The sequence below is a fragment of the Lathyrus oleraceus genome, chromosome 2, assembly GCF_024323335.1.
Source record: "Lathyrus oleraceus cultivar Zhongwan6 chromosome 2, CAAS_Psat_ZW6_1.0, whole genome shotgun sequence".
In the NCBI taxonomy this organism is placed as follows: Eukaryota; Viridiplantae; Streptophyta; class Magnoliopsida; order Fabales; family Fabaceae; genus Lathyrus; species Lathyrus oleraceus.
The window spans coordinates 446,170,176-446,227,828 of record NC_066580.1 but is presented as its reverse complement, the minus strand read 5'-3'; the positions used below and the strand labels follow the sequence as shown (position 1 = coordinate 446,227,828).

Here is a 57,653-nt window from a genome sequence, read left to right as displayed (position 1 = left end):
ATGTTTAATAATATCAAAGTGAGAATAAACGAACACACATGTTTGCTTTATATAATGCTTCAACTTTGTACAAGAGAAATATAAACAAAGGCACAATTTCTCTATTGAGCTATACCTAGTTTCTGCATCATTTAATACCCTACTTAGGTAATAAATGGCTCTTCTGATGCCATCATTACCCTCTTGTGCTAACATGCTATCTATTGTCGAGTCAGATGCAGAAATGTACGAATTTACTGGTTTATTCCCCTCAGGAGGCAATAAAAGGGGAGGCTTCTATAGGTACATCTTGATCTCATCAAAAACTTTTGATGTTATGGTTCCCATCTGAATTCCTCTTCTTTCTTCAATCGTAGCAAAGGTGAAAACACTTTTTTCTTGCCATTTATGTTCAAAATGAACCTCCACATAAAATTTATCTTCCCAAGTAGGGACCGAAGTTGTTTCTTGTTCAACATAGACTTTGTATTGAATATAGCCTTCTTCTTGTTCTAGTTTATTTTTATGCCTTTTTAATGTACCAAGAAGCCTAAAAAGTCACCTCCAGGGACACCAAAGACAGACTTTAATGGATTCATTTTTAAGTCATATTTCCTCATCCTTTCAAAGGACTATCGAAGGTGGTCTAAATGACTATTTTCCAACGAAGATTTGATAACTATGTCATCTATATAAACCTGTATAAAATTTTCTATGAAGTCATGAAACATGGAGTTCATTACCCTATAGTATGTTGCACCAACATTCTTCAGGCCGAAAGGTATTACTATCCATTCATAAAATCTCAAGGCCCTAGGGCATCAAAATTTCATTTTTGACACATCTCCCTCTATAATAAAAATCTAATTATATCCCGAATAACCATCTAAAATACTTAAATACTCATAACCAGCTGCCAAATCGACTAACATTTCTGCAACTTGCATTGGGTATTTTTCTTTTGGAGTAGCAACATTTAGGTCTCTAAAGCCAATACAGACTTTAAGAGTCCCATTCTTTTTAATCACATGTACAATGTTTGCTAACCATTCTACATACCTGGTGGTTCTTATGAATTTAGTTTTGAGAAGGCTTTCGATCTCTACTTTAATCTTTGACATGGCCTTTGGCGCAAAACTTCTTGGCATTTTCTTTATTGGCATATTGTCATGCCGAATTAGCATTTTTAACTACACCAAATCCCGACTAATTCCTGGCATCTCGTTATAATCCCAAGAAAAGCAGTCTTTGAACTCCTTCAACACTTTGATTATTTGAGTTCTCAGGCTTGGGTCGATTTTGGAACTTATATAAGTTGGCATTTTGGTCGTCCCATTCCCTAAGTCTTCCTCTTCTAGAGGATTTTGTGCTTGTATCCTTTTGGTTGAGGTTATTGGGTCTTTCTCAAACCTTAAAGGATCATGAACGTACATGTAGTCGAACATGCGACTTTCTGAAGCTGTTGTTTGGCCATTCTGGACAGTTTCCAATGTTTCAATAGTTTGAACTATTATGGCTTCGACAGCCATTTTTTGATGAGATTTGGATTCTCTTATTTTATTTTCATTTATGTATGCCGAAATCTGAGTCAGTGCCTCTAACTCAGTCATTGTTCTCTTCGGTTGACCATCCAATAACATTGGTCGAACTTTCTCCCATGTTATCATATTCTCAAATAAATCCATGAGTTAGGTGTAACTTCATAGAATGGAACATGCATCCTTCTAGAGTAAATGGTTCTCTAGCCAATGTACATGGCACAATATGGGCCAATTTTCTATCAAAATTTCTCTTGTCAATCTGATTGACTTCTACTAGAAATAAACTTTGATCTGCTTCTATCTTTTCAACATTACAATCAGGCCTCCAAATTGAGACTCTTTGATAAGTGCCAGTTTTCTCTACAGGTCTCGCCCATTCTCACACCAATGTCAATCATCACCAATTCCATCCCACGCCAATGTCAATCGTTTTCCACTTGCATTGATAAATGTCAGTTTTCTCTACAGGTCTCACCCATTCTCTAACAGGGACGTTCACAGATGGTACATAAGTTCTACCTTGAGGAGTTCAACGGGGAATACCTCTCTTGTCGAAAGTGAAGTTGTCTTTCTTGTCAATGCTTCCTGACTTCTGTGGCCTGAACCTCTCAAAGCCTCTAGAAGCCTCCATATTAATGATCACACTGCAACGCGGGCACAACATTACTTCAGAATCCTCCAACTTGCACATGTTGAGGAAATCAATAAACTTTTCTTCTGCTTTTGGATACACTACTTTTATCTGCTCTATGTATTTGAGTGGTCTGACTTCAACCACTTATGTGTTGTTGTTATCCGTAATGTCGACCATCACTATGTCAACAATTTCAACATAAAGAGTCTCTTCAACCTTGGAGTCTGAGTTGCATTCTACTTGAGGCTTTGACTTATCATCATATTTCAACCTCCCTTCCTTGAGAGCATTCTGGACCAAATCACTGAAAAGAATATATTGTGAGGTTTTATGACAGATAAGTGCATTTTGATGCACCCTCTTTTACTTTGTTCTATGCCAGTTCTATAGTTTTGCTTGTTATTTTTATTGTTTTTAGTATATTTTCTAAGTTTAGTTTTAATTGTTTTTATATTTTATTATCCGACTAAGCCATAATTTGACACTTTCTCACTATGCAGATCATAACTTGAGCTACAAGATGTATTTTGACACGTCCTAATATGAGTTGCAAAGCTAAGTGGAAAATCTACAAGTTCGTGTTGAAATCGAAAGCCAATTCGGAGTGTATAGGAGTCAAATTATTAGTTTACATGCCAAACTTAATAAAATAATTAGTTTTTGGGCCAGATTTATGTTTTTCGGTTAGGTGCTCCTAGAGCCCGATTTTCTTGTATTATTTAAGAAAACACGCAGTACTAATGCTAGGTATACAATTTTTATGAATTAGAAAGAGCATTAGGATTACATGGGCAACTAAACCCAAAGGTTAATCTAGTGTTCCGAGATTTCATCAAGACCTTAAGGTTAGTGTTTTGCCTAATTTTTATTCACTTCATTTTCAATTCTATTTTATGTACCTTGTTTGCTAAATTCAAGTTTCATAGAATATGATTAATTTAATTTGGTCGATGGATGTCCCTTAACTTCACGTGTTAACTTAGCTTATTCGTTAACTTGTCCTGATCTTTAACTGTCATGCTAAATGATAACACTGAAATTTACCGTATTTTCGACTCCGATTTCACATGCATTCCAGTTGTTTTATTGTTATTTTATTGTGTTATTACTATGTTTTTCTTTGTTTTCAGGTTTTTACTTTAATCGGAGCCCCGATCGAGAAAAGGAGCGAAAAAGAGCTAAAAACCCTAAAATTCAGCATTTTGTACTTATGGCTTCCCCCATGGCTGGCGCCATAGACCCTGCCATGATGTGTCCTAGCTCAACCTCCCTCAACTGCCACATTCCCCACTACTTCCATTAAGGTGCCTCAGATTGGCCTTGTGGCGGGCGTCATGGCCTTGTGGCGGGCGCCACAAGAGGAAAAGTTTTCCCTCCCATTTTCAAGTTGAAAGGCATCCTTGTCATTTCCATCTTTTTTCTTGCTTATAAATAGAAACTCGAAATCACTTTTTCAATCATCCAAACTTAGAGCAGAGGCAAACTTAGAGCAAACTTCGTTGCACTTAGGCATATATTCAGTATTTTAAAGTGGTAATCGCTTCGCATTGGGGTGTTACCACAATTGTGTAATCGAGTTTTGTGATCGAGTCTGTAATCGAGTTTGGAGCACTTTGGGAGGAAGTTAATCATGCCGCCATTTTCATTTCCGCTTTGCAATTTAGTCAACCCTCTGGTTGGAGCAGGTTTTTATTACTTGTCTTTATCTTATTTATTTTCCCGCACTCGCTTTACTTTATTTATTTCCCCGCACTCGCTTTAAATTATTTATTTCCCCGCACTCGCTTTAAATTATTTATTTCCTCGCACTCGCTTTACTTTATTTATTTCTCGCACTCGCACTACTTTTATTTAAATTCCGCACTCGCACTACTTTTATTTAAATTAATGCACTTTTACTTTACCATGTCTAACTAAATCTATAAGGTTAGAATGTAAGGATCGTAATTAAACCGATAATCCGTACAATTGTTCGTAGAAACACTTAAGGGCTATTTTAACTTTCAACTTAAGTTTTCCCGCACTTCAATTCCGTTGGGTAAGATCAAAAGCCGTCCAACGTCTATCTAAACTTAATTGTTTTTAACTATTTCAAAAATAGCGAAAGCGCTTTGTTTGGTTCATTAGGAGTTTTTAATTTAAGAAGAAAAGAGATTTTAAAACTATTTTCGGACGCGTTTATAAGTTTAGAGTCTGGTTCGTAAGAACCTCTTTTGGTTAAGAAATCCAGGTTATAATACTTTTCAACTTAGTCAAGATACTATATTTCTTAAAAATAGGTTTACTACTCTAACGCAATGCGCGCCTTTTTATAAGTGACAATAAGAGGGTTTGATTAGGGAGTACAACTCGTTTCTGAATACGCGAAAGCGACAGTTCCTGTTAAATTAGTTCTTTTTAAAGTAGGAAACATTGCCCATAAGTAGTTCTATCAGCAAGTACTTGGATTATCAATTGATTATGTGAATTACATTCGACCCTGTCTTCATTAATTAAACTTTATTCAATACTTTACTTTTCATTGCACACTCTAAAAACACCTATTTTGATTGCCTTTGATAAACACCATAACAATAGATAACGATAGATTGACACTTGGTCTCTGTGGATTCGACAATCTTTTATATTACTCTAACGCGTTCGTATACTTGCGAAAAGCACGCATCAAGTTTTTGGCGCCGTTGCCGGGGACCAATTTCGTCAAATTTCATTTTCCTGTTGTTATATCGTTTAGACTTAGGCTATTTCCCGTCGGTCAATGCGAAGAACTCGCAGCACCGGAAGTTTAAGCTTAGTATATCCTCTGGCGGAACCTGAACGTTACGCTCGCGCACGTTTATTCTTTCATAGAATTAAGAGAGCTATGGCCGAAGATCAAAACCAAAGACCTCTTAAAGATTTCGCTCAACCATCAAACGAAGAACCTAGTTCTAGTATAGTAAACCCAACCATCCCAGCTAATAATTTTGAACTTAAACCATCCTTGTTGCAACTAGTGCAACAGAGATAATTCGCAGGTCTCGCTACTGAGAACCCAAACCAACATTTAAAAATATTTCTTCAATTAGCAGACACTTTTAAAACCAATGGAGCTTCTCCTGAGGCAATACGTTTAAGATTATTCCCTTTTTCCCTCAGAGATAAAGCCCTATCATGGTTAGATTCCCTTCCACCCAATTCCATTACGACTTGGGATAACCTTAGACGAGTTTTTCTTGCTAGATACTTTCCCCCGAGTAAGACCGCCGTTCTTCGAAACCATATAACTAGATTTACCCAAAACCAAGGAGAATCGTTGTTCGAAGCTTGGGAGAGATATAAAGAGTTGTTACGAGCATGCCCACATCATGGTTTAGAAAATTGGTTAATCATTCAAACCTTCTATAATGGACTTCACTATAACACGAAGATGACCATCGACGCTGCCGCAGGCGGTGCTCTGATGAACAAACCTTATCCTGAAGCTAGTGCCCTCATCGAAGATATGGCTCAAAACCATCAATCATGGGGAGTCGAACGAGCGACAGTTAAGAAGAAGGAATCCCAAGGAGGAGTGCATGAACTAAGCTCTATAGACATGATGCAAGCTAAAATGGACGCATTAGCCCTTAAGGTCGAGCATATGTGCATAAACCCGAATACTGTAGCCGTAGTTTCGTCGGATTGTGAGATATGTGGAACCAAAGGACACCAATCTGCAGAATGCAATCTATTAAACGAAACCCACTCTGAGCAAGTGAACTACACCCAAGGGAACCCATACTCGAATACCTATAACCCTGGATGGAGGAATCACCCGAACTTCTCCTATAAAAACAATAACCCTATCCAAAATAATGCACCTTCGAGACCTAGTTATCAAGCCTCAAGATCAAATCAACCTATGCAACCTGTACCACCAAAGCCGAGCCTTGAGAAAATTATGGAAAATTTTATCACCGCTCAAACCCAACAAAACAAGGAGTTCATGAACCAGAACATTCATGTTAACGAATTGATTACTCAGTTAGGAACCAAGGTTGACCAAATAGTTACTCATACTAAGATGCTTGAAACCCAGATCTCTCATGTAGCTTTAAACCAAGCCCCTCAGACTACACCTGGAGGACAATTCCCTGGACAACCTCAACAAAATCCGAGAGGACAAGCCAATGCCATTACCCTACGAAGTGGGAACGCTTATGATGAGCCACCAAACCCTAGATTGAGTGAACCCGAAACTTCTAAGGAATGTATCGAGCCCACAGACGAAGTAAAGGAACCAGAGGAACCTGAAAACCAGGAAGGTCGAGAAAAAGGAGAAGAACCTAAAGATAAAACTTACGTACCACCCCCGCCATATAAACCACCTATACCATATCCGCAAAGACTCAAACAAACCCAGATCAATAAACAATATCAAAAATTTATTAAAGTTATAGAAAAACTTCATGTAGAAATCCCTTTCACAGAAGCCATCACCCAAATACCTTCCTATGCAAAGTTTCTCAAAGACATCCTTACCAACAAACGTAAACTTGACGATCCGAAGCCTTTGGAATGTAATGCTATTTCCGAGGACAAATTAGCAAAGAAAGATAAAGATCCTGGAAATTTCTCCATTCCTTGCCTTTTGGGTAATCATGTCATCGAAAAAGATTTCCTAGACCTAGGAGCTAGTGTGAGCCTAATGCCTTTAGCGGTTTGTGAGAGGTTAAACTTAGGAGAATTACAGCCCACTAAGATGTCACTTGAGTTAGCCAATAGATCTGTTAAGTATCCGATAGGCATCTTAGAAGATGTTCCTGTTAGGATAGGTCAGTTATGTAAGAACAAAAATTGTTCTACAACAGATTCCTTGATTTTGATGATAACAAAGGATGAAACCAAAAATGGCACCCTAACGAAAAGTTTCTAAGTGTGCAGGGTTCTAAAGAAAGAAGAAATAAATCTGATGATGTCATCAGATGCACAACAAGATCAGATACAAATTATCAAGTATCAGAAGCATCTAAAGTGGAATCTCGTTTCAAGAAGCTCTGACTCTGGACAAAAATGCAAAGTATCAGAAGCGTCTGAACATGAAGTAAAGTCTAGAAGCTCTGATTCTGAACAAATGCCTTCTGTAAACTCTGGAAGTTATCAGCGCCATCTGAACTCTCAAGAGATAACATCAGAAGCAAGATTCTCCAGATACACGAAGACTCTAATCAGATTTGTTAATCATGATGAAGTAACGTTTAAGCCAAGTTAAAGTTCTGCAAATGGATTTCCTCAATTAGAAAGAGACGTTAATCTCCTCTTCCAAGAGAGAAGATACTACTTGTGGTAAGTAGTCACTTCTAAAAGAAAAAGTCTCCTGCAGAAGCTATTTATGGAATGGCGTAATTACATCTCATTATCCACCAGATTCAACTCTATTTCAACACTACTTCAACTCCTATATAAATAGAGAAGAAATCAACATTCAGTAAGCAAGAAATCACTAGCCAAAACTATACTGAAATTATATCACGCTCAAGAAAAACATCTTTGTTCTTCAAAGAATTTCACTAAGCTTTTGCTTATTAAGTGAAAAATCTGTTCTTAAGTTTGTAATACTTGCTTAACTAGAAGCACTCTAGATTACATATCTTGTATCTTTTATTTGTTTGATTTCCTCAAGTGACTCTTTGTAGTCTGTAGACTTGAGAGGACTAAGAGATTTTCTTCTCTCTTAGGGGTTGTTTGTAATCTTTCAAGATTAGTGGATTAAGTCCTTGTTGAAGGCGAAATCACCTTGGCCGGGTGGACTGGAGTAGCTTTGTGTTATAAGCGAACCAGTATAAAATCATTGTGTGATTTTCTTTTTGGAAAAGCGCTTATTTTTCAAACAATTCAAACCCCCCCTTTCTTGTTTTTCTCACCTTCAATTGGTATCAGAGCTCCGGCTCTGTTATTGATTTTCAAATCAAACACTTAACCGTGTAGAGAGATCCAGTGCGAGAAAAACAAATGGCCCACTCAAATGAGAAAGATTCTTACAATGCCAAGCCTCCTGTTTTTGATGGAGAAAAGTTTGATTACTGGAAAGATAGAATCGAAAGTTTCTTTCTGGGTTATGATGCTGACCTCTGGGACATTGTCACAGATGGATACAAACCTCCAACCTTAAATGGAGCTGAAGTTCCCAGAAGCAAAATGTCAGAAGATCAGAAACGTGTTTTCAAGAATCACCACAAGGCCAGAACAATACTTCTAAATGCTATATCATACAAGGAATACGAAAAGATCACCAACAGAGAGACGGCTAAAGATATACTTGACTCTCTGAGGATGACCCATGAAGGAAACTCCCAAGTCAAGGAGACGAAGGCTCTGGCGTTGATCCAGAAATATGAAGCCTTCAAGATGGAAGATGATGAAGCTATAGAAGCTATGTTTTCCAGATTTCAAACTCTTATTGCAGGTCTTAAAGTGCTAGACAAAGGATACACGACTGCAGATCATGTTAAGAAGATAGTCAGAAGTCTGCCAAAGAAATGGAGACCAATGGTTACTGCTCTGAAGTTATCAAAGGATCTGAACAATATCAGCCTTGAAGAACTTGTTAGTTCTCTCAGAAGCCATGAGATAGAACTAGAGGAGGATGAGCCTCAGAAAAGGAACAAGTCAGTGGCGCTGAAGTCCAGACCTGAAAGACGGAAGTCAGACAGAACCAAAGCTCTCCAGGCAGAAACTGCAGATACTGACGACTCTGAACCTGAAGACTCTGATGATGAAGAAGAACTGTCCTTACTAACCAGAAGAGTTAAGCAACTTTGGAAAAGAAGGAACAACAACAACTTCAGAAGATCAAGACCCAGAGGGGATAGATCAGAGTCAACTTCAAAAGGTAAACCTAATAAAGATATTACCTGTTTTGAATGTAAAGAAACAGGTCATTACAGAAATGAATGCCCCAAGTTGAAGAAAGACAACCCTAGAAAAGAAAGCTTCAAGAAGAATACCTTCAGAACAAAGAAAGGACTAATGGCCACCTGGGACGATAGTGAATCAGGATCATCAGAATCTGACTCTGATGAACAAGCCAACGTAGCACTTATGGCTACCACATCCAGCAGCTCAGATGAAGAATCTGAAGAGGTATTTTCTGAACTTTCTAGATCTGACTTAGAATCATGTTTATCAGAAACTCTTACCTCTCTTCAGAAATTAAAACAAAAAGTTAAAAGCATTAAAGGCCTTCTTAAAGCAAAATCTGAAGAATGTAGTAAACTTGAGACAACAATTCTAGCACAAGAAGATACTATCAGATCTTTAACGTTAGAAAAAGATGGAGCTAAAACCAAAAGCTTAGAATTAGAAGAAGCGTTGTCTCAAGCACCACAAACTTCAAATGAAATTATTTATAAATATGAAGAAGCCTTTCAAAAATTTCTGAAGAATGGAATAGATAGGAGTATTATGGCATCCATGATTTATGGAGTAAGTCAGAATAATAAAAGGGGAATTGGGTATGATCCTAAGGAAGATGAAACCTCTACTAGTAACCAAATTAAATCGCCTTTTTCATATCACTACACACACACACAAGAACACAAATTTAAAAATGCTAGAAGACCCAAAGTTGTAAGAAACTCTGGGAAAACTAATCTGAAAGGACCCAAGAGATTCTGGGTACCGAAAGATAAGATCATCTATGTTGCAGATATCCTATGCAGCAAAGTTCAGACACCAATCATGGTACCTGGACTCTGGATGCTCGCGACATATGACGGGAAGAAAGTCTATGTTCCAAAGCTTGGAACTTAAAGACGCTGGATTTGTAGGCTTCGGAGGAGATCAGAAAGGAAGGATCAGAGGCTCCGGAACCATTGGTAATGGTACTCTTCCCTCTATATCTGATGTTCTTTATGTAGAAGGATTAATGCATAACTTGTTATCCATAAGTCAATTAAGTGATAACGGTTATGATGTAATCTTTAATCAAAAAACGTGTAAAGCCATTAGTCAGAACGATGGGTCTGTCCTTTTCACAGGCAAGAGGAAAAACAACATTTATAAAATAAATCTTTCTGATTTAAAAGATCAAAATGTTAAATGTTTAATGTCAGTTCACAAAGAGCAATGGGTATGGCATAGACGCTTAGGCCACATTAGCATGAGAAAACTTTCTCAGCTAACTAAACTTGAGTTAGTCAGAGGCCTGCCTAAACTGAAGTTTTCTTCAGATGCTCTGTGTGAAGCTTGTCAGAAAGGAAAGTTTTCAAAAACATCTTTTAAAAAGAAAAATGTTGTTTCTACCTCTAAGCCTCTGGAGCTTCTTCACATTGACTTATTTGGTCCTGTGAAAACAGCATCAGTCAATGGAAAGAAGTATGGACTAGTAATCGTTGATGATTACAGCCGCTGGACATGGGTAAAATTCCTAAAGCACAAGAGTGAGTCTCACTCTGTATTCACCAGTTTCTGTTCTAAAGTGCAAAAAGAATTTGACTCTAAAATTGTTAGAGTCAGAAGTGATCATGGTGGAGAATTTGAAAATAAAGATTTTGAAGAACTATTTGATTCTAATGGAATATCCCATGATTTCTCCTGCCCTAGAACTCCACAACAAAATGGAGTTGTAGAGAGGAAGAATAGGACACTCCAAGAAATGGCCAGAACCATGATCAATGAAACAAATGTAGCAAAGCACTTTTGGGCAGAAGCTGTAAATACAGCGTGTTACATTCAGAATAGAATCTCTATTAGACCTATTCTGGAAAAGACTCCCTATGAACTGTGTAAGGGAAGAAAACCCAACATTTCATATTTTCATCCTTTTGGATGCATTTGTTTTATATTAAATACTAAAGAACATCTAAACAAGTTTGATTCCAAAGCACAGAAAGGAATCATGTTAGGATACTCAGAACGCTCTAAAGGCTATAGAGTATACAACACAGAAACCAAAATTGTGGAGGAATCAATTCATGTTAGATTTGATGATAAGCTTGACCCTGAAAAGTCAAAGCTAGTTGAAAAGTTTGCAGATTTAGAGATCACTCTGGTAGAATCTGAGAAAACTCCAGAAGCAACTGTCACTCCAGACTCTGAAGAAATTAAATCTCCAGAAATTCCAAGGAAAGTTAAAAGTCGTATTAACGTATCTGAAGATTTGATTTTGGGAAACAAAGATGAACCTGTTAGAACCAGATCTACTTTCAGAACTTCTGAAGATATTCCTCTGGGACTAGTGTCTCTGATTGAGCCTACGTCCTGTGATGAAGCTCTTCAAGATAACGATTGGGTGGCAGCTATGCAAGAAGAGTTAGATCAATTCTCCAAGAATGATGTCTGGGATCTCGTTCCTAAACCCAGAGGCACTCATGTCATTGGAACCAGATGGGTTTTCAGAAACAAACTGAACGAGAAAGGAGAAGTTGTCAGAAACAAAGCACGACTGGTAGCTCAAGGTTATAGTCAACAAGAAGGTATTGATTATAATGAAACCTTTGCTCCAGTCGCGAGGTTAGAATCTATTCGTCTTCTTGTATCTTTTGCTATTAATCATTCTATCAAATTATACCAAATGGATGTCAAGAGTGCATTCCTTAATGGTTATATTTCAGAAGAAGTGTATGTTAATCAACCTCCTGGTTTTGAAAACTCAAATTTTCCAGAACATGTTTTCAAACTTAAGAAATCCTTATATGGACTTAAACAAGCTCCCAGAGCTTGGTATGAACGCTTAAGTAATTTTCTTCTAGAACAAAATTTTATCAGAGGGAAAGTTGATTCTACACTCTTCTGTAAAAACCTTAATAATGATCTCATGATATGCCAAATTTATGTTGATGATATTATTTTTGGTTCTGCTAATATCTCTGTTTGCCAAGAATTTTCTAAGTTAATGCAGGCAGAATTTGAAATGAGTTTAATGCAAGAATTAAAGTTCTTTCTGGGAATTCAAATCAATCAAACTCCAGAAGTCACGTACATTCATAGAAGCAAGTACATCAAAGACGTTCTGAAGAAGTTTGACATGACTGAATGCAACTCTGCAAAAACTCCTATGCACCCAACTTGCATTCTGGAAAAAGAAGAGGTAAGCAACAAGGTTTGTCAGAAGCTCTATCGAGGTATGATAGGCTCTCTTCTCTATCTGACTGCTACTCGTCCTGATATTCTCTTTAGCGTCTGTCTGTGTGCCAGATTCCAATCAGATCCTAGAGAATCTCATTGAACAGCTGTTAAGAGAATTCTTAAGTATCTGAAAGGAACTCCTAACCTGGGCCTGATGTATGAGAAAACATCAGAGTATAGACTTTCTGGTTATTGTGATGCAGATTATGCAGGAGATAGAATAGAACGAAAAAGCACATCTGGAAATTGCCAGCTTCTGGGAAACAACTTGATCTCCTGGGCTAGCAAAAGACAGTCAACAATCGCTCTATCAACTGCAGAAGCAGAATATATCTCAGCATCACTGTGCACAACTCAGATGCTCTGGATGAAACATCAGCTAGAAGATCTACAAATCTTTGAGAGTAACATTCCTATCTTTTGTGATAATACTGCTGCTATTTGTTTAAGTAAGAATCCTATTCTACATTCCAGAGCCAAACACATAGAAATTAAACATCATTTTATTAGAGACTATGTTCAGAAAGGAATAGTAACGCTGAAGTTCATTGATACAGAACATCAATGGGCAGATATCTTTACTAAGCCTCTAGCTGAAGATAGATTTCTTTTTATCTTAGAACATCTGAACATTAAAAATTGCCCTGAGTAAAATATGGCTCTCAACATGTAAAATGAGACTCTGATAAAAACAAATACACTTCTGCCTCTGACTCTGATACTTCTACAAGTTAATAAGATATCTGAGTTAGAAATCTTCAGAAACCAATCCTTTGGTATTCCTGAAGATCAGATACATCAACACGTGGAACTCTGAGCGTCAAACTTTAGAACTTCTAGACAGCTGTCAAGAAATTCAAAAGGCAGACGTTTGAGTTTTCCTCGAGCAGTGTGCAAACTGTGGGATTAGACATTCATTTATTAGCTGTAATCATTTTTCCCCCAAACGTGCTATTTTGGTTTTTGTGCTAACGCTGGTATGTGTGTCGTTTTGCATGCGTTTTTACTTAGGTATATAAACACTTTTCTCACATTTCACACACTTATCACTCTCACTCACTCTAAAACCCTAAACCCTTCTCTGCAAGTTCTCTGCAAGTTCTTCATCTTCTTCTTCAATCTTCTTCATGAATGCTCAAGAGCAAGAAGTTTTTAACTTCTCCCAACAGATGGAAGCCAGTTCTAATCCCCAAACCTCAAACACTCAAACACCCACTGTTACAGGCGTTACCATAACCCCTGTTTATCAAGAACCTCACATTTTGGAACGTGAACGCCACATTCATCTTGCAACCTCCTTTGAAAATTTGGATGTACTGTGTGAATCGCTGGTAGATTTTGAGAACTTGAGAAGAAACGGTGTTGATCTTACTGAAGATCTTCACAAGCAAGGTTGGGAGAACTACTTCAACAGGCTTTATGGTCCCATTTACCCTCTTCTTGTCAAAGAATTTTGGAGACATGCTGATGCAGATGACCAGTTCATTGTTTCTTTTGTTCTGGGAGTGAAGATTGTCATCACTGAAGCATCAATTGCTTCCTTGCTGAACATGGAGACTACTGGAGGAAAGAGGATTTACAACATTCCTCCTAGGTCAAAACGCATCACTGAGGTCATTAACCCTACAATCTTCAAACCTAATGTTGAAGGAAACCCCTCTAAGAACAAGGAGCTTCATCAGAACCTCCGAGTATGGTTGAAAATAATTCTGGGAACCATTCACCATCGCCCAGCCTCCAACTCCTCTGATTATATTAATGCTGATCAGAAACTCATTTTATATTGCATTCAGAAAGGTATCAAGATCAATCTCCCTGTTCTTCTTTTCAAATGTCTAAGGGATTCTGTCAAAGACTCCAGAAACAGCTTGAAGCCAAGATCTTACATCCCTCTGGGAAGACTGCTTTCTGATGTCTTCATTGAGCATGGATTGGTTGACCAGCTGGAAAAGGCCAAGCTGATGGATGATCTGGCTATAGAAACTGGAAAGCCTCTGAATGCCAAAAACCTGAAGAGCATGGGAATCATCAAAGAGATTAGAGTCAAGCCCACTATGGATGTGTCCTGGGAATCTCTAAAAGATCAGAGGAAGATGCCTCATGGCCTTGAAAGGTTCTTCAAGAATGAACCCAGAGATGCCATTGCTATCTACCTTCAGCGTCTGCTGGATGAAGGTATTGATATTTCTGATTTCAGAATTGAAGACCTTTTGGATTCAGAAGAAGATTTGGTCAGATACAAAAGAGGTCTTTCTGAGAAGAAGATAGCTGAGGAAGCAAGGAAGGCAAAGAAACCCAGACTTGGAGAATCTTCTGGAACCAAAGCTCCAGCTCCTCTGAAAATCTCTTCTTCTGGTAAGTCTATTCCTCCTGTTACTTCTGTAATACCTATGATGGCCTCTTCTACTCCTCTCCCAACACCTCCCTTATTTACAACCTCTGAAATCCCTCCTTCAACCATCAGAACCTCTCAACCTCCACCTGTTCTAAAAGTTGCTCGTAATTTCACAACAACCTCTGACCCTAATCAACTATATCACCACAGCACTTCCTCTTCCTCATCCTCTGCACCAGAAACACCCCCATACTTTAGTGTTTCTTCATCATCATCCACAGAACCTTCTGACCCAAAATCCCCAACAATAGCTGAAATTTATGCTAGAAAATACGCCCCACAAACTCAAAAACAATCTGAAGTAACCTCCACCCTCCAAACTTCTCTTCCATAACAAACAACCACCACACCCTCTGAAACCCAACCATCTGTTATTCGACCATCTGATCCTTATATCACCCCACCAATCCTTCCCGCTGTCCCAGAACCAGAATCCGAACCCTTAGATGTAAACCCACTCTATGCTTCATCCCCAGATTCTGAACTTCAAGCAGAATCTGAACCTCAACAAACTGAACCTCCCTCTCTAAATCTCAGCCCTCAAAACTCTCCACCTCATTCACCTGAACCTGAACCTGAACTTACCATACCTACCCTTGAGGAGGCCATTTTACAGGTTGCAGAAGCTTCAGTCCAGAAGATCAAGTCTCTGGCTAAAAACTCTGAAGTTAGTGATGATCCTAAATCTGTTAGGACACACTGGAACAGAGTCATTAGTTGGATGACCTCTGAGTCTTATAGGCTGAAGAGTATCTCTGAACAAGTCAGAAATGGCTACATCAGAGACTCTGAGGAAAGACTCCAAGAGAGACTGGCTAGAGAAGCTGAGGCCAGAAGATTAGAGGAGGAAAGATTGGCTAAAGAAGCTGAAGAAGAAGCAAAGAGGTTAGAAGAAGAACGACTGGCAAAAGAAGCAGAACTTCTAAGGATTCAGGAAGCTGAAGCCAAGGCTCAGGCGGATGCAGAAGCCCAAGCTGCTGCTGAAGCTGAAGCTCAGCAGGCTCTGACTCAGGGGGAGTCCTCTTCTGCAATCCCGTTGATTCTTAACACTCTGAAAGAGATCAAGCAAGATCAGAAAGAGATCAAGCAAGATCAGAATGAGCTCCGGGCCAGGATGGACAAGCAAGATGCTTTGAATGAAAACATCCAGAATATGTTTGCCATGTTGCTTCAGAGACTTCCTCAACCTCCAAACCCTTAGGCACTTAGGATTTATTTTGTTTGCTTGCCTAGTGTTTTTGCTTCTGTCTTCTTTAGCTCTGATATTCTCTTGGATCTGATGTTTTGATTGTCTTTGTGCCTTTGTGCTTTTGATTAATGAAATGTTTTTCTCTTTATTGTCTTATTATTTTTTTTACCTTTTTGATTCTGACAAAAAGGGGGAGAAATCATTAAATAGCTCTGATGAAAATTGTCTAAAATCTTAAGCACTCTGCAACATTTGTAGATATAGCTCTGATAAAAATAGCTCTGATAAAAATAGCTCTGATTAAATAGCTCTAACATTAAAATTAAGAAATTGCAGAAAGTTTTCTGAAATCTTATTACTTGGAAAGCTCTGGTAAGAACTTCTGAACTCCCTAGCACTAACTCAGGGGGAGCTTCTGTCTATCTGATCTTATTTTATTCATGTTTCATCTGCTATTTTAAGTTGTTTTGTCATCATCAAAAAGGGGGAGATTGTAAGAACAAAAATTGTTCTACAACAGATTCCTTGATTTTGATGATAACAAAGGATGAAACCAAAAATGGCACCCTAACGAAAAGTTTCTAAGTGTGCAGGGTTCTAAAGAAAGAAGAAATAAATCTGATGATGTCATCAGATGCACAACAAGATCAGATACAAATTATCAAGTATCAGAAGCATCTAAAGTGGAATCTCGTTTCAAGAAGCTCTGACTCTGGACAAAAATGCAAAGTATCAGAAGCGTCTGAACATGAAGTAAAGTCTAGAAGCTCTGATTCTGAACAAATGCCTTCTGTAAACTCTGGAAGTTATCAGCGCCATCTGAACTCTCAAGAGATAACATCAGAAGCAAGATTCTCCAGATACACGAAGACTCTAATCAGATTTGTTAATCATGATGAAGTAACGTTTAAGCCAAGTTAAAGTTCTGCAAATGGATTTCCTCAATTAGAAAGAGACGTTAATCTCCTCTTCCAAGAGAGAAGATACTACTTGTGGTAAGTAGTCACTTCTAAAAGAAAAAGTCTCCTGCAGAAGCTATTTATGGAATGGCGTAATTACATCTCATTATCCACCAGATTCAACTCTATTTCAACACTACTTCAACTCCTATATAAATAGAGAAGAAATCAACATTCAGTAAGCAAGAAATCACTAGCCAAAACTATACTGAAATTATATCACGCTCAAGAAAAACATCTTTGTTCTTCAAAGAATTTCACTAAGCTTTTGCTTATTAAGTGAAAAATCTGTTCTTAAGTTTGTAATACTTGCTTAACTAGAAGCACTCTAGATTACATATCTTGTATCTTTTATTTGTTTGATTTCCTCAAGTGACTCTTTGTAGTCTGTAGACTTGAGAGGACTAAGAGATTTTCTTCTCTCTTAGGGGTTGTTTGTAATCTTTCAAGATTAGTGGATTAAGTCCTTGTTGAAGGCGAAATCACCTTGGCCGGGTGGACTGGAGTAGCTTTGTGTTATAAGCGAACCAGTATAAAATCATTGTGTGATTTTCTTTTTGGAAAATCGCTTATTTTTCAAACAATTCAAACCCCCCCTTTCTTGTTTTTCTCACCTTCAAGTTATTTATCCCTACTTATTTTGTTGTCATGGACATCAAAAAGGACAATGATATACCAATCCTTCTAGGTAGACCATTCTTATCGACTGCAGGAGCCATAATAGATGTCAAGAAAGGAAAGTTGACATTTGAGGTAGGTGACGAGAAAATAGAATTTATACTTTCGAAATTTCTTATGGCACCTGTGATGGGAGACGCATGTTATGCCTTAGATATCATTGATGAATGTGTTAGAGAATTAGAACAAGAAGAAATTATAAAAACAATTAAGTTACCATCAACCCCCATAATGGAAGATGATGACTTTAAGAAACCCTACATCGATGATAACCTTTACGAATGTTTATCCCTTACCCCAGATCATATGCCATGCCCTAAGAAACCAACCTTAGAATGTAAGGAACTGCCTAAGAACCTGAAATATGAGTTCCTCGATGAAAAGATGAATCGTCCAGTCATAGTCAGTGCTACCTTGAGCCAAGAGCAAACGAACCAACTTTTAGACGTTTTATGAAGATATCCCTCAGCCTTAGGATATAATATCTCTGACCTGAAAGGTATAAGCCGATCCGTATGCATGCATCGGATTTCGCTCGAAGAAGATTCAAAACCCTCCAGGGAACATCAGAGAAGAATAAACCCTATAATGAGTGATGTTGTTAAAAAGGAAGTTCTTAAGTTACTTGAGGCAGGTATAATCTATCAGATCTCGGATAGTAAGTGGGTAAGCCCTGTGCATGTAGTACCTAAAAAGGGAGGCATCACAGTCGTGCAAAACGATAAAGGCGAACATGTAGCAAAACATTTAGAAGGAGGATGGCGGATGTGTATGGATTATAGAAAATTTAATAAAGCAACCAGGAAGGATCATTTCCCTTTACCATTTATAGACCAAATGTTGGAGCGTCTATCCAGACACTCTTACTTCTGCTATCTAGATGGATACTTTGGATTCTTCCAAATACCTATCCACCCCGAAGATCAAGAAAAAACTACCTTTACATGCCCTTATGGAACTTTTGCCTACAGACGAATGCCATTCGGCTTCTGTAATGCCCCAGCCACTTTTCAACGCTGCATGATGTCAATCTTTGCATATTACCTAGATGGTATCATGGAAGTGTTTATGGATAATTTCTCGGTTTGCGGATTTGATTTCCACAATTTCCTTGCTAACCTTGAGAAAATCCCGGAGAGATGCGTGGAGGTGAACCTCGTGCTAAACTGGGAAAAGTGTCATTTCATGGTGACCGAAGGAATAGTTTTAGGACATATCGTTTCCGAAAAAGGTATAGAGGTAGATAGAGCTAAAATAGAAGTTATAGAAAACCTAAAACCCCCTAAAACTATCGGAGAAATCCGAAGCTTTCTTGGACACGCTGGATTCTACTGGCGTTTCATTAAGGACTTCTCCAAAATAACCAAACCTTTAACTGGACTTTTAATGAAAGATGCTGAATTCATTTTTGATGAAAAATGTAATGACGCATTTAATCTTTTAAAGCAAGCATTAATCTCTGCACCTATTATGAAACCGCCTGATTGGTCGGAACCTTTTGAGATAATGTGCGATGCTAGTGATTACGCAGTTGGAGCCGTTCTAGGACAAAGGAAAGATAAAAAATTACATGCCATTTATTATGCCATTAGAACCCTAGATGCTGCCCAACTTAACTATGCAACAACTGAAAAAGAATTACTCGCTGTAGTTTTCGCTATAGACAAATTTAGATCTTTATCTAGTAGGAGCAAAAATTATAGTTTACACCGATCATGCTGCCATTCGTTACCTCTTAAGTAAAAAAGATGCCAAGCCCAGGTTACTCCGATGGATTCTATTACTACAAGAGTTTGATTTAGACATAAGAGATAAAAAAGGCACTGAAAATGTAGTAGCCGATCACCTTTCTAGGCTAGAACATCTAAAACCTAAACTAATACCCATAAATGATGATTTCGCCTATGATAGACTGATAGCTAGACTAGAAACCATTGAAGATAATAACCTAAGTCCTCATGAGCATCCCCAAAATTCCTTAGCAATAAGTAACGTACCCTGGTATGCAGACTTCGTTAATTACCTAGCAGCTGATATAGTACCCCCTGATCTTGACTACCACCGCAAGAAGAAACTCTTCCACGATGTGAGAAACTTCTATTGGGACGAACCGCTCCTTTTCAAAAGAGGTAAAGATGGCATTTTCGCCATTGCGTTCCGGAAGAAGAGGTAAATAGTATTATCAAGCATTGTCATTCTGCACCTTATGGTGGACATGCGAGCACCTCTAAGACATACGCAAAAATTCTTCAAGCTGGCCTATTCTGGCCTACCATGTGGCGTGATGTCTATGCTTGCATTGTCAAATGTGATAGATGCCAACGCACTGGAAACATTTCAAGGCGTGACGAAATGCCTCTAAGAAACATTCAGGAAGTAGAACTCTTCGACGTATGGGGTATAGATTTCATGGGACCTTTCCCACCATCCTTAGGAAATAGGTACATCTTAGTAGCTGTAGACTATGAGTCTAAGTGGATTGAAGCTATAGCTGCACCCACAAACGACACTAGGGTAGTAATCAAACTATTTAAAAACTATATATTCCCTAGATTTGGAACACCACGTTTAGTCATAAGCGATGGAGGATCACACTTTATATCGAGAATATATGACAAACTTTTAAGAAAATATGGAGTTAGGCATAGAGTAGCAACACCATACCATCCACAAACTAGTGGCCAAGTAGAAGTATCTAATAGGGAGATAAAACAAATCCTAGAGAAAACTGTTTCTATTTCTAGGAGAGACTGGTCTCAGAAGCTTCAAGAAACATTATGGGCCTATAGAACCGCTTTCAAAACCCCTATAGGAACTACTCCTTACCAACTAGTCTATGGAAAATCCTGTCACTTACCGTTCGAATTAGAGCATAAGGCCCATTGGGCCATTAAAACTTTGAATTTATACTACCTAGCCGCTGGAGAAAAGCGTACCCTAGACATTCATAAACTAGAAGAACTTAGGCAATCGGCCTACGAGAATGCAAAAATATATAAAGAGAGGACGAAAGCCTATCACGACAAAAGAATAGTAAAGAAAAACTTCAAGGTAGGTGATCCTGTTCTCCTTTTCAACTCTAGGCTACGACTCTTCCCGGGAAAGCTACGTTCAAGATGGACTGGTCCTTTCGAAGTATCCAAGATTCTGAGATCCGGAGCCGTAGAAATCAAGAACGAAACCTGTATTCCATTCATTGTAAATGGACAAAGACTAAAGCTCTACGAAAGAGGAGACATTCCAGCATACTACTCAAGCCACACCCTGATTGATCCACCAATCCCTACTACTACTACAGGTGTATAAATTCTAATCGTCAAGCTAATGACGTTAAACAAGCACTGCGTGGGAGGCAACCCATAGTTTTTCTTTCATTTTACTTTTTTCGCATTTATTTAATTTTATTTTTATCATATTTTGCATCGAGACTAAAAATTTGAATGGTTTGCATTTTCAGGATCACTTTCTTAACTTTTACAGGATGCAAGATTTCGATGATATGCACGTGGCCTATAGAGATAATGCTCAGAGAGATCGCTACATCGCTCTATATCAGCGCCCTATGGCACCCACATGTTATCCTGATCAGGACTGTATGGAGGCACTAGGTATCGAGCCGAGTATCCGATTCCTTAGCCACCAGCTTCACTGGGACGAGTTTGCCGACGACTTGAGTAACACCTATAGGAACCTGACATTGGAGTTCCTGAGTTCATTCAACTATGACCCATACTCTGGACCAGATGGGTATGCTGCTTTCAGGCTCTTTGGAGTTGAGTACTCTTTCAACCAGAAAGAGTTCGGCGACCTATTGGGCTTCCAGACCACTCCTGATGCTATCCCGGAGACACCTATGGGATATTTTCTGGGTAAGGAGGTGGAGAAGTTTTGGAGTGATATATCGGGTGGCGGAAGCCAGGATCCATCTACACAGTTGTCTCATGTTATACATAACCCTGCCTTTAGATATTTTCAGATGATATTGGCACATTCCTTCATAGGAAGACCGGATGCAGAGACATTACTAAGTGAAGAGGAGATCTTCCTACTATTTTGTGCATCCCAGTCTCGCCCAGTAGCATGTGGGAACTTTTTGTTATGTGGTCTCAGCGGTGTCTCCAGATCTACCGAAGGAGTCATCCATGTGGGCGGGATCATCACGCAGATTGTTGTCGCTTTAGGTCTGTCTCGCAAGCTGTTACATCTCCGGACCTACTGTGGGTATACTACCATGGACATCGACTTCTGTTTGACCAGAGGGTTGATGAGGAGAGCCTCTTTCCACCCATGTCAGTTCCGACTGCTAGTCGACAGCGAGGTTATCCATTATTTCACACTGCCAGATCCTATGATGACCAGTGTGTATGATCCAGCGAATTGGAGTTATGCTCTAGAGGGCCAGGGAGAGACCGTCGAGGAGCCGAGATCACCACCCATTGCTGAGTACACGCCTACACCGCCTTCTCCCAGGATCACTGTTTTCTCTAATAATCTTTTATTGCAGACCCCCGACATCCGCACTTAGATTGTTGAGTGTCGTAGAGAGATCGCAGAGCTTAGACAGGAGGTGGCTGACCTCACTTTACAAATGGGAGTGTCTGATCTCACCCATGCTACCGAAGCCGACTGTTTATATCAGGAGATCGCAGAGCTCAGGCAGGAGGTAGCCATGCTCCGTGGATCCACTCAGAAAGACGACATCCCTACTATATGATCTCACCATTTCATCTTATTTTATCTCTTTTTTTATATTTCTCGTATTTACATAACTCATTTTATATTATCGCATTCAGAATATTATATACACTATGTCTATACATTGATATCTCTACTTTTATCTATATATGTCTTATGTTTGTTTTATTTGCAATTTTTTATTTTAGTTGTTTATTTATTTATTAGTCTAATATTTAAATAATGTTTTATTTTTATTTTTATTTTTACTTCTATAAAAATTATGCAAGTCAATGATACTAGGAAAATCACAAGACAAATGCTATCCGGACCCCTCAAAGATCGTCGTCGTACCCGATCCCGTCGTCCACCTCAGGATGGTGAAGGCACCAGTGGTCAGCAATATGTTGTCAAGTAACTCTTCCCTTATCTTATTTCGAAACATTGAGGACAATGTTCGATTTAAGTGTGGGAGGAGACTCTATCGTCTTTTCTTTATTACCTTTCTCGTCTTTCCTGTATCGCTTTTCTTTGTTGTTTTTAGATAGCTTGTTTATTTTTATTTCCTTTTAGTTGTTTATTTTGCTTTTTAGTATAATGCATGAGTCTGACGAGTCACCAAATATAGTATATCTTTAGTACAATCTAATCTCCCCATACCTTTAGCCCCACCGATTTTTTTTGCAAAAGAAAACAGTGTTATTCCGAAAGTTTTCAGGTTTTAAAGACATGTTTTGAGTAAGGATGCGGTGACTTGGGAGAACTTTGCGAAACATCAGTATTATTTTAGCACCATAGACTTCGTAAATATAGGAACCACTCCCGAAACCCCATATACCATGGCCTTAATCATCATTTCCGTATAAGTCCTTAGTAGTTTATCTCAACAGTCAGCTCCGGCCTACGCATCCTCTACGTAGGGGACCGATGCAAATAAGTGAATGATCCAGCAAAAAAATAATAACAATAAAAGAAAGCAAAAAGGCAACTCCGGTATAGGTGACCCTCACAAAGTCATTTAAACCAAAGAATTGTAAAAATTTGCTACAAAAAGAAAAAGAAAAAAAAAAAAAACTTACCCGCTATTAGTTGGCTCAGAGGTATCTGGCGCTGAACTCAGTAGGGTGGATTACGATCTGATCCCCCACAACTACAGTTGGGTTCAATAAAAGGGTTTACACATATTTATGTGCCAGAAACCCCATGCTCAGATCATAATCACTAACAAGCCACTCTACTATGAAGCATGTACGGATAACGGGCTTAATGTGATTGCACCTGAATGAAAAGGACACAAAAAGAGATGAAGAGGCAGGCCTAGGTATTGTGGGATAATATGGGTTGGTTAATATATGAATGAAGTTTATGTCCGTATTTGCGGATTAGTGTCATCATGATACCCTTAGTTCACTCAGTTAGTACCTATCACTGCATCCCGACTTGAACTTAGAATTTTTTTACCTGAAGCACTCGTTTACACCTGTTTTTCTTTTATGAGCTTTTTAATGTTTTGCTTGAGGACAAGCAAAGGTTTAAGTGTGGGAGAGTTTGATAACACTGAAATTTACCGTATTTCCGACTCCGATTTCACATGCATTCCAGTTGTTTTATTGTTATTTTGTTGTGTTATTACTATGTTTTTCTTTGTTTTCAGGTTTTTACTTTAATCGGAGCCCCAATCGAGAAAAGGAGCGAAAAAGAGCTAAAAACCCTAAAATTCAGCATTTTGTACTTATGGCTTCCCCCATGGCTGGCGCCATAGACCCTGCCATGACGTGTCCTAGCTCAACCTCCCTCAACTGTCACGTTCCCCACTACTTCCACTAAGGCGCCTCAGATTGGCCTTGTGGCGGGCGCCACAAGAGGAAAAGTTTTCCCTCCCATTTTCAAGTTGAAGGGCATCCTTGTCATTTCCATCTTTTTTCTTGCTTATAAATAGAAACTCAAAATCACTTTTTCAATCATCCAAACTTAGAGCAGAGGCAAACTTAGAGCAAACTTCGTTGCACTTAGGCATATATTCAGTATTTTAAAGTGGTAATCACTTCGCATTGGGGTGTTACCACAATTGTGTAATCGAGTTTTGTGATCGAGTCTGTAATCGAGTTTGGAGCACTTTGGGAGGAAGTTAATCATGTCGCCACTTTCATTTCCGCTTTGCAATTTAGTCAACCCTCTGATTGGAGCAGGTTTTTATTACTTGTCTTTATCTTATTTATTTTCCCGCACTCGCTTTACTTTATTTATTTCCCCGCACTCGCTTTAAATTATTTATTTCCCCGCACTCGCTTTAAATTATTTATTTCCTCGCACTGGCTTTACTTTATTTATTTCTCGCACTCACACTACTTTTATTTAAATTCCACACTCGCACTACTTTTATTTAAATTAATGCACTTTTACTTTACCATGTCTAACTAAATCTATAAGGTTAGAATGTAAGGATCGTAATTGAACCGATAATCCGTACAATTGTTCGTAGAAACACTTAAGGGCTATTTTAACTTTCAACTTAAGTTTTCCCGCACTTCAATTCCGTTGGGTAAGATCGAAAGCCGTCCAACGTCTATCTAAACTTAATTGTTTTTAACTATTTCAAAAACAGCGAAAGCGCTTTGTTTAGTTCATTAGGAGTTTTTAATTTAAGAAGAAAAAAGATTTTAAAACTATTTTCGAACGCGTTTATAAGTTTAGAGTCTGGTTCGTAAGAACCTCTTTTGGTTAAGAAATCCAAGTTATAATACTTTTCAACTTAGTCAAGATACTATATTTCTTAAAAATAGGTTTACTACTCTAACGCAATGCGCGCCTTTTTATAAGTGACAATAAGAGGGTTTGATTAGGGAGTACAACTCGGTTCTGAATACGCGAAAGCGACAGTTCCTGTTAAATTAGTTCTTTTTAAAGTAGGAAACACTGGCCATAAGTAGTTCTATAAGCAAATACTTGGATTATCAATTGATTATGTGAATTACATTCGACCCTGTCTTCATTAATTAAACTTTATTCAATACTTTACTTTTCATTGCACACTCTAAAAACACCTATTTTGATTGCCTTTGATAAACACCATAACAATAGATAACGATAGATTGACACTTGGTCTCTGTGGATTCGACAATCTTTTATATTACTCTGACGCGTTCGTATACTTGCGAAAAGCACGCATCACTAAATGCGACAAATAGGAATAAAATTCATATAGTATTGTTAGTGCTTGTTTAATCAATGCTATAATCAAATAAGAATTGAATCTGCTTAGGGAACTAGTAATATAATAACCAATGACAAGTCTGAAATTACCGAACAAGTAGATTATTTTGTTAATCATAATTGTAATTGCTTTCTTTATTTTCGTTTCAATTGTTTGAAAATCTAACCCCTCCCCAATTATGTTCTTTATTTCGGTTAATTTCAACTCAAAGTCATTGTGATACAACTCGAGTGTCTCTTCTTTATACTAACCTTTATTTACTCATTTTGACCAGTGTACGGCAACAGATCAATGGCCTAGGAAGTTATGGAATTTGCAAAGCCCCTTTTTTCTTTCTTTGCTCTAATGGTGGTGTTTTTTGCCCCTTTGGGACTTTGATCTGACCATCGGCAACCAGCGGGTCAAAGATTTCATCGCACTTGCTCACATCAAAGGTATATGTCTTTGTAAGATATTTCTCATTTTTGCTAGGTTTGAAGGGGTTCTTCCCGTTCGAAGGTCTTAACAATTTACATGTGTAAGGTGGCCATGTCTTTAATTCTACCAGATTAACCTCACTTTCTTTGACACAATCAACATCGAATATTTGGTCAATTTCATCTATTTAGACGTGGGCTACTTTTTCCTTTTTATGGTATTTATTTGACATAGCCATTTCAACTTTTAGGCATTCAACTTGTCGAACTCTGTCTGCTAGTTATGCGTTCAAATTTAATCAATCAACGTAATAAATTTCACTTATGTGTCATTGTTTTTTATAAAGGAAAACTTAGATTAAGATAACCAGGTGGCATAGCCACTATTTGTTGGCCACGGGGGACGTTGTAAATAGTTTTGACCTTGCTTGGATCAACCATTTATGCTTTCCTTACACGTAGGATGTCATATGGCCATGTCTCTCATTTGTCCAACCAGTGAGGCCACATTGATCTCAATGGCTTTGCCTTCACCTTCTTTTTGTTCCTACTACAAATACTTATATATCCTCTTCGCTCCAGATAGGTTGGTTCTTATAATCATCAGCATGTTAGGGACAATGTGGTACTTGAGCTTGAGGTAGACAGGGGAAGCTATTACATCTAAGAGTGATGCAAAGGACCAACCCAGGACACCGTTGTAGACACTTTTGCTGGATACTACTAGGAATTGGTAATCAATAACTATGGTATCCCCTTCTTCTCCCAATATGACCATTAGCCCAATGTATCCCCATAGACGAGTTACCATTCCGTTGAAGACCTGTAGGTTTAACCATTCATATGGCCACAACTTTTCCTTTTTCAATTTTATCTTCTCAAAGAGATCTGAGTACACGATGTCACAAGAACTGTCTCCATCAATAAGAACTCTGGAGACTTCAAAGTTGGCAATCATGGTTGTTATTACCAAGGGAAAGATCTCGTTCGGGATCCCCCAGTCTTCTCGCTATTATAGAATCTAAGGCCTGGCCTCTTTGTGCACTTGGTTGAGAGCAATCTATTGGCATTTTCCAATGTGTCTTTCTTCCCCTCCATTATCGGCAAAGGTTTCAACAATTTTCTTGGGGGATTGTTTCTTCTTCAGGGATTTTTCCTACACTCTCTTTCCGTCCTTGGTGTATTCTGCTAACCTTCCCTTCTTTATTATTACCTCAATTGCATTATTTAGCTTGAAGCAATCGTTTATGTTATGGCCATGGATTTTGTGAAAACGACAATATTTGGATTTATCGATCCGAGAAGATTCTCTGACCAGATACAAGATCCTGATCCTGACTTCCTTGAACTCTGTGCTCGCACATTACCTTCAATTTTCTCCCATGAAGTGTTTAGGGGAGTATAACAATAGAACGTGGAGTATGGTTCACGCTCATTTTCTTCTTTATGCCAACTTACATCTTTCTCTAATGGGCGGGTAGATCCAATATTCTCAGGTCGACGGTTGTTCCTCATGGCTAATATTTTTTCTTCATAGTTAATTTAGGATTGTGTCCTACTTAGTAAGTCTTTTAGGTTGTGGGCCGTTTTACGCCCTAGTTTCTCCTAAAGCATACATTCTTGCCTCAAGCCCTTCTCAAAGATCCAACACTTCAAACTTTTATATGAGCCTTTAATGACCACAACCACCTTGGTAAAACAGTCAATATATCCTCACATGGTTTCTCTTTTGCCCTATGAGATTCCACTAAGCGCGACCATAATTGTAGGTTACTTCTTTCTAGCAGCAAAGTGGGCAATGATGGCCTCACATAGATCTGTCTAAGAATCAATACTTAGGGAATTAAACCAAGCCACCGATGATCCAGTGAGAGTTAATGTGAAGAGTTTTCATTTCACATCACCATGGGTGTGATAGTGGTCACATATTCCTATTGCCGAGGAAGCGAGTATATAAGGAATTTCTATTTCGCTATGGGATTGAAGAATCTTCTCAATACCTTTCTCTCCTCTGGGGGCGGCGTACTTTTGGAAGATTGTGGCTATCTCTTCCTCCTTTAGGATTAGGGGAATGAGTCATGTGTCTATCACGTCTTTGGAAAATTGGTGACTTCTAGACTTCTTATTAATGTGTTGTCGCCTGGATTAGTACCAGTTCATGGATGTCAGAATGGTTCTTTTGTGACGCTGCTTCTTGCATGGTATTGTTCCTTTGATTAGCATATTGTCGGCTCTCTTCAAGTCTGAATATTACTTCTACTAAGACCTGAGAATTCTGGTGGTGCACCATGTTATAAACATTGTTCAATAGATCATTGATCCATTGCACGCCAAGAATAACTTGCAGCAGTTGAAGGCCAGGGAGACATCTTTTGTCCTAGTATTACATGCAGTGATGGAGGTCTAAGCGAATCGCTGGTGGAATTATGGAGAAGATATGAGGAAAAGAAGAGGATGGAATACTCCTTTACATGTCTCGGGTTGGAGAGGATCTTGCAATGAAGGAACAAATAAAGAAGTTACCAAGATTGAATCATATGTCTTTTGAGGAAGATGTTGTGGTCTTTGGCAAATTCAGCAATGGTGATGGTAACTTTCCGTTGAACCATGGAACGAGTAACTTTGGAAGCCACCAGTGTAGATGAATCTAAAGGAGATCTGAGGGAAGATCTGGAAGAAGGATGTTGAAATTCGAGATAAGCGATCAAGGAATTAAGATATGTACTTTTGATGGAAGAGATCTGACTGAATTGATAGAGATATGATCATGGAAATTCATAGGAATCAGAAATTGATCCCCACATATTGCGCCAATGTTCCATAATGGAACCATAGTTGATAGGAGAGCGAGGATGCATAGTTTACTGTAGTGGTTATGAGCTTCCGATGTGGTGGATATGTGACTGATCTGCAAAATTAGCACTCCAACATCCAAGTCAGTATGAAATGTGAAAAATGGTGTTTGAATGAGAAAGAATTTAAATACTTGAGAAATGACGCGTTTCTTTCTTTAAATAGAATAAGCGATTGGCAACTCAACGCGCGAGACTAGGTGTGGATTGTGGTAAACCGTCAGATTGATATGAACGGTTAGCAAAGTACTCGCGCGAGGGATTGTTTGCTCAAAGAGGAAATAAATCCACATGTTATGCACTTAATGCTTCGTTGCTTCATTATTGGGTCTTCGCTCATTGGCCCTTGTGGGCGCCCTGAAACATCAGCCAATTCTTACACTCCACCACCATCTTCTAGAATGCGTCATCTAGACCTTAACGCCATGGACTCTGACAAACGTTTAGGAAGTCACGTCTAAAGACGAACACATCTTAAAGAGACCTCTCCCTTCTCGAGGCCAAAATGAAGATCCAATACTAATCCCTAATAACGACTTTCTAAAAATCGGAGAAAATTTCATAAGAGATTGACTTATTAAGTGTCTAAATATCAATCATTCATTTTTTGAAACTTTGAAAAAAAAATTATTTTATATAAAAATAATTTTTTAAAATATTTATTTTAGTCATGTAGTTTAATGACTAGAATTCATCTCTTAAAAATAAATAAATAAGATATGAGTTAGAATTCCATCTTGCTTATTCTTACACAGCTCCAAACACACCAGCTTAAGTAACATTTTATATAAAAATGATATTATTTATTAAAAAAAGCAATGACAAACTTAGTGATGTTTTTTATACAGAACAAGAATCTTAGCGATAATCTATATCTTTAGGTCTGTCCATAACTCCCATACTTGTGTCATCTGTTGGATATTCTAATTCTGAATTGCAGAGCCATTCACGGCCTTATTGAGACTTGGTCAAGGGTGCTTCATTGTTTTTACCCCAATTTTCTAAATTTAGCTTCTTTTAGGATAATAATGGTTTTATCTTACCTTTTCTTCTATAACCTCTCTTCTCTTTCCTTCTCCCTCTACCCATTCGCTTCAAGAGGTAAATATTCATTTTCATACATTTCTCCTCTTCCATTTCCTTTCATTCGGAAACTATTTTTTTCACATGCAATGTGCAGTTTTACCTAAATCTCTTTCATCTTTCAATTTCATTCATCCTAATTTGCTTGCTGGTTTTTCTTTTATTTGGATTCTTTCTTTCCCAATTTAATGTAAGAAAACAAATATATGGCAAAATTTCATGTTTTGTGAACTTTGATCTTGCTAAAATATAGGAATATGCTGCCAATGTAGCCGCATTTTTGGAGGTTGATTCTAGAGATGTAGAATTGATTTTGACTTGTTTGAATGTTATTGAGTAGAATTGAATTTGCTGCTAGAATTGATTGCTTTGAAAATAGAATTGGTAGCTTTTTTGAATTTAATGTTAAATTCGCTTTTATATTAATATATTCAAACATAAATCATTGTAAATTCTACTCGTTTTTTTTTTAATCTAGAATCAATTTTACAAAATCAATTCAATCATTCGAAATGAATTTGTGTGGCCTCAGAACCAAACATACAAATATTGTGGCTGCAATTGCGGTTGTAGGCGTCAACTTAAATATATATAAACATGTTGTGTCTAATGAAATATTGGTTGGTGGTGGAGTTGCAGGCAGGGCATTTGGGAGTGCTTTTACTTTTCTGCCCTGCATAATATGAGTGCTTGATTCTTCTATCCTTCGCTTCAACTCCTCGACATAACAAGTAGCAACAGAAATCAACGTAATGTCCGCCGCACCTGTGTCTGCTGGGAATGGTAAGCTTCTTTATGTGAGATGTTAATTCAACAACTAAATATAGTTGAATTATCTATTAATATTTATCTATTTATAGTGTGTTATGGAAGTGGATTTTTTGAACAATATGATGTTGTAGGTTCGTTTAAGCAGAAAGCAATGAATGCCTCAAACATTCTTAGAAATTCTTTGGCAAGAAAGGGCAGGCGGAGTAGCAAGGTCATGTCTGTTGAAATTGAGGATGTGCACGATGCTGAGGAGTTGAAAGCTGTTGAAGAGTTCCGTGAAGCTCTTATAGCGGATGATCTCCTCCCTGCAAAGCATGATGACTATCATATGATGCTTAGGTTACTTTTTCTTGTTGTGCGTTTATACTTTTTCTTGTTCTACCATCAGCAATTTTGCATGCATTGCAATGAAGCCTTTGCTTTAAGCCTTTTTCCTATTACTAATGTATTCATGTATTTTATTTTTTTGATAGATTCCTGAAGGCCAGGAAATTTGAAGTCGATAAATCAAAGCTGATGTGGTCTGATATGCTGAAATGGAGGACGGAATTTGGTGCTGACACTATTGGGGAGGTACTTGGTTGTAACTTGTAACAACAATGTTTGTGTGAAGCTTGTGGGGATGTGATTTCTTTTAATTCATCATTGTATTCTATATTAATTAATTGGCTATCAAATTTTTCAGTTTTTTAATTGATTTGATTTATGTTGTGTATTCTTTTGTGTCCTTTATTACATTAGGAATTTGAATTCAAGGAAATTGATGAAGTATTGAAATATTATCCACAAGGACATCATGGAGTAGACAAAGAAGGACGACCTGTGTACATAGAAAGATTAGGACAAGTCGATGCTGCCAAGATGATGCAAGTCACAACCATGGATCGCTATATCAAATACCATGTAAAGGAGTTTGAGAGGACATTTGATATAAAGTTTGCAGCTTGTTCCATTGCTGCCAAGAAACACATCGATCAAAGTACGACTATCCTGGATGTGGAGGGAGTGGTATGCATGAGAAATAGTTAATAACCAATTTATATATGGAAAAGTTGCTACAACTGACATAAATATTGTTCCAATGTCGCAGGGGCTTAAAAGCTTCAACAAACATGCTAGGGAACTTGTTACTCGCATTCAGAAGATTGATGGTGACAACTATCCAGAGGTACTATTATTTATCTACTTTTGGTTAAAATTATGGGGGAAAAGTTTTTGTTGTGAATAAATATCATGGATTACTGAGTAATATCATGAAATTGGTTGCTTCACTGCAGACCTTGAATCGCATGTTCATCATCAATGCAGGTTCTGGATTTAGAATACTATGGAACACCGTAAAATCCTTCCTTGATCCCAAGACCACAGCAAAAATCCATGTTAGCCTATAGACCTAATCCTAATTAGTCTGCTTGTTTAGTTGGAAAAACTGTGTCCCCAAAACTTATATTAATTTATATATGATCAGGTTCTTGGCAACAAGTATGATACTAAGTTGCTTGAAGTAATTGATGCAAGGTGAGTTCATGAATAGATTGAATATCTCAGTATTGGTTTCCTAATTTGACGATCCTCATTTTTCTTTGTCCATCATGAAGTCTTCCTATAACATTGAATAACTAAAGGTTATTGAGAAGTTTCTTCATCGATTCCATTGCGTTTTCTTTTTCTTTGTCAGTGAGTTGCCTGACTTTTTAGGAGGTACATGTACATGTGCTGATCAAGGAGGATGTATGCGTTCGGATAGGGGACCATGGACAGATGCAGATATATTGAAGGTCGGCCCGCAACTCTTCTCTTTTACCTCTATTTTTTTTCTTTTTTTTCTTTTTATATCTATTCAATTTCAGCTAGTAACTTTAAGTCGTATGAATGGAATTGCAGATGGTTCAGAATGGTGCTCACAAATGTTCAAGAAAATCTGAGTCTCATGTTGAGGAAGATAACACAATTTCCGAGGTGAGAAAGTTCATTCTAGCAACTCTTAGTGTTTTTTTGGTATTTTTGAATTTCTTAACTGATTGATGTGGATATACTCTAGGAGGATCACAATGATTCTAAGTTGGAGGAAAATCTCACCTCACAGGTTTCTCCAATTTGTGAAGAGGTATGTTAATATCCATTTTGGATCTTGTTAAGAATAGACAGACATCTTTCATGGCATAACAGAGTATGTAAATTTTTTAATTAGTAGCTCAAATTTAAATGCAAATGATAAATTCTAATTCTTACATTTAAATTTATCAAACCATTATATGCAAATAGTCTTCAATTTTAATTCTTTTAACATTCATATGGCTTCTCATGGAAGCTTTAGAGACCGTTCTACTTTTTTGCCTATAATATATAGTATAAAATACAGACATATAATATTAGTATTAACTCTTTTTAATGCCTCTTTTGTATACTATGTAAAAGTCTTTTAACCTTTTACAACTACATAAGCTAACTTACTTGATTTTAAAATTATAGTTAAAATTTTGAGGGTATGTAAAGGGTATTACATAATTGGTCTATTGAGTTACTTCATCCTCCATTATTCTCTTGCTTTTTAGTTTTCTTAATGCCCATTATTTTTTTTTTAGTTCTAACTGTCTGAAAAATATAAGCCTCACAGGTCCCTGCTACTAAAGTTTCTAAGCAAGAGGATTTAATCCCCGTGGATGATAAAACAACTGCTGAGAAAAAAGTTGACCTAATCACCGTGGATGATAAAAAAGCTTCTCAGAAAAAAATTGACGTGAGTGACCCCATGGCAACATCAACAGGTACTCGCAACACTCACACTTGCAGACTATAGTTTAAAACCATGATCCTAGATAAGAAGTCATTTCTTGAATTGATTAGTTAATCCATCATACACATATTTTTCTTCCGCCTTTAGTTCATGATTCTAAAAATATTTGTCTCTATGCAAAATGAAAACATCTATGTGCATGGACAGTTTTATATCATTGTGAATGGCTTACCATTATTTATCTGTCTCCCTCCTGCAGAGTTTATGACCGTCATGAAACGCATGACTGAGTTGGAGCAGAAAATGACAAACATTAATCATACGCCTGCTTTAATGCCACCTGAGAAGGAGGAAATGCTAAATAATACTATTAGTCGAGCTGATTTATTGGAAAAACAACTCATGGACACCAAGAAGGTATTCAATCTGTTTAGAACAGCATATTTGATTATTCCAAAGAAAACAAATAAATAAAACGCACACAAGAACACAAACGATTGCTCATTTTTAAGTTTCACTCTTGTTAATAATTTTGGTTTGTCAGGCTTTAGAGGATTCACTGGCTAAGCAAGAGGAGATTTCGGCTTATGTTGAGAGCAAAAAGCAGAATAAAAGAACATGTGTATGTACACTACCAATACAATATATAACTTTACTACTTACTGCATAATTATTTGGTTACTAAAGCTTTATATATACAATAATAATGCTGTTTATTTTCTGAATGCAGTTTTGTTTCTGGTAAGTTAGAAATTGTGGATGCTCAACAAAGTATAATGTCCAGAGATTAGCAGGGGATTGATTTTTCATATTCTGCCTTTCAAGAGACTTCCCAAATGCCCTTTTACATAAAATGTTCCAACATGTGAACTAATTTACAAAACAACAAAGAAAAGGATATGTTCAATATATGATTTATGCTAATCAGAATTTTTGTGTTTATTAGGATAAGATCAATTGACAACTATGTATATATAGGGCTATGCATAGTATGATGCAAAGAAGTCCTATATTATGTAAAAAGGAATCAATATCTAGTACAAAATTAGAGAGTATGTTTTTTAAATATATGAAAATTTTAACTCATGAAAGAGCTATCCTTTGGTTGGTCAAGGTAAAGTAAAAAAAATGGCCTAAGTAGGGAAGAATAGTTGAGTTGGCCAACATGATGATGGCTGAACTCTTTTCTTGCCCTCTTAATGAAAATATAGAATTTTAACAAAGAAAAAGATATTTTTTTTACAAATAATATTTTCTATTTTTATTTTTTTTATTAAAATGTTATATTTTCCTTAAGGAAATAAAAAGTAGATGAATATTTTTATTTCAATATAGACAGAAACGTTAATTAGCATGTTTTACCTATAAAGAGAAACAAAATCAAATGTAAGTTTCTCAATTCACCCTCTGAAAATATAGGAGATTTAATAGAAGGATTATCTTGGTGGTCTATTTTTTTGATTTGAACATTTTGAGAGATGGATTGAAAAATTCACTAACTAAAATCGGTTAAAAGTGTTTTTAGTAATTCAAGAGCCGTAGTCAGTTAATTCAGTAAGGTCAATTTCACTTCTAAGCAAGGTCAATTTTACTTTTGAGTTGAAGAGAAAGTGAAAACTTCATGGGTATAATTGGTTAACATCTGCATGTAACCCGTTATCACTGAAAGAAGAATTATTTTTAGTGTCAGCTGTTATCGGTTACAAGTTTAGTGTAATCAATTACATGCCCGAGTTTTTCTATTTTTTAGTTATGTAATTGCATGTATTTAGTGTCAGCGGTTATCGGTTACAAGTTTAGTGTAATCAATTACATGCCCGAGTTTTTCTATTTTTTAATTATGTAATTGCATGTATTGTGTCTCAATCACTTTTGTATTGTTTGTATAAATGTCTTTGAAGCATTCTCATCTTTGTTAATGAATGTTTATGAAAATATTTTTACCCTCAATCTCTCTCTCTCTCTCTCTCTCTCTCTCTCTCTCTCTCTCTCTCTCTCTCTCTCTCTCTCTCTCTCTTCACACTTTAATTTTCTCAATCATTCACCAATCTCGTGGTTCCAAATTCTAACATTTCACATCAAGAGTCTGGTTCTGATCCACAAACACCTAGTGTGCAACATGAATTTTGTCTCCAATGAAAGAATTCATACAAACCTACTCATCCTTGATGCTAAGAATTATGACAAATGATGCAAACAAATGAAAGCGTTGTTTGATTATTACGATGTTCTTGAAGTGATCAAGAACAAAGTGAATCCTCTTGTTAAAGGTGCAACAACTGCTCAACAAACAACACATAAAGAAGAGAATAAGAAAGATTTTAAGGCGTTATTTTTTATCCAATGTGTGGATGGTGACAACTTTGAGAAAGTTAGTGATTGCGAATCGTCAAAGCAAACATGGGAAATATTAGAGAAGACATATACATGGGGCTGATAAGGCGAAGGTGGTGAGGTCACAAACTCACAAGCGTCAACTTGAATTGATTGAAATGGAAGAAAATGAGAAAATCAACGATTTCATAAAGAATCACTCAATTAATGAACTAAGTGAAGGCATGTGGAGAAACAGTCATTGAGCAGTATGTTATCGCAAAAATCTTGTGTTCTTTAACACCAAGATTTAACAACATGGTTGTAGCGATTGAGGAATCGAAGGATCTTGCGACGATGAGTAAAGATGAGTTGTAAAGCTCTCTTGAGGCTCTTGAGCAAAGGATGAATGAGAGAAATAATGATAAGAAAAAGATGGAGATCGCTTTGCAAGCTCGTTTCAACGAGAAGGACAAGAGATCGAAAGGAAAATAGCCCATGTAGAGTAAAGGGAATTTTCATAATTTTGGTGGAAGAGAGTCCCAAAATTCCAAGAATTCGACTTGTCAAATGAGTGAAAGCATCTACAACAAAAATGGTGGTCAAGGCAACTTTAGAGGTGGAAAAAAGAGATTTGGAAAAAGTAAAGAGCAGTAAGTGTCAAAGGTTTTGTCATTTTGCAAGAGAGTGCAATACGAACAAGAAGGAACATCAAAGAGATGAATTCAAGGTTGCAAGACAAGAGTTTGATGAAGAGAATACACTCTTCGTCATGATCACAAAAGGAGAATGAAGCAGCAGCAAGCTGCAGGACAACAACAATAATTCTGGGAAATCCTGCAAAAATAGGCTATAACTGGTTACATGAAAGCGTTAATCGGTTATATGCAGAAGAAAATGGCATGATGAGTACGAAAGGTGTAGATAAGTGCAACGAGGAATGGTATTTGGACTCAGGATGTTCTACTCATATGATGGGAAAGAAGGATTGGTTTGTTAAAATCAATCGTTCCATGAAGAACAAAGTGAAGTTCGCGGATGACACCACTCTAACGGCCGATGGAATCGATGATGTTTGGATCATAAGAGCAGATGGTGGACATTCCTTGATAAAAAATCTATTTCAAATTCCAGGAATCAAATGTAATCTTCTAAGTATTAACCAATTACTTGAGAAGGGTTACAAGATTCACATGGAAAACAAAGGGATGCGTGTTATGGATGCAAACATGATTTTGGTCCTTAAAGCTCCTATGGATGCAAACATGATCATAGTATAAAGATATGGACATACCTAATCAATAGAAAAGATGAGTTATTTGAAGTGTTTAGGAATTTCAAGTTCATGGTTGAGAGGCAAATCGGTCACAAACTCAAAGTGCTCAAAACAGATGGTGTAGGCAACTATGTCTCAAAAGACTTTGAGAGGTTTTGTGATCAAGAATGGATTGTACATAAGGTTGTACCACCTTATACACCATAACAAAATGGTGTTGCAAAAAGGAAGAATCAATCGATTATGAACATGGTGTGAAACATGTTAAAGGGTAAGAACTTACTGAAAGAGTTATGGGGAGAAGCGGTATCCACAACTGCCTATTTTTTGAATAGGTGTCCAACAAAGAAGCTTGAGAAGGTAACACCGGAGGAAGTATGGTCGAGATTCAAATAGAATCTGAACCATTTGAGAGTTTTTGGTTCCTTAGCGTATCGACATGTTTCAGGGCAACTTAAAAAAGAGCTGGATGATAAGGGAGAAATGATGATACTTATAGGATATCACTCTATCGATGGTTACAGGTTGTTTGATGCAGCAAAAAGGAGGGATGTGATCACCCAAGATCTCATTGTTGATGAAATCAAGGAGCTACAACAACCTGTAACCGATTACATAACAGTTGTAACCAATTAAAACTTTAAAAATTCAGATTCTACTGGAACGGGAAATGCAGAAACACCCATTGACGAAGTCTGAATTGAAGAAAATGTGAGAAGATCAACAAGGCAAATAGGTTTGCCTCAAAGAATCCAATATTAAGAGATTTTCCGAGACAACAAAGTCAATGATGATGGTGATTTAATCCATTTTATACTTATGGCCGAATCCGAACCCGTTAAAATGAAAGAGACTTTAAGTAATCCGAAGTGGATTTGTGCTATGAAAGAGGAGCTGGAATCAATTGAGAAGAACAACACTTGGGAGTTGGTTGATTTACCAGATGAAAAGAAGTCAGTTGGTGTGATATGGGTATTCAAAGTAAAGGCAAATCTTAAGGGTGAAATAATCAAGCATAAAACTCAATTAGTTGTAAAGGGATTTTTGCAAAGAGAGGACATAGTCTTTGAAGAAGTATTCATACATGTTCCTAGGATTGATACCATAAGGATATTTGTTGGTAATGAGAATAAAAAAATTGACCCATCTACCAAATGGACTTCAAATTTGTGTTTTTAAACGGACCCTTGAATAAGAGGTGTGTGTAGAACAACCCTCTGGTTTTGTTGTAAGAAACCAAGAGCTAAAGTTCTACAAATTAAAGAAGATGTTATATGGTTTGAAGCAAGCTCCAAGAGCTTGAAACAAAAGAATATATGGTCTCCTAAAGGAGGTCGGCTTCAAGAAATGTGTATCCGAGCATGGAGTGTGTGTGAAGGCGGATACAAGTGAATGAGTGATTATCCTTTGTCTATATGTATACGACTTGTTGATAATGGGCAACAACAAAAATTGAATTTATAAGTTCAAGAGTAAACTAATGAAAGAATTTGAGATGGTTGATCTTGGCCTTATGATATACTTCCTTGGCATTGAGTTCCACAAGTCCAAAAGGGGTTTGCTCATGCACCAAAGAAGATATGCGCTTGAGACATTGAAAAAGTTTGAAATGCAACATTGTAATGCTGTCATTACTCCATCTGAAATAATGCTACAATTGTCGAAGAATAAGGATGAGAAAGATATTGATCCAACTCAACATAGCAGGTTGATTGGATCCTATCGTTATTTGTTCAATATGCAACCAAACTTGGCATTTAATGTCAGTATTATAAGTAGATTCATGGGAGACAAAAGGTGTATCACTTGGAAACAACCAAGAGGATCCTAAGATATGTCAAAGGTTCTATTGGCTACGGAATTCTCTTTCCTGCAGGGGGTATGGACAAAATATGCAATTTGCTCGGTTTTACCAATTCCAATTGGTACGGAGATAAAGATGATTGAAAGTCTACAATTGGATACATCTTTATAGTTGGTGGAACACCAATCTCATGGTGTTCGAAGAATAAACCGGTAGTTTCACTATCGTCTTGTGTGGCCGGTTACATTTTCGCTTCACTATACGCGTGCCATATCGTGTGGCTAATGAATCTATTGGAAGATCTAGGTAGCAATGAGGGTGAGGTTGTTACACTCTTGGTTGACAATGTTTTTGCGATTAATCTTGCTAAGAACCTAATTACACATGGGAGGAGCAAGCACATCGATATGAGGTTTTACTAATTTAGGGAACTTGTTAGTGAAGGAAAGTTAAGATTGGGATATTGCAGAAGTGAAGACCAAGTGACTGATTTGTTGGCTAAGGGAGTCACAAATGATGTGTTCAAGAGGTTGAAAATGAACATGGGCATGGAATATTTGGAGCACTTGAATTAAGGTGGTGTATTAAAAGTGTTTTTAGTAATTCAAATGTTGTAACCAGTTAACACGAGGTGTAACCAGTTATAGCAAGACCAATTTCACTTTTGAGTTAAAGAAAAAGTGAAAACTTCGTGGGTGTAACTAGTTAACATCTTCATGTAATCGGTTAGCGCTGAAAGGAGAATTATCTTTAGTGTCAGCTGTAATTGGTTACATGTTTAGTGTAACTAGTTGTAGGCCCGAGTTTTTCTATTTTTCAGTTATGTAGTTGCATGTATCGTGTCCCAATCACTTTTGTATAAATGCCTTGGAGGTATTCTCATCTTCGTTAATGAAAAATAATGAAAATTTTCTCACCCTCTCTCTCTCTCTCAATTTCCTTTTCCCTCTCCAAACTTTAATTTTCTCCATCATTCATCAATCTTGTGGTTCTAAGTTCTAACAAAATCAGGTATGCGTGAATACAGATGGGTATATAAATCACGAAGATCATAGTCTGCATAGATTTTGGCCAAAATTATTGCTCCATTTAAACTTTTATTTGTATTGATTAGGTATTTAAACTAAAACAACAACAACAAAGCCTTATCTCACTAAGTGAGATCAGACACATGGATCAACTTTCGCTATAATGTTCTATTAAGAACTATGTTTCTATACAAATCATTAATTTTGAGATCTTTATTAATAACTTCTCTGGTAGTCTTTCTAGGTTTTCCCTTACTCTAATTGTTTGTCTTCTCTCCATATATTCTACCCCCTTACTCTAAAATATATTGGTCTTCTTTCTACATGCCCAAACCACCTAAGTTTATTTTCGACCATTTCCTTCACTATAAGCGCTACCCTGACACTCTATAATATTTTCATTTCTAATTTTATCATGTCGAGTCTTACCACTCATCCACCGTAACATCCTTATCTCTGCTACACTTACTTTATTCTCGTGTTAATTTTTAACCGCCCAACATTCTGTCCCCTGTAAAATCGCATATCTTATTGCAGTATGATAAAACTTTCCCTTCAACTTGAGCGGTACATTTGCATCACATAAAACACCTAATGCCCTTCTCCATTTCAATCACTTAGCTTGAATTCGATGATTTACACTCCCTTCTATTTCTCTATCATTTTGTATTATGAACCTAATATATTTAAACCGTATTACTTGAGAGATAATATGATCTCCAACTTTCACCTTTAGGTTAGAAACACTTTTTCTTTTGTTGAACTTACCTTCAATATACTCCGTCTTACTTCTACTTAGGCAAAAATCATGTGTTTCTAAAGCTTGTCTCCAAGTTTCCAACCTCTCATTTAAATCCTCCTTCGACTCTCCAAGAATAACTACATCATATGCAAAAAGCATACATCTCAGTGCTAACTCTTGGATGTGTTCTGCGAGTACATCCAAAATTAAGGTAAAAAGATAGATGTTTAGGATTGAACCTTTATGCAAATCAATTATAATGGGGAAATCATCTTTCTCTCCACCTTGTGTCCATACACTAGTCAATACTCCTTCATACATATCTTGATTCTTGATTCTTGAGTTGGTATCTAATAAAATTGTCAAAACTTTTTATTTGACCATTTACATATAAAAAAGTCGAAATCATTTAAATGTAAAGTAATGCATATCACATCAGGGAAAGATCTCTTAGAGAAACAACCTATTTAAGTGTCATGTTTTTCATAACTCAACAATTTTTCCTGTAGTTTGTGTGATGGACTTGTTGAATTTGTATCTCACCTATTTGTTTTCTAGGAGGTGGTGTCAAATCTGTCATAAATATTTTAGGTGGATTGGGTGGTATTTTGTGATGTCTAAGGAACTTGCCTCACTTTTGAAATCTTCACTTCATAATGGAGATTGGTTAGGATTACATATGACTTCATTCAAAATTAGGATTTAGTAATTTGTTGTATTTATAAATTCCTGAATGACTTTCTTTTTTAGGTACATCTATAAACGAGAGGAGGATTTGGAAGATAAAAATATTTAATGTGTATAGAAACAATATCTTGATAGGTCTTCGTCTTACTCGTGTGCTTTCTCTAATTGTGTTTGGAATCCTATTTTCTACTTGAGCTAATACCAACTTGAGCGTCTTCAATATGGTTCTTAAGCGACATATTTTTTTGTGTTGTCTTTGAAAGATTTTATTCTATTGATGGTGGTTCTTGATCTGAGATCTAGCATATTACCCTTTGGTTGTGTGGTTGTGTTTTGGATGTTCTTTTATTTATTTCTACGTATCTTTTAAAACTTTTGTAACCTTGTTATTTCTTTATATATATATATATATATATATATATATATATATATATATATATATATATATATATATATATATATATATATATATATATATATATTCTGCTGAAGGAATAGATTGAAAAGAGATGAACTTCATCTGAAATGCTGAAAGCTAGATCAACAAGAAATCATATTCAGTCGAAATACTTGAGGATTAGATCGAAAAAAGGTCGAAAGACCATCAAAGAACATCTTTAAAAAAAGGAAAATAAGTCTAATCTATTTATTATGTTGGTGGGTCAACCCTCATGCATGATTGTAGGTATGATATACAAACTAAGTTGTTGTGTGATTGTAAAGGGTGAATGCATACAAACAATAGAATTTAGTGGGGGAAAAATTTCTCAATCCTATAACCTCTTAGAAATCTCTAGAACTTAGAAAAATACTATATGGATTCTAGAAGCGGCAACATGTTATTTAAGCCTCAAGATTCTAGAATTTGAATTGATTAAATATAAACTCATGTTTAGGAATATAAACTTTTTCTTACAGCATTTCCCCCTCTTTTCAAACTCTACTAAAATTCTCTCAAAAGTATGAAATTTGTGTTTCTAATGACAATCAAATCATCAATAGACTTAAACATATATTTTTTGTCAAAGAAAATGTAATGTGAGTTTCAACCTTTCTCATTGTATTCCATATCTTTTTTTTCCATTTATGTCATAGATTATTTACTAGTATGTTTTAGATTGTAGAATCTGGACAAACATCTGATACACGTTCGAATTGAACGATCCAAACATGTGGGAAATCCCCCATAATGTACGAATTCTATATTCTGGATTAGGTGTTTCCTCAAACGGAATCTTCTTTATTTTTTAAGGTATGGATTGTTTCAGATATGGAAGATCATGATGAATCTCCAATTAATGTGCATGTTGTCGAAGTGAAAGTTAGCATTGTATCTCAAGTTGTGGATGTGAAATTCGTCAATGTGAAAGCTAACATTGTATTCCTTCGTATGCGTATAATATTGATTGATGTCTACGGTTAACATCTGAGGTAATTCACATGGTGAGTTGTTAACACGTGTTAGAGGTAAAAGATATAAGTTAGAATTTATTAGTGTTGTTTCAAGATAAGATTGAGGTGATGAAAATAAAAATCTATTTATTTGGCTGAAATGTGAAATATGGGATAAGTATAAAGAGTATAAGATGGAGAAGAAAAGTAAAGATATAATATCCTTGAAATGTCGGTACCTTTTTCAAATGAGGGTTTTTTGCTATGGTATATAGAGTGTTAGCATTGTGAATAAATAACACAATCATAAGTTCACAAAATTATTTGAAGTTCATAAATATGTCCAACGTCTAAAACCAAAAGGAGAGAAGGTTGTTCATGAGATGATAAATAATATGGTCCTTTCAAGAAATATTTTTACAACGTTGTAGAAAAAAAAGAGAAGGTTGTTCATGAGATGATAAATAATATGGTCCTTTCAAGAAATATTTTTACAACGTTGTAGAAAAAAAACAATCACAATGCAACTATTATTAAGCATATTTATAATGCATGACACATATTCAAACAGTCAGAAGTCCAATATATGAAATGCAATATTTGATGAAATTTTAGGATGAAAATAAGTCCCAGTAAATAACTATCAATTGTTTGTTGATCATACTCAAAATTAAACATATGGCTTAATATCCTAGTAATTTTAAAAATTCCATATAGATCCTTGGATATTTTCAAAACATATCACGATTATCATTTCTGCCTAATATGCTAGTCAAAGTCGATAAATTAGTTTATGTAAAATTTGAAATGACTATATGTAATTTTATTTTGCCAAGGTGGAAATCATATTATATGCCACATAGCTAATTTCATTTATTTAAAAAACAATCTTAAATACTAAACCCATTATTCGTTTTTCCAAAAAATAAGAAAGCTTAAAGCCCGGTTGTTTTAACTTTTTTTCAAATGATTTTTGTTAAAAAAAATTACAAAGAATTTTTTAATAAAAATTTTAAATAAAAATTTGGTTTGAATAATTGTTCTTAAAATATTATTTTAGGTATTTCATCATCTTATTGAATTTTTTTTTGCAAAATCATTTTTGAAATACAACTTTTTTAAAAAAAATTACGATTTTGATTATATTTTGATTTTCAACAATGTATATTTATTTTATAAGATATCAAAATTAATTTTTTAATTTATAAAAAACAAATTTGAAAAAACTTTTAATATTTTTAAAAAACATTTTTATAAAAATCACTTTTACAAATATAAAACAAAAGACCTATTTTTTTAAACCAACCCTTAATCACTAAGTCAAAACCTAAATTCATAATTCATGCTACAAAGTAAACACACCTACAATAAAAACTAGCAATTAATAATAATAAATTAAATATTCTTCAAAATCCTTATCCTTCTAATCTCTCCAACACTCACATCACTTTGTTCACCTCATTTTCTTCATTTCTTCACACCCATTATCTACTACTCTCTTCTACACTCACATCACTTTATTTCTTCATCCCTTTTTCTTAAAAACAAAACCTTTAGCTTTTTTTAATCCTTCAAATCTAAATTAGGTAAGCTCTAATAGTCAATTCCTTATTTTTCTTATGAATCCAGATTTGATGAGGACACGAACCCAACTCTAAAAAAAAAATTGTTGGGATTTCATATCCATGATCTCTTCTATCTTTTTGCTTCTTCTTCGTTTAATTTTTTTTTCTTTCTTTCACTCATCCATGATTTGGAAATAAAAAGAGGGTTTGTGATTTTGATTAAAACAAGATAAACATTGAAAAAGAAATGGTTTACAATTTCGATTGATGTAATAAACAAGAGAAGATGGGGCGACTCTTTGTTTTCTTTTTTTTAACCTCCGATCACAATTATAAGTTTAAAAAAATTATTTTTATTATAACTAAGACAATTAGTTAACCGCAATTAATTTTCTTAGTTTTATGAACAATCAAAATAAATTTTATTATAATATCTAATTATATTTGATGTATTATCAATATTAAGTATTTTTAAATTAGATGAAGAATATATTATTAATACAAACATTAATTAATAGAAGTCGAGGCAAATAAGTAAGAAATCAAATGGATAGGACGTAAAAGATATTAAATCTAAATATATCAAAACGAAACACAAAATCTAAACATAATGTAAAATCACATTCAATCACAATCAAAGGATTACTAATTCATCATCCAGTTTCATATTATTTAACAAGATGACTTTATATCATGACCAACATAGAAATTACATAACACTGAGATATCACATTAAATATTCTTAAATAAGTATGAACAATAACATGAAATCTAAAGAAACTATAAGAATCTTCTACAATATTTCAAAATTGCATGTTTTCTACCATTGATTTCACACCTCTCAGCGTCTAATTGACCTTATTTGGTGGCATTTTCTGACATAACAACATTGCTCTCCTTCTTAATCATATGTTCTTCATCCTGCAGAACATGATTTGATTCTTCATTCCGTAGGTATTACACGACAAGATAATCATCTCCATTATCCTTGCTATCTTTTTCATGTTCTTCCTATCAACTATACTTTTATTTCTCATTAATTAATTCATCCAAAATAGGGTCTTCCATGACTTCTTTCCTTTTTTTTAACTAATTTGTTGATTTTTAAACTTCAACAACAATCAATGTAATGTCTTCTTAAATGAAACTATGTGCAAGCATATTTTTATCTTGTCATTTTAGATCTCTTATTTTGACTTGGCTCTGCACCGATGGTTGCTGTTGTGAGAACTGGTGTCACTGCATCTGACTTTTCCTTTTTATTCTTCTTTGATTTCTTCTAACTTGGTGGTGGTGGTGGTGGGTTTTCTTCATCTTCCATTGGTGTTTGTTTGGGGTCCTCTTCCATATCTTCTAGAATGTGATCTAGGAAGATATTGTGTATAGAGGACTTACCTTTTTACATAGAGTGTGTAAACTCATTTTGACATTTATGAGCCTCCCGCGCAAATTCTAGTATTCCCTCTAATCTTTGACATTTTAAACAATAATTTATCATGGTGTCTTCTGAAGGTCTAGATATTGATATACATGACTTGTATTGACTTGACTCATGTAACTTTTGTCCAAGGGTTACTTCATCACTTTAGAAATAACATTCTTGTCAAATCATACCATAGATTCGATTAGTTCATCATTTGGCATGCTTTGCACCATGTGCCTCTTGCACATGGTAATGATTATACAAGTGGAATACTGAAGGAAAATTGCGATACAAACACAGCAGAAAATAAAAAACTCTTTTGAGTTAATTCTTATGAATGATAATTATTGGTGATAGAAACAATGACCTTTTGTGGGGATTAACACCTTGATGCAGAATCAGATCACAAGCGTTAAACAAATAACAACGTCTATACTCAATCCATACAAATAGAGTTCCTTCAATCTCAGTGATAGTTGATACGAATGGAGAGAGAGAGAGAGAGAGAGAGAGAGAGAGAGATTCAAAACTGAATTTCATCAAGTGTGTAAGCTTCTCTACAAAGGTTCTATTTATAGGACCACTTATGTGAGACACAACCTGAAAAGTCCACTTAAGTTCATCACACCTTACCCTGTACTATATTTCACTTAAATGCATGGTACCTTATTGTATTTTATATTTTAGTTTAGCGCAATGTACCTTATGATGTTTTACAATTCACTTAAGCACATTGTACCTTACGGTGTTCCGTAATTCTCTTATATAGCTTGTACCTTACGATGTTTCTTATTTCACTCATTCATTTTATCTCTCAATATGTTCTTATGTAGGGGTGGCAAAATGGGATGCCCACCTAAAACCCGCCAAAAAAGAATTGGGGCGGGCATGCCCGCCAAGTTGAAATGGGCATGAAAATCTAGTCCGCCCCACCAAGGTGGCGGGTTGGCGGGCGGCGGGCTTGCCCACCTTTTTTTATTTTATTTTATTTTTATTTTTTAAAGAAATTAAAAGGCTTTTTTTTACGTTTCAATAAGAAAACATCAAACCAACAATTAGAAAGTATAAATTACAAAAGACTAAAACCATCAAAGTATTACCCTTCAATCAAAAATAGAATCTTCAACAAGTATTTATCTAAAATAGAAGTAGAATCACCAACAAGTATTAACTTTCAAGTTTCAACCAGCCAAAATAAATATTTAAGTTAAACCATCAAGCAACCATTAACTTTTAAGCATCAAGCAACCAAAGTTTAAGTTCAACCAACAAAAACCATAATAAGTATTAAGTACAACATCAAAGTTTAAGTTTAACCAACCAAAACCATAATAACATTGCCTAACAAAATAAGAGTGGAGCATTCTAAAACTAAATTATAATCATCAAGGTCAAGAATATTAGATGCACTCTTAGAACAAGTTGAACCTTCTTTTTAATGGATATTATTATTGGGCCATATGCCTTTTTCTTTAAAATGGGTCGTGGACATTTTTTAGGTAGTTTTTTTTTCAATTTTTTTACGGGCTAGCGGGCCAACCCCGCCCAATTCTGTATTTCGTCCGTGGGTATTTTTATTTTGGCGGGGCGGGCGAAACGGGTAGGCGGTCTCAAAATCCCAACCCAACCTGCCACTTTTTGGCGGGTGCGCTGTGTGACCATGTAGGTTCTCGTGACGTTGGAAATTATACTAAATCACACATTTAATATAATAAATAATGAGCGATATCTACCTACACATCACTACTATCCAAGTTACAAAAATGTCATGTGATATGACAAAACCTTTATGTGAAAATGTTTGTGTGTACAATTACCCATTTTCCCTCATGTGTATATTGAGCACAAGGCATAAACCATGTCATCCTTGTCCAGTTCAATATTGGGCCCTTAGACGTATACCATGTTCTGTAGGATGAGTAAATTTCATGAGATGTGATCAATTTATCTATCCATATAATATTCTCAATGCTTTAAGGTTATTCCGCTTCACAATAAAGCTTGACTATGAATACTTTAAGAATAATGTCCTTATTTTTAATGTGATTTCATGATTAAGTCATATTTAATGTTTCATTAAACAAACTAGTTATTTCTAGGGACTTTACTATTTTGGAAAATCAAACATAACAAATAAATGTCTTTTATTATTAGTAAATAATTCGATACAAGTACCAAAAATATTGGTCTTTAGGGCTTACACTAACAAATAAAACATTCACTCCTTCTTTTGGGATCAATTTACAATTTCTTGACAAATAATCTTCCCAATATTGATGGATTGAACATTTGTAATGCAATAGAGCAATACGAATTTGGCCTTATCTATTGTTTCATTGTGGGCAGTTGCCAACAGTGAATGTTTTAGGAATTTATATCACACCTTCGATATGGGCTTGAGGTTCATGCGCAAAACCATCTATTCCCCATAAATGTTTTTATTTATCCACTTTGTTCGTGTAAATGCACAATCACTCCATGATCAAGATGGAGTCATTTCAATCAACATCACCCAAGAGTTATTGGTAAGTGTCCTCTGACTCATTAACACCAAAGTGAATTTTAATGGTCACTTTCAAATACTAAACACCTTTACCAAGAACCACCACTTCCATCTTTATTTGAGTGAGATTGGTTATGTTTTCATAAAATTCCTTCACAAGCGGAAAGTTAAGTAGATTATTATGGTTGCAAAACTTTTTCCATCCATGTCTTGAAATGGTTCTTCCTACTTCCTCTTGTAAACCCCAATATTATTCATCAACACCTAAGATGAAGCCCGTTTTAGTAATAAAGGTATTCTTGGAAAATATGAAAGAGAGGCGAGTTTTTACATCACTATTCATAAATACTTCGTACCGCAGGAGTTTGAGTCTTATATTTCAAAGTCAGAGAGAGAACTATTTATGAGAGTATGAAATTAAAGTGGTTTATTTTGATCAAATAATTTTCAATGTTGATGGTTTGAAGGTTATGTTAATGACGACGCAGGTAATTATGCAAACATGTATGACGTTGTCATATATTTTGTCTCACTTGTCATTTACTCTTGTCTTTTTTATCATGATAACATATTCCTTGAGTTTTCTTTTTAATTTTTCCACTTTCTCTCTTTTCAAAAATAAATTAAAATGGGGAAATCGTACAACTAATCATTCCAAAACTTTACCCAACACGCCGATCATCATTTTTCGAAACAATATAACTTCATTGGTGACAATTGGTGTCTTGTAATCTCTCGTTACTAACCTACTTGGTCCCTTCAATCATAACCTCCCTAAAAACATAACAAAACTATAAAAAAATATTAGAATCCTGGATTGCCTTCCAGCCGCACTTGGTTTTGAGTATTCAACTTGACTTAAACATCATTATGGTTCATCAAGTTACATGGTGATCTACATTCCAAAAAAAATCACTGAGGTATTGTTTAATTATTTGGTTGTTCACCTTAAGCACACGCCCTGTCTTTTCATCAAGGAGGTATATTACTCCAAGAGGATATGTATTTAAAAGCATAAATGATCATGACCGCCATGATTTAAGTTTCTCAGAGAATAGTTTAAGTCTTAGGTTAAAGAGGATGACATCATGTCCCTTTATTAACTATATTTTCTAAAGCCTCTTCTCGCGCCACCTTGTAGTCGTTTTTGTTATAGATTTCAACATTTTCATAAGAGAATAGTCTATGTTTCTGCAACTAATTCAATTGAAAAGTCTTGCCTTGCCTTCATCTTGCAAGTTAAACTTCAATTTTTTTTGTCAAGGTTTTATATTGTAGCTAAATGGGAAAATGGAAATTGTTTCCATAAACTAGCTTGAATGAGGACATTTATATTGGTGTTTTAAGTGAAGTTCTATAGGCCCACAAAAACATCATCAATGTGCTTGGAGCAATCCTTTATTAAAATATTCACCATTTTCTCTTGGATTCTCTTAATCTTTCTATTTGGCTAGTATGTTGTGACAACCTTATGATTTACACCATATTTGGCTAACAAATCATCAAACAATTTGTTAAAGAAATGAGTTCCCTCATCATTGATAATTACTCTAGAAGTGCCAAATCGAGTCAAAAATGTTTGTGATTTAAAATTTGGTTACCACTTTGGCATCATTTGTGGGTGACGCCACAACCTTTATCCATTTAAACACATATTCAATAACCACCTGAACATATAGATTGCCAAAATATCAGGGAAAATGTGCCATGAAATCAATTCCCTAAACATTAAATTAACATCTAAAATTATAAAATATTTACCAATGGAATTTCTCATTTCATGGAGATATTCCCCACTATTTGATATTTATCACACATTTATACAAAAGCATGTGCATCTTTGAATAAAGAAGGTCAAAAGTATCCAGATTGCAATACCTTGGCTGCAATTATGGTTCCTCCAAAATATCCATCATAAGGTGATAAGTGGAAATATGATAAGACCTAACATGTCTCCTTCTCAACAACACATTTTAGTAGCAACTAGTCATCACACCTCTTGTAAAGATTATCTTCATCCTATAAGTAACCCCTTTATGAACGAAAGAATTTATTTCTCTATTATGAAATAAACTGTGGAAAAACATAGCTACTAGCATATTAGTTAAATACGTCTACGTACCAAGGTATCATAACACCTGACAATACCAACAGTTATTCATATGGATTCTCCTTTTTGATAAGCAACTTGTCTTGACATCTCACTTCATTTTCATGTTAAATAAAGTGGAACACTTATTATCCATTTTCCCTAACATAAATCATATTTAAGAATTATTCTCATCACACATGAACTAAAATGGTTTGGACTAGTTAAGAGAAATGATGATGTGAGATGAAATTATAGCATTTTTCAGGGTTTCAAAAGCTTCACATATTCCTGAGTGAAATGGAATGTCACATCATGTTGCAACAATTGACATAGATGTTGGACTTAAGACTTTACACACAAAAGGGGGTGAATTATGTGGTTTGAAAAAACTTGGTTTTGAAAAATTTTGAGAAAAAAAATCAGAGTTTAAAAACATTTTCAATCCCTTAGTAGCGGAAAAGTAAACAACACAAAATAAATTGCAGAAATTTAAAGGAGTTTAAAGGAAAGAGATGAGCATCACGATATATAGAGGTTTGGTAAAAAAAACAAAAAGACCTACTCCTTTTCCCAAGAATTAATCTTGTGAGTTTCCAATAATAAGTTGAGAGCTTTTAGTAGGAAAGACTCACGAACCCCCTTATATAAGGAAATGGTGGTTGACCTCCAACCAAATAATACAAGACGATAGATTTAGCTTGTGCATCTTCTTTTGGTGAATCGAAGCGGTTAGTCTTCTTCTCCATAAATGGTAGATTGAAGCGTTTAGTCTTCTTTCCAGGAACTATGTAAGCATTTAACTGGTTAAGCTCACGAACCTTAATAATTGGTTTTATAAAGGATAACCAATAAGTTGTGAGATCTTATACCGGGCTAATATTAAATCTTTCAAGCTTTTATATGAGTTGAGCTTGAACCTGATGAAAGCTTTTATACGGGATGACATTTCAAACATAATATTGGTTATAATATTGGGCTGACCAAGAACCTAAGAGGTTTTATAACGGGATAATCTCGAACCTAAGTTAGAATTGAATCACACAATTTCAACCCAAAGCTTTTAACAGGTTTACCTTCTAACCCAAATAAATCCATAATTGGATAGTATTCAACCAAGGTGTATACAAGAGATTACCTTAGTGAATTTACAATTCTACCCTTTCCAAAATCATAATAATATCCTCACTCACAAAATGACTTTTCTTACAAAAGCACTTAGGTTAAAGTATTCGTGAGAGAAAGTTAAATAAATCTTTAGAAAGAGAGAGAGGTGTGTCAGAACACACTTGTAGATGAAATAAAATGAGAAAAAGAACCTCTATTTATAGGCCAGAGGTTAACTCAAAAAGGAATTTCTAATAAATTCATTTTATCACTTTCGAATCGATTGTCACATTTTTATAATCAATTGGAAGCTTGAGATGCAATCGATTGTAAGTTAAAAATAGGAAGTAAACGATATCTTTTCATTTATATTTATGAAGGTATTGTCCCAATCTCTTATGGCTCAATTTTGATCTGATCCAATCATTTGGTAAAATGCTCCAATCGATTGGACAAGTTAAAATTTTCCCTATAACTATTTTTATAACTCTAATTCATATGGAACAACTTCATGATATTTTTTAATATATTTTCTTTGGTAAAAACTATTTTGAAAATCATTTGTGTGTGTGTATGCTTTTAGCCATGCGCTTTTACAATAAAGCTCGTTTGCTTTATAATTTATTCACTTGCTACTAAAATAGAAGGTACCATACTACTTCAAGATGTAACCAGGTGTTTTCTCTTACGTGAGCACTTGCATGAGTAGCTTGAGATGAGGCTTTAGCTTATTTTCCATTTAGATTGTCATCATCGGATAGTCAAGTCCATCAAACCTTCGGTTTTCATCTTTATATGTTTATCCCTTCATTGCTTGACTTATCATATTTGTTGTCATCATCAAAAGTACACGTCCTTGTTAAAATCATATCACCTACAAAATAAGATTCCACATTCTCCCCCTTTTTTATGATGACAACACAAATCTCAGGGAAGGTGGTAAAAGAAAATAATGCATATATGTTTGGAGTGATTAAACTCCTCTTGAGTTAAATAGAGAGTATACCCTACCCCCTTGAGAATATACTTCTCCCCCTTTATCGAAATCAAAAGGCCGAGTAAAGATGCATTGTGAAAAATAAATATCCAAAAAAGGGTAAAAAAAGACACTTTAAGAGAAAGGAAAAAACGTCACTCATATTATCACTAAAAATGAAAATTACATAAGGAAATTTGCATAATTCAAATTACAAGAATGAAAAATATTGAATTTTAAATGTTTTACGAAAAGACAGGAAAACACATAAGTGAGATTATTCTGCATCAAGATCATCATAGAGGAATAGTTCATGTGGTAGTTTGGTTTTGTTAGGAATGAAGTGGTGCACTATGAAGTGGATCTTGTCATTGATTACATATATTTTCCCACCTATGGTTTTCAGGAAGTCTTTGGTTGTGAGTATCCGATGGGAGTTGTCTAAGCTCTCTATTTCTATAGGTATCTCCTGATTTTTGGCTTTTAGTTTCTTCTCATTTGATGGTTCCTTTTCGGTGATCTATCCATATTTCAACTCGTACTGCATTAATGGTAAGACAAAACTTCCTATTATGGTTTTTTCTTCCTTGAGCTCTTAATTTCCAAAGTCGTATCATGTTTCTTCTAGAATTTTAGTGACTATATTTCCATATGGAATGTGTGAATATTTTTCCCTACTTTCCAATGTAATAAATTACTTGTTATTCCTAGTTTATCTTGATTTCATATTCTATCATCCATATTGTCTTTAAATCAACTAGGGTTAGGAGACTGAAGTTGCCTTTTCTTGGAAACAAGATGTGATTCATTACATAATGAATCATTCGACTTTCAAGGTGGATATATCCAGCGGTGAATGGATAAGGTACGGATGGTGATGGTTCTTTCATAAGGAATGATGAAACAATGACTTAGTTGTACCTGTTAGCTTTGTCTCCAAGCTTAACGATTTTATCTTCATGAGGGAGATTAAGCATCTCTCCAAAATCTTCTACAAAAAAATGTATCCTATGTTTTCTTACTTAGCTTTAAAGTATTCCATTGGTGATATGCAGGTTGGAGAATAATATTTTCACAAGGTATAAATAGATCTTTTTTTAGGGCATGCAGAGAAAGGTCAAAAGGTTGAGCTCTTCAACAGTTTTGAAGAATTTGAATTCTTTGAAATCTTCTGGAGTTAAGGTATGAATTATCATAAGGGTTTGATTGGAAAAATGTTGGAAGTATCTTGTTTCTTGTTGTCTTGTAGTGAAATCATCAATGATGGGGCTGGAGGATAAACTTAATCTTTTTGGATTCATGATAGTTTTGCAAGAATAATTTCACAAACAAAGTTCGAGTGGAAAATATGCAATGTAAAATAGTGTTAAGGGAATATCTATTTATAGCATGTCATCTGAGGATTTAAGCATGCATTCCTGGAAAGCTTTTAGTGTAGGTTGTGTTCATTGAAAATTAGATCAAGATCTTTCTTTTTCAAGTCTCCCAACTAATTGGCTAATCGGCTGTATCATTAATTTTCTCAAAATTTTGTACGATTTTTATTAAGGCTTGAATTTGACTTACTTAAGGAGAAATATAAGCTTGGATTTGATCTGAGAATATTCGTTTCAAGCTTTTCCAATCGGTTGTCATTATGTGCTAATCAACTGGCCTTACGTAGTCCAGCCTTCTTGGTGCATGGTTGGGCTTTATGTTGGTTTTCTACTTTTCAGCACCCCCAATTGTAAATCTGTTCATCCTTTTTGCTAAAAATACTTCAACACTCATTCATGTGGGTTAGAAAATAATTTTATATAGATAAGTAAAAAAAAATTAAAAATATTATTTTAAGGGGTTAATAAAATTATCCTAATTATTTCAACCTTAAAATAAATTTTATCTATTTATCAAGAATTCTTGATAAATATTTCCATGTGGGAAAACATTAAATGGTGTGTCCTCCTTTACACATCATTGGATACGAGAGTTGGCAAAGCGACAAAATGATTAAGTTCATTACATACATTTTCCTTCCACTTAGAGTTATGGATAACACTTTTTAAGATACTCTCAAATGATTTACTTTGGTCACAATTGTTTGGAATTTGCCATCATCGGATCAAAGACTTTATAAAGATTGTATACTTTGGAAGTATATTGTTGCTTTACATAACTTTCCTTTAATAATTGTAAACACTCCAAGATGCAAGGCCTACCTCTTCAAAACATGAATGTTTCATCTTTAGTGCCCATATCTTCTTGGATCCAGGTGCATTAGATACAGAAGATCTAAGGTTGTTATGTTTAAATATTTTTATTTTATCAAAACAAAAAGATTCTAAGTGACCTAATCTTTTGCGGTGAGTGTATTTATATACTTAATGCTTTTTTTCCTCTAAATCCTTTATAGGTTTTTTTCCTTTTAAATACTAAACTATTTTTTATGTAAAGAGGAACTTTGACTCATTAATATTGGGTTAAACTCCATTTTTCCCTTTTCTAAATTTTCCTAGAGTTTCTCGTAGTCTGGAATTTTCTTCTTTTAAGTTATTGTTTAATCTAAAGAGTTGATCGTAAGATGGTTTGATACCTGAAACAATATTTTTCATAGGGTGTTATTGAGTGGATTTCATCTTCTTCTTTGGAAGAGAATTATTTTCTATTATTCCTGAGGTAGATGCCTCTCCTCTTCATCTTTGTTCGAATGATGAAGAAACTTCTTTATCTTCTTTATTCCTTGAACAAGAAGATATTTCATTTGATTTTGAGTTTTCCGAAGATCTATCAACTACTGAGTATGTTCTTTCGAAGGATTTCATAGGACTTGTATGATTGGAGTAAGATGAGGATGATGATTATTCAATTTAGATTTCCTCATCTTTAAGTAGTTGAATTGGTTCGTTCAATTCTTCCTTATTTCTTGATTTTCCTAAAATTGATGAAGGCTCCCATCTATTGATTTAAGAGTTGGAAAAACTTCCAATTCTTAATTCTTAGATTTTTGTTCGTAATATAGTTTCCAATAAATTTTTCAATGTTTCTAAATTTTGAAAAACACGCATGTTTGGTATCTTCATCTTCTCCACCTCGTTTGTTCATCTTCTCTCGTTTGATACTTGAAGAGACTTCATATACCATTTCAAGAGTATCCCACATTTCCTTGGCGACATTGCAATGATGAACATAGTAAAATTTTGTAACATCTAAAGATATTGTTATAAATCTTTTGGTTTTGAAATTTATTTCAAATTTTATCTTTTTCTCTTTGGTCGAAAGGAAATCAGGTTACCTACTACTTCATTATTTACTTCATGAATAGGGATAAATGGACCATTGACAATTGTTTCCCACAATTCATGATTCAAACTTTGAAAAAAAAATCAGGTTTGCCAAATATTAAATTTACTCATTAAAAAATGGTGGTGTGTTTAAAAAAAATCTTGTCGGAAGTCATCTTCCTCCTGAGATGATTATTCCTTTAACATGAGTTAGTTTCTGATGCCACTTATCGGACTTGAGACTTCACACACAAGAGGTGGAAGGGGGTGAACTGTGTTGTTTGAAAAAAACATGGTTTTAAAAAGTTTGAGAAATAAAACCAGAGTTTAAAAACATTTTCAAAACCTTCGCAGTAGAAAGGTAAACAATAGAAAATAAATCATAGAAATTTAAAGGAGTTTAAGGGTGGTTGACCTTCAACGAAATAATACAAGACGATAGATTTAGCTTGTGCCTATTGTCTTGGTGAATTGAAGCAGTTAGTTTTCTTCTTCAAAAATGGTAGATTGAAGCAATTAATCTTCTTTCCGTGAACTTTGTAAGCTTTTACAGGAGTTGGGCTCATGAACCTTAATCCTTGGTTTTATACATGATAACCAATAACCTATGAGATTTTATATTGGATTAATATCAAACCTTCTAATGTTTTATATGGGTTTAGCTTGAACCTGATGAAAGCTTTTATACCAGATGAACTTTCGAACCTAATCTTGATTTTAATATTGGGCTGGCCAAAAACCTAAGAAGTTTTATAACGGGATAATCTCGAACCAAAGTTGGAACTGAATCACACAATACCAACCCAATGCTTTTAACAGGTTTAACTTCTAACCCAAATAAATCCCTAATTGGATAGTATTCAACCAAGTTGTATACAAGAGATTCCCTTGGTGAATTTATAGTTTACTCTTTCTAGAATTACAATAATATCCTCACTCACAAAATGAATTTTCTCATAAAAGCACCCAGGCTAAAATATTAGTTAGAGAAAGTTCAATAAAACTTTAGAGAGAGAGAGAGAGAAGTGTCAAAATAAGATTTTTAATGAAATGAAATGAGAAAATGGGACCTCTATTTATAGGTCAGAGGTTGGCTCAAAAAGGAATTTCTAATAAATGCATTTGATCACTTTCCAATGGATTGACACGTTTTTACAATCGTTTGGAAGCTTGAAATACAATCGATTGTAAGTTCAAAATAGGAAGAAAAAGATATCTAGTAGTTTCTCTTAATGAAGGTGTTACCCCAATCGACTGTGGCTTAATATTTAACTGATCCAATTGATTGGTAAAATGCTCCAATCGATTGGAGAAGTCAAAATTCCGCCTATAACTATTTTGACAGCTCTTACTTCATTTGGCACAACTTCAAGATATTTTAAAATATATTTTATTTGGTAAAAAATATTTTGAAAATCATTTTAGGCGTGTGTGTGTACTTTTAGCCACTACTAAAATAAAAGGTACCATACTACTTCAAGACTTATCCTGATGCTTTCTCTTACGTGAGCACTTGCGCGAGTAGCTTGATATGAGGCTTTATCTTATATTCCATTTAGATTGCCAGCATTAGATAGTCAAGTCCATCAAACCTTCGGTTTGCATCTTTATCCTCTTATCCATTCATTACTTGACATATCATATTAGTTGTCATCATCAAAAGTATATGCCCTTATTAAAATCACATCACCTACAAAATAAGGTTCCACAATAGATATTTTGTATTCTTTGAATATTGTTTTGTTATAAACCTCCTATAAAATCTATTATGACCAAGAAAGTTTTTGACACCATTGACATTTTTTTGGGGAAACTTCTCAATTACTTTCACTTTGATTTGATCCACTTCACATCCTTTCTTTAAAATGCAATTCCCGGACACTATTCCTTCTTTAACCATGTTGTGTTGCTAGTTATTTTGAATTTAGGCTCATTAGCTCCTATCTTTCTTTGATCATGTCAAAGGGGGATAAGTTGTAAGGTGAGTCTATATTTGATTTATGCATTTTACGTTGTTTGTGCTTATGTGGAATGATTCAGGGGTCACAAGAAAATGGAGGAAAGTATTGATCACACATTTCTTTTGCTTAAAGTTGAATCAATTCCAATTGCAAGCTTACCAAACATTTCTTTTGATCATGTTTTTGAGTGTTTGAAAACAAAATCTTTCATCTTCTACCTCTTTTTGTATCCATTTTTGTTTGGATCTAACCCTTGTTCTCTAAATATTTTTTTGAGATTTCAGAGGTTTGTAAATTGTGTGTGTGGTTATGCCTG

The 57,653-nt window shown here is 35.4% G+C and overlaps 1 protein-coding gene and 1 non-coding gene across 2 annotated transcripts; one reads left to right on the top strand and one right to left on the bottom strand.

The window, feature by feature from the left end:
• Positions 1 to 5,401: 5,401 nt before the first annotated feature.
• Positions 5,402 to 5,508, bottom strand: LOC127125078 (small nucleolar RNA R71). Its single transcript, XR_007804542.1, has one exon. It is a non-coding gene; the product is annotated as a small nucleolar RNA R71 (small nucleolar RNA).
• Positions 5,509 to 29,442: 23,934 nt separating this feature from the next.
• LOC127120206 (phosphatidylinositol/phosphatidylcholine transfer protein SFH10) lies at positions 29,443 to 34,153 on the top strand. The gene is made up of 15 exons (XM_051050614.1): positions 29,443 to 29,721; positions 30,343 to 30,486; positions 30,606 to 30,813; positions 30,948 to 31,047; positions 31,216 to 31,482; positions 31,565 to 31,642; positions 31,752 to 31,853; positions 31,943 to 31,992; positions 32,153 to 32,252; positions 32,359 to 32,433; positions 32,516 to 32,581; positions 33,092 to 33,242; positions 33,471 to 33,628; positions 33,756 to 33,833; positions 33,942 to 34,153. The coding sequence occupies exons 2-15, from the start codon at positions 30,456 to 30,458 to the stop codon at positions 33,954 to 33,956; spliced, it is 1,479 nt and encodes a 492-aa protein (XP_050906571.1). The 5' UTR covers positions 29,443 to 29,721; positions 30,343 to 30,455; the 3' UTR covers positions 33,957 to 34,153.
• The last annotated feature ends 23,500 nt before the right edge of the window (positions 34,154 to 57,653 follow it).

What these genes read in the sequence shown, in the direction of transcription:
- LOC127120206 (XM_051050614.1), top strand. Translation starts at nt 30,456, where the DNA reads ATGTCCGCCGCACCTGTGTCTGCTGGGAATG. An exon ending in AAGATAACACAATTTCCGAG is followed by an intron (nt 32,434 to 32,515) that starts GTGAGAAAGTTC and finishes GATATACTCTAG; the next exon opens with GAGGATCACAATGATTCTAA. An exon ending in TTTCTCCAATTTGTGAAGAG is followed by an intron (nt 32,582 to 33,091) that starts GTATGTTAATAT and finishes TAAGCCTCACAG; the next exon opens with GTCCCTGCTACTAAAGTTTC.